Raw genomic sequence first — 70,928 nt, forward strand, 5'->3', positions numbered from 1 at the left:
AGCTCCCTTGAGTTCCACAATGTTAGCCTGGCCTGTCAAATGATGCATGATTTGTACTTCCCTTCTAACATCCTCGATGTCGTCTTTGTTAGCAAGTTTCCTCTTGGCAATGGTCTTGCAAGCGAATTGTTCCCCGGTTTGCTTGCAAGTACATAAATGTGTGACCCCAAACTGTCCCCTACCCAATTCCTTCCCAATGTTGTAGGTGGCTTTAATGTCTTCCATTTGGCGGCCTAAGACGGGTCCGATTGGGGAAGACTTGGATGGCTTGGAGGAGTCTGCTGGGGAGGCTGTATTATTCCTTGATGGTGAGTCCTGCTTGGAACCGTTAGGACTCTTGGCTTCTTCCGCCGTGATGGTGTCTCCCTTTTCATTGGCATCTTCGGCGGAGCTGCCACAAGAGCAACAATTCCCCATGATTGGGGTCAAATGAAAGTGGGAGAGGGGATGGTAGCCTTAACCAGAAGGACAATATTTTCGTTCTGATTGAGGCTCAACAAAAGCCTTTATTACAAAGAAAGAGAAAGGATGTATAGCGTGAGGAAAAAAAAAACTGTTGAAAGAAATGTACAGCAGCTTGGAATTTGGTGTAGAAATTAGAGAGGATTGATAATGAGAGATTTTAGGATTAAAGATGTCAAAAATGTGTGGAAACCAGTCATTGGGGGTGTGTTTTGAAACTGTTGGAAATGAACATGTTTGTAAGACAAAGAGTCCAGAGGATTTGTCGGCCTCTACCAAAACCGTTTTATGTTTTTTGTGTCTGTTGGGGAACTTCCATCAACGATCGCTAGCTCCTCTTAGTGTTGCCTTTCTTCTTTGCTAATAAATATGAAAAAACATTTCCCTTTCTGTCATATACCATGACTTGGATTTTCAATTTGGACTCTCAAAATTACTGACAGATGAGCATATGATATTAGCATTCAGATTTCATACTACAAACATATCAGGTTAACACGGTTAATAATATCAACCCAGGTATTAATTACACGACTTTAATGATTAATTACGGATTGATTAAAATTGAAATTGTTTAAGTTGAAAGTCATAGTGCTAATACCTAAAGCGGTGAACCATATACCTACTATAGGCTAAGCAGCTAAGAAGAAATGTAAAGAACGAGAATTATTGAAACTAGCATATTGGAAGATCAATCGGCCAAAATATTCATGAGCAGCTACGATATTATAAGTTTCTTCCTCTTGACTGAATCTGTAATCTTCATTAGCAAGTTTATTTTTTGTGGTTTCCTGATCAAACTAGAGGTTACCAAGGAACCATATATAGCATTGAATAGGGAGCCGCCGCATACACTAGCTACGCCTAACATGTGAAACGGATGCGTAAGGATGTTGCATTCAGTCTAGATTACAATCATAAAGTTGAAAGTGCCAAAGATTCCTAGGGGCATACCATCAGAAAAACTTTCTTGACCAATTGGATAGATCAAGAAAAAAGTGGTAGCAGTTGCAACAGGAGCTGAATATGCAACAGCGATCCAATACAAATATAATTAAAAAATTAGGCATATAAGTCGATTGAGTCTTAATTCAATTGGTATAGATATTGCAAGCTCGACTGCGCTGAAGCGTATTAATCTTTTATTTATGGATGGGGGAAAGGTTATGAATTGTTCTAGACATTGTGTCAAAAATAACAAATATGATTAGAACTTAAAATGAGATTCTTTAAAAAAACATCTCTCCAAAAATTTTATAAAAAATTAAACAAATAATTTAGAAAGAATGAAGAAATTGCAGGAAATTTTTTTCCTTTGAAACTCCTGGAAGAACATTCCTAATTTTATAATGACCACAAGTTGTTCACAGGGAAAACCAATGAATCAGTATCTCGCCTAACAAAATCCACTAGCAGATAGCATGTAAGTTCTTTTCTTTGGAGTTCTCTTTCCAAGTGAGAAAGCTTGCTGAAAATTTTCTTCCACTACATTTCCACTATTTCTAGCTCACCACACACCAATTTTATAAAATTTTCTTTCACTTTCCGTTCTCGTCAATTGTGATTGGTTGGAAAGAAAAATTTGGTAAAGTTGATGAGGAAATGGATTTTTTTTAAATTTCTTTTTGATGTTTTTAAAATTTTTATATATTTTTTAAGGATTTTTACTTTGGTATATTTTTTGAATTTTGAATTTTTTATAATTATTATATATATCAAGATTTTTTTAGAGTTTTATATATTTTGTAAAATTTTTGGATAATGGTGCTATTGTTGTCATGATCACAATTTTAAAGTAAATTTTTTTAAGTCAAACCAATAGTTGAATTAGTCATGTCACTAATTCATCGGTAAATTAAAAATTATTAAAATTCAAAACATATTATTTTTAACAAAATTGATCTAACCGTTGGTTTAACCTATTCATACTGATTTCCAATCTAATTGATTCAAAGTCACTCTTCGAACCAATCCATTGATTGGTTCCTAGTCCAACCAATCTAACCAACTAATTCGGACCAATTCAAACAATATTGTTCAAAGTGTCACATTCCAAACTTAAGTTATTACAAGAAAATATCAAAATAGTGAAAAAACAAATTAGGAAAAAAAATCATAAAAAATTAAGCACCAAGATGAGTGCCAAATGTAAAGGTCAAATGTACATTTAAACCTTTTAACTGTTAAATAAAGAAAATCTAAATGTAACCGTACAAATTAAATTTCCTTTAACAAAATATTGCTTTAAAAAAAAGCCTAAATAGGGATAATTGCAAATTATTTATAGAAATGTGATTTTTTTCATACTTGACTTCCACGAGTGTGAATATACTTTTGAACATTAAATAATGTAGATAGAATCCTAAAGCCCTCAAGATATAAAATAGTATAAAATAATGGATTTAGATATTTTAAGCAGTCATGATATTCAAATTTAATTGATACGAATTTCAAAACCCTAATGAATTGGAAAAGTATGAAATAAAGAACTTCGACAATAATGAATATTAAGGCTCTAGAATCAAATCCAAGCCCCTAAAGATATGAAATGTTACCACACAAAAGGACCTCAGAGATCCATATTTGGTGAGGTCCTATTAAATGTAATTATTCAAAACCTTAAGCCTAAATCTTTAAAATAATCTCTCTCTCTTTTTAAAAAAAAATTACATAGAATCATAAATTATCAAAATACATATAAAAAATTATCATTTTAAGAAGAATTTTGAAAAACTTTCTTTTAAAAGATAAATTTAAACGTGACCTAATAAAAAAAATTAATGACAACTCCCCATTTTCTTGATAAAAATTAGGTTTTGTTACATAAATAATATAAAACAAAAAAATATTAAAATGGCATGTTGCAACAATTATGTATCAAAATAGTATATTAATTCAAATGGGTGGAGGGTGGTGCCGGCACCACCCTGATTCTGACACAATTTCATTTAAAAAATAAATAAATAAAATAATGGTGAAGGCATGTTAATAGGCGGCACCAGTGACCCCTATCTGATAGGCGGCACACCTAGTATCCCCCCGGCCGCTCCCCATTCGGCTAATTTTAAAGTATCAGCAGTTTCAAAAAAAATTAGTAGAACAAGAGAGGGAGAAGAGAATTGAATAAAATGTATTATTATTTTTATTGTTATTTTCGAATATAATAGATTATGATAAGAAAAAAATATTTTGTTAGTATTATATAATTTGTTTAGTGTTATTTTTATGTTTTGTTTTAAAGTTATTTTGTTTATTGTGATTTGTTAGTAAGTTTAGTGTTTAGATTATTGTGAATTTTATGTTTTAAATTTTTTTAATATATTTGAAAGTTTTAAAGTTTTGTTTATTTTTTAACAAATTGAGTATTGAAGATGGATAATCAATTTTTCGTATGCGTTTATTTCGAATGGAATCATCTTGGCAACAACCGTTGGATGTATATTTAAATTTCGGCAACAAATAGCAATGAGATTTAATAGAAATGTATCGTTCGATGATATGAAGGAAAAGATTATTGCAAAAATTGTTAGACGTTGTGGGAGAAGGATCTCGAAACTTTTCTACAAGTTTCCAGTTTCAACAGATCCCATCAAATTCACCGAAATAGAACTTGTAGACGATGAAGACGTGGAGACAATAATTGCTCTTTATTGTGGGAAACGGAGTGACCAAAATGCACCGATTCACTTATTTGCCGAGTTAGCCGGTGTGGAGCCAACTGAAGATCTCACTACATATGGTTAAGAACATAGAGCTCAAGAATCGTGTATGGTGGCTCCAATATCGTACATTGATAGTGAATCGACTATACGCAGGATCGATATCGATCTTAATGTTGCACCCGATATTGATGTTGTAATAGTCCGATTTAGACCCTAGTCGGAAAATGGTTTCAGAACCACAAATCCGAGTCAGAATAATATTTTAATATTATTTTTCGTTCTTATAGTATGTGAATTGACATGTGTGAAATTTTTGTGAATTAATTTTATCTTTTGTGTGCCGATTTGTGAAAAAAGACTTAATTGCAGAAAATGCAAAAGTTGTGTGCCATTTGTTAAAGTACCGAATTGACATGGCTTTTTAAGTATGAGGTCCTTAAGATGCAATTGGACCATTGAATTAATGCATGGACAAGTATGGACATTAGTTAGTGGATTTTTAATGTTAAAATAGTAATTATTGTGTTATTATTAATTAAATAAAAACAAGCATGCAAATGACCATTATCATCTTTGTTTTTGCTAAAACACAAAAGAAAAAGATATGTTTGAAGCTTCATTAGGTTCGGCACTTGTTTAGCTAGATTAAGGTATGTTCTTTGCTCAGTTTTTGATAATTTTTACGTTTTTGATATCGTTGCTTTGTATATTACCTAGCCCGTGTTTTAATTTTTTGAATTGATGATGATTTTGAGAAGTGCCATTGTTGATAATGTGATGAAATTCTTGTTGATGATGAAAAATAAATATTTGTTGATAAATTATTAAATTTTGTTAAGTAATTTTTGATAAAAATCTAAATTAGGGATTTATTTGTGAAAATGAAAAATTGAGGGGCAAAAATGTAAAATAAATGAAATATGTGGGCTTATATGAGCTACAGGAACATTCGTCCAAGCTAGGATATTGTTAAATTATGTGTATTTTGTGTTTTGTGAAATAGAGACTAAATTGTAAAAAAAAATGTAAAATGTTAAGGGCTAAAATACAATTTGCCCATTATGTATTTTTGGAATAAATTGTATGAAGTGTGTTATTAAATAGCCAAATTTGAATTTATATAGATCAAGAACAAAAGAAAACGGAATTAGATCGGAGAAAGTCGAAAGTGGTCAAGTAGTCGATTTCATCTGCTTGTCTTCGTCCGAGGTAAGTTCGTAAGTGAATAAATGATGTTAAATTGAATGTATTTATTATTATACATTGCCGAATTAAATTCAACATAGATTGATTAGTTACAAGCTTAATTCGATTGAATTACGACATCCGAAAGCCCTTACGAATCATAGGATTCTGATATGTGATTTTGTGTAAGACCACGTCTGGGACGATGGCATCGATTTGAGATTTACGTGTAAGACCATGTCTGGGACATTGGCATCGTATATGGTTAAGTGTAAAACCCTGTCTAGGACAGTGACATCATTATTTGATTACATGTAAGACCACGTCTGGGACGTTGGCATTATACGAGCTTTTTGAGCTGTCCGAGTATCTTTTTGATTATGAATGGTCCAACGAAAAATGTTACGGCAAAACTGAATGTGAGTTTGAATTAAACGATTCAAGTAAATTTGAGTTATATAAAGTTTGGAAGTAAAGGTAAGTAGTGTAGTATAACATGATAATGCGAATTAATCGCTTAAATATGTTTATATTTATGTGTGTTCAAGATTGGGAGTTTTTAGCCTACTTGTATGAATTATATATGTTCTTTGTTAAACTATTTGCTTATGACTTACTAAGCTATTTAAGCTTATTGTGTGTTCGTTCGTTTGCTATTTTATAGATTTTGGAAGCTAGTTACGAGCTCGGGGATCGTTAAGGAAATCCGTCACACTATCGAACGCTATTTTGGTTTTTTTTTTAGAAGCTTGAATTTTGAACTTATGGCATGTATAGGCTAGCATTTGTTTTGGTTGGTCTTGAAATTTGTATATGTTTAGCCATGCGAAAATGGCTTGATCTTAAAGCTAATGATCAATGTTTAAGTAAATTTGGTCATGGTATATATGTGTGGTAATTTTGATATATGGATGTGTTTTGTTTATGGATTGTTAATGATGCTAAAGATAGTGATATTCGGCCATGTGTTAGCTTAAATCGCAAATATAAATGATGGTTTTAATCTAATTTATGGTTCGACAATGGTAATTTATTCATGTAGTTAATTGTTTAGTTATATGTTAGTGTTGAAATTGGTTGTATTCGTTATGTGGGAACTATGCTATACTTGGATAGTTGACAATTTGAATTGGTATGATTGCATTAGTAAAATGGATAGAAATGTTGAATAAAGTGTATATGTATATTCAGCTAAAATGTTAAACTCATATTATTGAGAATGTGATATGGTTATGTTAGGTATTGAAGTCATATTGGATGTCCGAATACGCAGATAAGTGATTAGTTATGTTATGTATGTTAAGCATGCGAATTAGGTGTATTTTTGGTGTTATATGTGTTTAAAATGGTTCAGATTAATATGTCCATATACGCATAAAATTGTGTCAAGAGAATAAGTATATTTGGTCTTGAAATAATGCTTGTTTAAAAAGGTATATGCAAAGTGATATGTTTAGTATGAGTGTTCGAAAATGATTCAATTAATGAATGTTTATATGTATAAACTTGTAATGAGAAAATAGGTATGTTTTGGTTTTATAAATTGATGTATAATTGTCTTGTAAATAGGTCTAGAGTTAGTAATATTGCATATGCAAAATCGGTTAAAGTTAGGCAAAATTGAATGTGTATCTATATACGCATATATGTGTCTTGGTTGCTAATGTTTGGATTGTTGACTATTATTAATCAAATAAGTTGTGCATGATTTGAGTATATTTTTATATGGTAATTTTTAATTGAGTAGAGGAAATAAAAAAATGGCATGGTGTGCACATGATTTTGCTTGAATGGTTCAATTTAATATGGTTATATGCGCATGAGTATTTTTCTTATATTTGATATTCAGCTTATGAAATGTTTGTTTTGAAATTTTATAAGCTTAAAAAGTAAATTTTAATATACGAACGTTAAGCATATAGTAGTATTAAGCTTCGAAAAATTTGAGTAGGGTTAGTGAATTAAAATGATTGCTTTACGGAGCATGAAATGAAATGAATACCTGCTTTGAGCTGTGTTCTGTTCTGTAATGCCTCTCAACCCTAATCCGGCGACGGATACGAGTTAGGGGTGTTACAGATGTAGTTCATGATGATGGATACTATAGTAGTGATCCTTGTGATCAAGAGGTCGATAGTGATTGTAATCTCGATGTGGACGAGGTCCCCGATGATATTGACGACGAAGACATGAATGACGATGGAAATATTAACACATCTTCAGTCGGGAACTAGATTCGACGTATTGTGATACTTAATAATCCTAGGCCACACATGTCGCTCATAGACCCCGACGCGGCGTACTACCTGCTCATCGGCTAGCAGTAAATTTTGATCCTGAGGACTTGTTCGTAGGCCAGAGATTTGAAAGTAAAGAAGACTGCGTATTTGTTATTAAGCAGTATAGCATGAATATATTAGTGGACTACAAAGTCACAGTGTCTAAACCGACATTATATATTGAGGAGTGTTGGAAGTCGACCGAAGGTTGTAATTGACGGGTATGAGTTGCATTTATTCAAAATTCGCAGTTGTGGGAGATACGAAAATTTTTTAGACCTCACACATGTATATCAACACGTATGACAGAAGATCATTGAAAACTTGATTCCAAAACTATTTGTACGTATATCATGCCAATGGTAAAGGACATACCGACCATTAAAGTTTCGATACTGATTGTCGAAATGCAGGCATGATTTCAATATTGAGTATCATAATGAAAGGGGTAGATAACTAAATAGATGGCAATGGAGCAATTGTGCGGGAATTTCGATTCGTCGTAATGAGCTACAGGGATAGATAGATGCTATGCAAAAGTACGTACTGAGGACTGTCATTGAGTTACAGACACGACTTATTACGGCATGGATGACCAACTACAACCGGGAAAAAGAATTTTCCATCGGATGTTCTGGACGTTTGATCCATGTGTGTGCGTATTTCCCCACTGCAACTTGTTTGTGCAAGTAGATGGGACCTGGCTATATGAAAAATATACACAGATCCTACTTCTTGTTGTTGCTCAAGACAGCAACAAGAACATGCTCCCGATAGCATTTGCCATTGTAGATAAGGAGAAAATGGAATCGTGGGAATTATTTCTTACCAACCTACGGAGGTATGTTATTAGCAACGATAATATTTACATCATCTCCGATAGAGGGAAACGATTAATTGCCGCCATTAGGTGTTTTGGTGTGCCATGGAGATCCGTTTACTGCATCTGGCACATCACGACTAACTTCCATCAAGATTATAAGAATGCAGACTGGTGGAGACAAGTTGTGAGAATGAGTAAAAAATAACCTTATCTTTTCAATATAAGTTTTAACGTCTTAGGGCAATACTGTAACTTATCTTTTCTTAATACATATACAATGCACGAGCTAGAGCCACACATTTTTTGCCAAAGAATGACTCGACTTGATAATGGCATGGAGGGCCAAACGAATACGTCTTTTCGACAGTGGTTGGGTACCATGGAGCCGCGAAAATGGGCTCAAAGTTTTGACGAGGGCTTTCGTTATGGTCAAATGACTACAAACTTGGTAGAGGGGATTAATTTTGTGTTATTGAAAACATGACATCTTCCGATTTCATTTATCTTATCAGCTACATTCTACAGGTTGGCCACCTTGATACCAAGAATGGGTCAACAACAAGTCAACTAGAGAGAGGCGGGACACGTGTTTGTCGAAGATGTCAGAGATGCAATGGTTGCAAACAGTCGAATGGCGAGGTCGATGAATGTAAAAGTATATTCACGACATCTTGAAATGTTTTGAGTTACGGAGACTATTGGTAATCGACCTGGTATACCACCTAGGTCCTATGGAGTTGATCTCCGAAACAGACAGTGCGATTACAGGAGGTTCCAAACACTTTATTATCCATGTACGCATGTCGTGGCAGCGTGTGCTAAAGTCTCGCTCAATGTTGAACAATTTGTCGATGATGTATACACCTTCAAGCGCACGTTGCATGTCTTGAAAAATGAGTTCCCCGCTCTGCCTGACCTGTTTACGTGGGAGGTGCCTCCGACGACTTTCGAGCTTGTCTCAGACAAAGGGTTGCGTAGGAATCCGAAAGGTCGTCCGCAATCATCTAAAATCCGTAATGAAATGGACATTTGGCAGAAATCTAACAGGAAGCGTTGTGGATTATGCAGATTAGCTGGTCATAATCAGAGGAAATGCCCGCAGCGAAACTACCATTTTGGACAATCGTCACGATCGGGTTGGAATTGAGCTTATGTAATCCAATGTACCTAATTTATATTACAAAGTTTGTTCCAATTTTTAATGTTGTAATGTATTTAATTTATATAACAAAATTTATATTACAAAGTTTGTTCCAATTTTTAATATTGTAATGTATTTAATTTGTATTACAAAGTTTGTTCCAATTTTAGTGTTTTAATGTTGTAATGTTGCAATTAATCTAATTTATGACCACAAAGTTTGTTCTAAGTTTTAATGTTACTATTAATCTAATTAAATAAATACAAAGATTGACTTTTTCTTGATTTATTTTTTTTAGAATAAAAAAGTACAAACTTTGTAATATTTAAATTGTAAGAAACCCCTAAAATTAATTGTTTGACGGTGTGGTCCTAAGGGTATATTTCTATGGGGGTCAACGTTCACGTTGTGTGTGATCGCGACAATCAACATCCTCTTCAGTCTTAGGTGGGGGTGTTCGAAACATGAAAGAAAAATCATATGCCCTAAACGCCATCGTTGAACTTGAGCCGGGCGGAGTGCTGTACTGCGGTGGATACAACCCAGTAGGAGTGGAGTAATGCGGTGGATACAGACAGGGAGAACTATTGTACTACAGTGGTACTGGACTAAAGATATCAAACCCAGAATGATATCCATGTCCTGACGAGCTTGGGAAATAGTCAGTGACTCGCAACTCCAGATGATAAGAACTATCAGCGAAACGTGTCTGCGACAGCTCAGGTCAGACTCCGGCTTTGGCTCGGACTCGGGCACTGGCTCTGGCTCTAGCTCTGGCTCGGCCTCTATATTGGGCACTGGCTCGTATACCCTAGTTTGATGCATGTGTGGGGGACTACATTCGACTGCCCACCAAGTAAATATGGTTTTCCCGTACTAGAGTACCATTGTATGTACTCTAACAATGATTGCAAATCGGAAGAAATATCCATCTGAGGTCTCCGCGCCATCCGATTATCCCACACTGCAATATATCTCCAGTGCACAACCCCCAAATTATTTCCATGTTTTCCTGTCTTGTTGATCCCGTGAATCTTCTCCAACTGCATTGGAGGATCTGGGATATACTGGATGCAACCAAACTGGCGGAGTACTCAATCCCCGTTATACCACTCGATTGTCTAGAAATTGATAATTGATGCGTTAATGCACCACAGGTGAGAATAAATGTGGGTAGACAATGGTATAATAGTCGTAATTTCTGGTCTCCGATACGACATCCAGATAAACTGCACGATTAATAACATGATTAAAATTTAACACGGTTCGAGTAAGATATGCAAAGTAATTACATGTCACGAATATTGGAATAGCTTACCCCTTCCCCAGCATGTTGTTCAATCATCAGACGATATATCGGGACAGTGTACGACCTCCCGATATCCGGATAAAAACCCCATCTACGTAAACAAATTACATGTTAGAATAGTATCATTAGAAAAAAAATGTCAATTAATAACAAGTTAAATTTTATCACCTATTCACTAGTGGAAATACGTATGGTTGGTGCCTAACCGATGCCAAGAATGGCATCCAATAAAGAGCCCATGACTGCAGTAATACAAGGCAACCGCCTATGTCAACGGCGTCAAGCTTTGTCGTCCAACAAAGCTCACGATACAACATAGCCAGAACTACGGAACCCTAACTATACGAGCGAAATAGGGGTAAATACATCAAATGAACCCTATTATTATTCGCATTCGACATTAGTACACCTCCTATAATATGCATAATGTACGCTCGAGCTGCGCACATTACCTCATGCTCAGTGGCATTAATTGATAAATGTTCAAAATTGGCTTTCAGCCATGAAAGTTTCAAACCCGTCAAATTGGACTCAGCATCGGCGAGCGAGACTCCTAGTACACTATAACAAAGGGCAGTCGGCTCAGCTATCGCACTTACGCCCGTTATGGCACTCCTGTAGATTAGGAGCCCAAGTTGCAATGCAACATCCTCCAGAGTGACAGTGCACTCCCCACACGGCAAATGAAAAGTGTAGGTCTCCGAGTGCCAACGCTCGACCAATGCGGATATTAAATCATAATGCAAATCAAACATCCGAATCAATGTTGCTGACTCGAATCCAACTAACTCCAAGTGTGGCATCAATCGTTCATCCGGGGAATATCCTAAACCATTCACCTGACCCCTTAATGCTCGGTACGGCCCCTGACAGTGTTAAATTACAAAAATAGTTATAATAACATAATTTATTTCCGTAAATTACGTAGATATTTTTTTAAGGGAACCCGTGATTAACAAATAACAATATATTACCATATTATTAACTGTGTTTGATATGTGATCATCGTTCTTAATCAATGGAGTCATTGAGATACTTGCAATTTCAAAACAAATTTCGGTTATTAATTTCAAAGTTTGATGGATTTTAAATATTTATCAAAATACCTAAATTTTATATATTGCTTTTAATTATAATAAAAATACCAAACAGATTTGTCCACATCATATTTTTTGTTATGCTACATTAATAAAATAAATACATCTTATAAATTCCAACTCAAACTCCAACTCAATGGTCTCATTCACAAATTCCATCTAAGGGTCTGTTTGATTGACGGAATTGATTTTTCGGAAAATCATTTCCAACTTTTCTAGCGTTTGATTGGCGGAAAACATTTTCCATTTGGAAAATGAACTCCAAAACAAGGGAAAATGGGTTACATTTTAGGGAAAATGTCTTACCCTTTCAATTTCTGTAAGACATTTTTCGTGCTCTCCTCTCTATCACCTCCTTCATTCCTTCCTTCATTTCCGGTAGAAAACTGCTTCTGTTTATCGATTTTCCAGTAACTTGTTTTTTTAATTATTCAATACTTGTTTTTTTAACACAATTACAAATAATTTATTTCATATTAGTTTTTTTCAATTTATAACGATTAATATTGTAGCTTAATAATTGAGTATTATTATAAATAAATCATTGCAATATATGTAAAAATAATTTAAAATATAAAAAATTATTAATATATTTAATATATGTAAAAACAACTTTTCCGAAAAATATTTTCAAAAAATCTGTCAAGCAGCAGAAAATATTTTACACAGATTCAATTAAACACTAGAAAATATTTTCCAGTAAATCATTTTACAGAAAAGTAAAACATTTTCCAGAAATCATTTTACGGAAAATATTTTACTGGCAATTAAACAGACCCTAAATGGTTTAATCTTTTACCTACATAAAAAAACAAAAAAATGTTAAAATAATAAAAATAACATACCAATAAAAAAATATAACAATAACATAACATAAGCAAAACATAATAAATATGAATATTTTTATTATTATTTTAAAATGATAATAAGTAAAATGTTTTGGTTTAAAATATAATATATATAATAACATGCCAACTTAATTATTGTCAAAAAATATAGTTGTTTTTCATATAACTTCAAAAGAAATTTCATTTATAATATTTATAAGAACCTAAAATAAAATTTAAAAACATAAACTCTTATTCTCAATTATAAAATCTTAAAAAATTAGAACATATAAACTAATTCCTAATTTGTCTCATAAATTCCAAATTCCATATCAATAGTCTCATCTTTTACCTACATAAAAAATAAAAAAATATTAAAATAGTCAAAAAAACATGCCAAATAAATTTCATAAAAAATATATCTAATCAACCTAAAACACACATAACAAATAAATTACATAAAAAAATAAAACATTCTTTGTACATAACATAAATAGGTTTTTTTACTTCAATAAACATTAAAAATAAATTATGAATGAATGAAAATATAAAATAAATACAAACATACCTTAATAGCCCCTTTTAACCAAATAATACCTTATAAAAATAAATTAAAATTTAAATCCGAATTAAATCAACAATAATAACAACAAAAATAAATTAAATTAACATTAATCCATTAATCCATTAATTTACAACAAAAAAATACATGTTCTTAAACACCTAATTTTCCTTAGACAACAAAACAAACTCTCATTTCCTTTTCTATTTATTTTTTTCCTTCTCTTTCTTCTTCCCTCTCTCTATTCTCCTTCTCTTTTTTCTTTCTTCTTCCCTTCCCTTCCTGCCCTCTCCTTCTCCTCCTCCTTCTCTTCTTTTCTTCTCCTTCTCTTTCTTCTCCTTCACTCACTGGCCAAAAATGAACCTTGGGGACCATTATAAGATCCCCAAATACACAATAAAAACAAATACCTCGCATGAGCCGTCGCATCGCTTGCCACCGTGGTGCTGCCTCTGCTAGAGGCGTCACTAGTGCCACCTCCTCCATCACTGGGTTTCGCCTCTTCCCTAGGCGTGACCCAGTGTGCTGTCCCATCGGGTCCGATTTTTACTATTATTTTTTTTTCATGTGATTTGTGTCAGAAAATCAGGGTGGTGCCGCCTATGCACTACCTTCCACCCATTTGAATGTACCATCTTGGTACATAATTGTTGCAACATACCATTTTCATATTTTTAGATAACCCATAAAAATCTCATTTTTTTTAAGTGTTGTTTAAAATTAAAATTTTCATAAATTTTCAAATCTGTAAAAACTATTTATTTAAGAGAAATCGTTATTAATAATAAATATGTGCAAATTGTAAAATTTATCTTATCTAGCAACAATAATTCATGCAACTTAATCAAAACTAAATATAGAAACAGAAAGAAGAAATGCTGAATAAGACAAATATTTATGTCAAGCATTGATCATTTAAAGACTAAAAACCATTTGAAGTACATCAAACATCCATCATGAGCTGAATGTAAATTCAATTTATTATAATTAATTAAAAATTATTTTTGAAGATGTATGTATTCATGGAGGAGGAGAATTGGTGGAGCAGGCTTGAGTTATTGCTAGGGTAGCATGGTTGATATGAACCCCAGCATTGCACATATTTGCAAAAGCTCTACTGTATTTCATTTCATACCTTGATGTGCTTCCACACTGTTTTTTAAAACTATTAACCTGCAACATTATCAAACAAGCATCAGTATGGTTCCCAGCTGCACTTGTTCATTATGAAATTGCTATACTTACCAGCATTTTGAAGCAATCCCAATCATGAACAAGAGGGTTCCCCGCAGATTGAACAGTGTTGAGCATCTCTGGAACTTTTTCTTGCCCAAAAACGACTGATATTATCTGATTTACACTTTCATCAATGTGTTTCCTTAGGGAAAGTCCATCCATCAATTGCTTGTGAGCTTCAGTCTTTTTGGGAGAGCCTTCCGGAGCATTACGGAACTACGAAAAATGAATCTGAATATAAATTACATGATATAAAATAGAGGTGAGGTTAAGAAAGCAAACCTTATGCCAGAAATGGAGGAGGGTAGCATCATGCTGGCTAACAATACTGGGAGTAGTTGTTAAACTGGAGTCATCATCAGAAGAAGGTGAATAATAATCATTCTTTGGATTTGCACCCATATAATTGAACACAAATTGCTTTGCAATCGTCTTATTCCCATATTGCATCACATGAGAAGCACCAACCATATCATCAACTGCTGTCCTCCTCCTAACCTGCAATCACAAAAATTAATGTTGTGTATTTGGTGAGTGTAAATGCATAAATCTGGTGAGTTGGTTGACCAACTGATATTGCTGGTCCAGAGTTTCCTTCCGCAAATCATGAATGTCACTGTCTTCCATCCAAGAAATACTGAATAAATCACCCAAACAAGTGTCCAAATCAGAAGGGGGACTTGGAAATTCTCCGGGACAATAAGTCCCCCAACTACTTTCATTTGCATTTGCCGCTGTAATTGCATATATATTCATATTTTTTGGCAATAGTCCTTCAAAGATACTTCCTGATTCACATGCCTCAACATAGATAACCTGAAACATATCCTTTCTATATTAAATAAATGAGTAAATTAGGGTATAATATTTGTCAAAGTTAATCAAATTTACCATGCTTTTGTAGCTTTTCGCTGCATGTTTTTTCTTCAGCGTATTCATTAAATCTTTGGCAGTAAGGTCTACTCCAGAAGGCATTCCTATAATCATAAAGAGAAATTCAGACTATGAAAATTAACAAATTTGGATGTTTTATGTTGGGATTTTGATAACATTGCTCAAATCTTATATAAATATGTTGACGGTAAGAGGATGTACGTTTGAATACACATTATCTTCTTATTTAAAAGTTGAGGAGGGATTATGAATAATTTTAAATTTCGTCAAAAAAGTGTATTAAAAAAATTGAAGTTGGAAGCGTTAGCTATCTCTTTCCTATTTCAAGATCCAAATTAAGTTGAAGTCTTAAGTTTAATTGACCTGATACATTCCCTTGAAAATTTTTATGCGATCTAGTTTGGCATATTTTTATAATTTTTTTAGGAATAATATTTTAGTGAAATTTAACCCAAAAAAAAGGTGTATTTGTCGACATTCTTTTCTTTTTTAAGATTATATAATATTAGTCAAATTTCAGTTTTGATCCCTATATTATGCTCAAATTTGAAATTTAATTTTTATACTTTAATTTTTTTATATAATTTGATACCTTAATTTTTACAATGTCATTAGTTAATCCAAATATTTTATCCTGGTTAAAATATTGGCATGAATTTTTAAGAATTGTTAACACTATTAAAATTCTTTGTTAAATCCCATTACAATGTTATTTTTTGTCACATGGCTACCAATTGATTTATTTTTAATTCAATATGTCACACTAGTGAATTTAACAAAAGCATTTTAATAGTGTTAATTGGACCTAATTTGTAGATCCAAAAAGTAAAGGGGCTAAATTTCTAAAAATACAATTATAAATACTATTCCAAATGCACAGATAGTATAGAAACTTAGAGTATATTTCGACTTTCAAATTTTTACTCAATAATTTGGTAAATGAATAATTAACTCAATGCGAAGCGTGAGTCAAGAACCATACTAGTTTTATGTTAAAACTAATCCATAGCGGCCAATACATATGGCTGGTGGGGGGCAAAATTGAATAATATATTTTTGGAGGGGAAGGAATTAAATAAATTTATAAATTCATAAATTTTAAAGGGATTAAAGAGACAATTTTACCATATTGGAGAGGTGAAGCTTTATATATAACTCAAGTTGAATCCAATTTTTAAATAAATTTAATATTTTTCCTAACCTGAAATTCATGTCCAATATTTTGGTCAAAATCCTTTGATATTAAGCAAATCTAAACCTAAATCAAATCTAATTTTAGAGTTTAGACAAATAATGTATTGACATGGTAACAACTAGACTACACTTAATTGATTGGGTGGTAATGTTATTTTGAGAGCTACTAACCAAGTATTCCAGCGCCGCCATGATCAGCATAATATATGAAAATATGATCATTTGGACCGCTCTCCACAACTTTCCCACTTCCACCCCTAACACCAGTTTTGTTCCCAAGTATTGCAGCAAGTAAATTGTCCACATTTACATCTTCCCCTGTGTAATCCTATCATAAAAATCCCATACAAATTAACAAAACTATATGAAATGAATTTTCAAGGAAACAAAAAGAATGGAAGAAAAAGAAAAACCTTGGGAACTCCTTTATAAACATTGTCTCCATCTGGCTTATTGATCATGACACCAGGTCTCGAATTTTCTATGTCGAATGCGATATCATCATACATAAAAACGATAATATTTTCGTCTTCTACTCCACCATTTTTCAAAATTTGATATGCATGACATATATCTGCCTGCAACGTATATTTCCATGTATTATTGTATACAAATTATTGTGTTGATAAAGAATATACAAAACTTAAAAAATAGTATTACCTGGTGCCTATAATTTACAAAACCATTGGAGCCAGCAACTAAAACTGCCCATATTTTGGGTTCAATGGTGGCATTGGTGCGGGAACGATGGAAGCTGGATAATTCGTATGAATTTCCTTTGAGATGTCGACTTTCGACCACAAAACTTGAGAGTGCAAGCAAAACAAACAAGCGGTAGTAACACATCATTTTTCTCTGAAAATTTTAATGCCATTTAAAACTATATTAGAATTGACAAAAGCAAGAAAAATAAATAAATTTCCATTATTAATGATTAAACAAGTGATATAGAGAATTTAATTATGTGGACCAACTCTGTTTCTAGTTTTAGGGTGTCTTTGAATGGAAGATGACCGGAATTGGTTACCTCACGGCTATAGTAATTAATCTCACCACCATTGCTGTTTTTAACTTTATCGGAAGTAAATACACCATCCATCCAAAGACACCCTAAATAATTGGAAGCAAAATGTTGCAATAAACTAACTAGTCTCTTGATGATTATATTATTTTAGTTACCATAACATAAATAATCAAAACAAAGTTAATAAGAAAACATATTACAAAAGAATGAAGTTAAAAATAATAAAAAGTGAATATTGAAAATCTAACCTCTTCAAGGAATGATTTTTCTTTGTTCACAATGGTGCTCCATTCATTCCAACCCAATTTATAGGTTAAAGTTTTTAGTGTTAGAAACGTATGGGTTCAGTTGAAAAAGAAGGCTTACTACCCTTTTTGGCCCCTGTACTCTAGTTAAATTATCATTTAGTACTCACTTTAGCCCTTGTATTCTATTTTAGTTTTCAGTTTCGTCGTTATACTTTCATTATGTATACCTGTTACCCACCTATATCTTTCCATTAAAAAATTAAATCAGCCAATGACATGCTACTACGTGTCAATAAAAGTTTTAAAAATCAGAAAATCTTAAATATATATATTAAATATGAAAAACCCAAAATATTAGAAAAAATTTAAAAATTAAAAAAATATAATCTATTTTTGAAAATTATAAAAATATTTTTAAAATTACAAGTATGCGAAATTTTAAATTTTCGTTTATTTGGATTTTCTGAATTTTTTTATAAAATTTAAAAATTTATGAAATCTTTATATAATTTTATGATTTTTTTGAAAAATGTTGGGGGTTTTTAAATAATTTTATGATATTTTAAAGTAATTATGAGTTTTCTTAAACAAAAAAAATATCATAAAATTCTTTAAAAAGGGATTAGTCATTAGAGACCACTCAATAAAAGACTGCTTATAGAATTTGTTTAAACATTTTAAGAGTGTTTTTACTTGAGCTGCGATGGTAGGAATACTTTTTTCTTCTTCTTTTTTCCAAAAGGAAAAAAAAAACCATTTTTCTAGAAGTATTATATAACTGCATCTATCTCACTAGGCCAATTTTTTTAAAAAAAATTTACTAAAAACTCAAAATTCCTTTAAAATATAAAAAAGTTCATTAAAATACAAATAAAAAACCATAAAATTAGTAAAATTGTATCAAAAATTTTTAAAGTTTCACATACTTATCATTTTAAAAAAACATATTTTTATAATTTTCAAAAATTAGATTATGATTTTTCTAATGTGTTTAATAAATTTTTTAATTTCTAAGATTTTTGGGGGTTTTTTCTCTCTTTTTTTTGGATTTTTAACGATTTTCGTTAAAATTTTACTATTTTTTTTCACTTTAATTGATACGTGGCAGCGTGTCATTGGCTGGTCTAACTTTTTTTAGCGGAAAATATATAGGCTGGTATCCGGGTATACAGAATGAGAATACGAAGGTTAAATTGATAGAAAAAATAGTACAAGTACTAAAATGATAAATAAGGTATAGTAAAAGGGGCTATTAAGCGAAAAGAAGAGATACACATAGGCGTGGTGGAGGTGAGTGGATGGATGAAAATAATGGTAACGTTTCATTGCCTTAATTGGGTGTTGGAGAATCCCATAAGCATGAATTTCAAACATCGAAATTTCCGTCCTTTTGATGCTTCCTGTGGTTGCTTTGACCAATATAAGAACAAAGGCCCACTTTTTCTATAAATAGAATGCCATGAATGTTAAAACTTTGACACCTGGCAATTTACTTTTTGTTTGTGAAGAATGAAACGGCTGCATTTATTGATTTTATCATGTTTCTCCTTTTACAATTTAATGATAACTTTTAAAAGATTGATTTATATGATCAATTTGAAGAGATTCACAAATTGGTTTAACATATCTATCAAACATACTTAGAAAAATAAAAATGGGTGTTTTCTATTTATTATTTTACTTTTAAATCATATTTAAGGGATTGATATGCATGAGTCACTTACAATATTATGGGAGAAAAATTTTATAAAAAATTATTAATTAATTATTATATTTGTAAGACATATATATGGTTCACATAATGAAATAGTAGTGCAATGGCACTAAGAAGAATAGTGTATAAGTGGAAATGTTTATGAGTTTTTACAACACATTGGTTGGAGATTGATCATGGATGATGATATACATGATGCTTAGAATGATGTTTAGGTATGCTTTAAGGTCTAAGAATGATTGAGGGTGATTGAGAGTGATTAGAATATAATTTTATATGTTTTTAAGTGTTTTTAAGTTTGTTTTTTATTCCCTTGCATCGAGGTATTGAGGCATGAAGGATTAGTATCTGTACATCTCAAGCAAAATGCAAAAATTATCAATATCAAGGTAGAAGTGTCGATACATTGAGTGTAGGTACCGATAAATCTACTCTGTACACCTAAATTAAGTTGTTTTGCTTCAACATGGGTCTCAAATTACCTCCATTTGCATCCGTTTTGCAAATGGAGTTTAGAAATCGTCTGAAAAGCCTTAAATGACCTCAAATATGTCTAAAAGATGAGTGGAAGATGAATGATGAGTTTGGCCATTTAATGTAGCATTCTTTATTCGGGTCTTAGTTTGAGCTAGGTAAAAGGTCTTATACAGGGAGTCCAACTCTTTTCCTTATCAATGTTTTGTCTCATCAAGTTTTCTTATTAAAAGTTTTTGACAAGGCAAATCATAATGGGAGATTGTATACTCTTTTTCTTTCATTAATTAAGTTTCTATCTCACAACGTTTTACTAATAATGTTTTAATGCAACATCCAAGGCAGTTGTCATGAGTCCTATCATATAATGAATATCTTTTCAACTACAATAACCCCAAATAATAACGTGAAAGACCTCCCAACTCCTGAAACTCCCATAGACTTTAAGAGAAATTTAGGATGAGCTTGGAAAGCCACTTGATAACTGAATTTCGTATTACACATTTATGGCATGTTTGGGCAACACTATAATTAGAGGGTCTCACTGATCTAATTCTTAAGGAGATGATAATTGGAGTAATTATGCAAGTAAATACAATAATTATATTCAAATTCGATTACCCTGTGAGTTTTCAAACATGCTCATACATGATTTAAGTTTTCAAAGTTATTTTTATATAATAATAGTACTATTTTAAAATATAACTATATGCTATTATGTTCACCTTGTTTAAATAATTTGAGTATTTATTGAAGAGAGATAATTTTCGATACATTTTAGCCTGCTAAATAATTAACTAAATTACATAGTATATATTATAAATTGTTTAAACTAAATTTAACTAAATTGCATAGAATTTATTATTAATTATTCATACTTGGTCAAAGACCAATCGATAATAACAAAGAATATATGTTTAATGTCAGAGAGAGAGAATAACCCAACAAAAATAAAATACTAAAGTAATCAGATAAAATTGAATAGGATGTTTATTTTTTGGGTAGTAGTAGTCGCATTGTTCAATACTTTCTTAGGCTAAGGTATTATATAAGGTGATTTGATTTTAGGTTTTATTACTTCTCAAATATTATTGATAATCTTATAATAATTATATTTTTTTAGAAATTAAAATCATGTAGCAGTGTAATTATAATTTATACGACCAAGCATGAAACGAAAAATAACAATATAATTATACTCTATCAGTCAAACACATCTACGGAATTAGAATTTATTATAATTACAATAGGATATAATTACTATATTAATATTTACACTTTCATCCAACTACTTCATGGTGTCCAAATGCACCCTTAATTAATTCATTGCATTCATAACCTATGACAATTAAAGTCTTATAAATAAATTTCAGGTACAAATTCTTGATTTATAAGAAAAGAAGTATTATCTTCTTATGTTGGGTCTCTCTTTGTTCTTATTACAATCTCACTTCTCATAACAACTTTTTTTTGGAAATTTTGAATTTTTATAATTAAAATAACTTTTAATAATTTTTTGAATTTCTTTTATCAAATTAGTACACAAATACACGTGGATTGTCACATAAAAAAAGTTAAATTATCTATCAATAACATCAATTGTCAAATCTAATGGAAAAAAGGTGCAATTAATTAATGTAAAAAATCGGGATAGGGTTTAATTGATTTGTTTTAAGTACTTGGATTAGGTTTGATACTGTTAAGCCATTTATGGTGTATTCAGAAATGAAAGGGAATATATTAAGTAGAAGGATGCCAACTTGCAACACTCTTTAATTCCAATAAATCTAAGAGCTTGTGCTTTCTGAAACACTGTTTTATAAATCCAAATTTGTCTGTTTGTAAGATTAATTTTTTTGTGTATGTGTTTTTCTTGCACGTTAATTATGTAAATTAATCAACTTAATTTCATTAAAAACAAAATATAAATATTAAATGTGTTGTGTGTTAATATTAAAAAAACTTATTTTTCTATGGGGTGTGTGTATCTGTAGACTGTAGCTAGCAACCAAGGTAGTGTTGTAGAGAAGAATATAATGTTGGTGATATGGAGGACAAAACAACATTAAAACCATTTCATCACATCATTAATCTTGGAATCTGGAGTTTAAGTTGGATCTTTCTGTTCTGAAAATGATTTATAATTTTATAATAAATTCGCCGGCCGACCATCTGCCTTTTGAAACATCAAAAACTATCAAGGGCACTCCATCCATTACCATGCTCTTTCACATCGTACTACATTTACTCTTGAACAGCATTCGAGGGTGAAGCAAGTGTCCAAAAGCAGACTAAACCCAAATTACAAACCCCTTTCTCCAATTTAAACCACTTCTTTCTATCCGAGGAGTCTGTTGAGAGTTCAGGGTCCTTTTGGTCCGAGTTTTATCTAGATCAAGTGATACCATGCTCCATTATTGAGCTATAAATTAAGGTTCTAAATCTATTGAGCAGTAATACTCACATCTTCTTAATAAGTGATTATACGTCTTGTTTGGTTCGGTACAATGAGATACCGTCTTAGACTTTTAAAAAATATATATTTTTATCTATTAAAAAATTATCATCTCTTTGAAAACTTTTATAAAAAAGAAAATAGAATTCCTCTCACCAATATATATAACCAGTTTTAGTTTCCAACAAAATCAGTAGTAAGTTTGTCAAACAAAGTATCTTAAAAAAAATTAATTATTTAGAAAAAAAGGTGAGTGAATATTAAAATAAGAAATTGGGAGTGGCCTAATCAAAGAAAATGTTCCAGAAGCATCACTCCATTCACCGCCACAATTTGGATGATCAATGGTCTTAATGGATCATATTATAGTAAATCTTGAAATTCTCAAAAATTTTGGCTGACGTTGTCATATGCTCCTTAAGGTTATAAATTTCAGGAATTTGAATACTCAGATGATGATATTTAATAAATTTAAAATGGTAATATAGCAGTGAGAGGCAAAAAGGATAGCAAGGTTATTATATTTTATTGACAAAGTCATATGTTTCTGTTTCATAAAGTTAGAGAGTGATAATGAGAGAGAGAAGAAGTGGGGGAAACTGCTTTAAACCCCCCCTTGGTTAGAAATTAACTAGAACTTGCTCATCTTTTACTGCTATTAGGTGTGAGTGTGAACTAATGGAAAGGAGTGAAGAGTTGGTGTTCAGTGTGGAACCCCAGAACCCAGTTCCGGCACCATTTCTAACAAAGACATACCAGCTTGTTGATGACCCTCTCACTGACCACATTGTGTCTTGGGGTGAAAATGAAACCTCCTTCGTGGTGTGGAGAATCACTGACTTCGCCAAGAATCTTCTCCCTAACTATTTCAAGCACAACAATTTCTCCAGCTTTGTCAGGCAGCTTAATACCTATGTCTCTCTCTCTCTCTCTCTAGATCTCTCCACTTGCATTGAAATGGTTTTTCAAGCTTTGATTGCTTCAATAATCTGGTGTTTTCAGTGCTCATCCATCTTTTCTCAACATCTTTAAACATATGTTTACAGGGATTTAAGAAAGTAGTGGCAGACAGATGGGAGTTTGCAAATGAGAATTTCAGGAAAGGAGCAAAGCACTTGCTGTCAGAGATCCATAGAAGAAAAACCCATCGAAACCACCACGACCAAAAACAACCTCAACAGTTGTTTCTGAAACCAGAAGACAGCTATGGTTGGATGGAGTCTCCATCGCCATCTCCGAGAGGCAGCAGTACCGACATTCTAACAGCACTTACCCAAGATAATCAGAGACTACGAAGAAAGAACTACATGCTAGTATCTGAACTCACTCACATGAAGACCCTTTACAATGACATTATTTATTTCATCCAAAATCATGTGAAACCAGTGCCTTATCAACAAAAGGCCAATACAGTAGGATCCAACATCATACAATTGGGTCCTTCAATCCATGTTTCTGGCACTGAAACTGCTGAAACCAGCGTTTTGGGCAACTCATCATCACTGACTGTGCCAAATAACAGTAATGTGAAGCTTTTCGGAGTCCCTCTCATTGACAACGAACGGTTTGCGCCCCGAAAACATTAATATTCGGCGAGAATTGAAATGCTGGCTGTGCCTCCACTGATTAGCTTTTTTAGTTGATTTAGACATATTTGATAATCATCATTAATCTTCCTTACCTTAGCTTACCTAGAATTTGATAGCTGATCTAATTTGCAGTACAAGGCTTGACAGAAATGGTGAACTTCATCCAAGTTAATTCACTTTCCATACTTTCTCACTGATATTTTCGAAAAACAGTTTCATTTTCTATTTTTTTAAAAATTAATAAAAAAAAACATTTTTCTATAATAGAAACCTCAGAAATAAAATAAATTATGGATTTTTTTCCTCAACATTTATATTCTATGTCTGATTAAAGGAATGCTAATGCCCGATTGATCTGGAAGTCTAGAACATTTAATGTATCTTCCATTACTTAGAGATTTTGAGTTGGCTGGGACTTATAGTTGGGGTTCTGCGTGTATAGAGAACTCTGTCGTGCTACATTTCCAAAGAGCCCTGATGTTTAGTGTTACTCCAATCGATTGCCATTTCTTTCACCACGAACGGCTATACCCTCTTGCTAGCAGGTAAAAACGCTGGCTAATTAATTCATATTGGACCCGATTGTATTGTTCATATAATTATTAGTATTTTATATGACTTTAGCAGATGGAACAACCGTAAGGATCATACTGGTATTCCATCTGACCTTGCAAGCATTAGACTACAACTAGATCGATTAGAATATGATAAGGTAAATGATTTTATAATTTGATTCAAGTATTCATGCATTTGATGCATATATATGCACTCTTCTAATACTTTAAACTTTTTTTAATAAATCATTTGCAGTTTATTTGGATGCCATATTCTTCAAATGAAATTGTAGTATGCCTACCTTTAGAAGTTTATGACCATTGTCACTTATGGAATGCAAATACAACATTGATATGCTTTGCAGTTGTGGAGTGGCACCAAACTGATGGAGTAATGTGACAATTTGGGATGCAACAATCAATTCCCAAAATGCCAATCAACGTTGATAAGCTTCACAAGATTGATATGGGCGGGCACCATGATGAGGTTTGGCCTACTAGGCATAAAGAATGGATTCTTGGTGATAATTTCAAACCATCTCATGATTACATAAGATGGTTTATGGATGAACGTAAGCCTTTTGTTTGTCCGATGTCGTAATTTGAAGATGTTAGAAATAGATAATGGTGTGAATGTAGCCCTTTTTACACAAGAAATGAAAACGTGCTAACCTGCTTGATCACATCTCAAGAAATTCCCTACAGCTAGATGGTCATTTAGTCATCATAAAATGTCATAATAAACAAACCCCATAAATGCACGACTTTAATCTCAAAATATGTGCATGGAATGTATGTTTATCTTCTACCAGTCTACAACTATCTTGTTTGCAGTTCTGCAATTGTAGTAGGATTGAAATGTTACATTGCAGCCAGTCATATATAGGTAGATTATTGTATGATTTAGCCCAATCGCCTAACACTCGAATAATTGCCTTTTGCTTTGCATTTCATGCCTCCCTTTGCTTGAACTAATTACATAACAGATGTTCTTAAAATCTAGTTTGCAATAATCCTACGAAATCCTTGAGTTCTATTATGCCGCAATTGCAATATTTGGTTGGCTCATTCTATTGAAATTTTAATGTCAGTCATGGTTCTTAATTGCATCTCAACACCAAGAAACAATAAGAAAAATTATTTTTTCTTTCATTCTTCTTTCTTCCTACCAACAATAATGTAATTAATTTACATAAGAACAAAAACATCAACCAACGTTAGGCATATTGCTTTGTAGTCAACGAAGAACTATGGCTCTAATCAACATTTGACCAACTTTCTTTAGACTATAAATATATGATATGAAATAATTTTGTTAGACATATCGCTTAGTTATAGTGACTTTCTTAGATTCTAAAGTTTGATGACAGCTTCCCGATGCTCTACAGTACCTCCCCAACAATACTTAAGTCTTTTTCGAAGAAGTTTTTACTACTTCATAAAGAAACATTTCTAAAACCCGAAATAGTTTTACCTAGCAAAATTTTCACTTTTCAAATCTTAGCTTGAGCCGTGATTTTAATAAGAACATATATTGTCTTGGCTCAGTTCATTTTCCTGCAAGTCTTCTGTCATACCACCGCTTCACCTTATAGCATTTTTGTAATGGCTCTTTAGTCAAGAACTTCAAATCCTTAGAAGATCTCAAGTATAAACTCAATTATTCAAACTTTGAGATTGGTTTCGCATAGCTTGGAATATAATCGAAAGAACACACCATATTTTCTTTTAGCTTCAGTTTGCATAAAATCAACCAGATAAAAATTCTCAAAAGAATCAAAATTAGCTTTGTCTACCACACCAATTGAGAAGCATTCTTCTTTATAATTTGAATGTTTCACAGAAGAGAATTTTAACAGTTACCTGCTCATCATTGACCCTCGTGGTAACTGGTAAGTTTATCTTCTTGAACATCAATAAGTGGTCTTTCAATTGTAAGGAATGGTCCGCCAAGGATAAATACGACCTCTCTATCTTCCTCCACATCTAAGATAATGAAATCTATCGGAAAAATAAACTTGTCCACCTTTACTAGCACATCTTCAACCACACATTTTAGGAAACAAATATATAAGACGGGAGAGGAATGGATTATCTAAGTATAGCTCAAAATTATATAAAAAGATATTTGTTTGATTTTCTTTTTTATATTTGTAGAGTAAATAGAACACTAAATTTCAAGTTAAATGTTTTGTGTCACAAGTCGCGGATCAAAATTTGTGATCATTGCGTATAGAACATCTCATGGAGATCACCTGATTAAATTAGACTCATTTGACTCATTTAAACTGACCCGATTTATGGAATCTATGAAGAAGCTATCTACTTGAAACCCCAGTTTAAATTACCAAGGCAATTAATGTAAATCCTAAGAGATAAAAATGTATAAACTTTAAAATCCTTAGGATTCTCATCTTGTAAATAGACATTAATTTCAGTCGTTGATGTAACTCAATATGTACCATTAAATTTGGAGGAGTTCAACTATAAATAGAGGTACTCCCCTTATTTGTAATCATCTCATTGGATTTCATTCTTGAGTTAATAAATATATTGAGATCATTTACTCAAACACTTGGTGCGCGATTTTTTTTTGTAGCTTTTTCGTTCTTGCATTGCTTTTTCTCTTTCGAGTTTGTTTTCACTTTGCTTCAATATCTTAGAGAATTTTTACGAGAATTCTTATTTTTCAAGAGTAAAATTAACTTAGGCGGATTTAAACCTAAAAAATCACTTAAAATCACGTGATTTGTCAGATTAAAATTCTAACGCGTGACAGTTATCATACTAAAAATAAATGCCAAATAAAATAAGATATCACTATTGCTGTTCAATTAAGATCGCCTAAAGACGAGGAAGCCACTATCATCAACCTTTAAACAAAAATTATTTAATAAATTTGAGGAGTTTAAACTTCAAAAATAAGAAAAAAAAGTGTTGTTTTATTAGATTTACTTATGAAAAGTTTGGATTACAGTAATAATGAATGGAATAAATAAATGTTGATGAAATAAAATAAAAAGAAGTTGATATAAGTGAGGTAGAAATTGGGTTAGGCAAATCCACTAAACCCCAATCCATTTGCTTGGATTAGGTTTGTTTGGAGGAATAAAGAAAAGTATAATGGAGGATGATGCATGGAATGCTTAACCTTTATGAGACTATGAGTCTTATGAAAACCCTAAGCTAACCAGAAATTAATAATATAACTTCTTAAGAAACAATTTCCCTATAATTCCACACACTATCATACGTTAAACAACACTTCTCTTTTTTTGGTTACAAAATGTTATGCTTTATGATAGAAATAAATAAATGCCACCAAGATTTTCAAACCTAACTCAACCATTTGTGATGATATCATATCTTCAAATATGCTAAAAAAAATTTTAATAATTGATTCTTAAAAAATTGATTGAGTCTTAGTTTGATTGGCATGCGCATTGTTGTGAATGTAGAAAGACGTCGGTTCGAGTGCACAGAAGTGCATTATCCTCCTATTTATGGGCTATAAGTAGTTTTAAGCATTGTATATTTGATAATCATAATAAATTTTCACTTAATGTTGAAAAAATGAAATTGATTTTATTTTAAAAGAACAATATTCAAAATTCATTATCTATTTACTCTTGTTAAAAATAAAATAATCAAAAGCAACATAAAATATCATATTATTAATATTAAAATTATGAAATAAATATTTTTAAAAATTAAAATTTATTACGGATGGAGCTATATCGAGAAATAGCTCATTTGCGGAAAGTGGTTAGGTGGTTTTTTGGTGCAGTTAGGAAATGATTCAATTTTTAAGATTGAGGAGAGACCCTTACTTGAAGGCCTACTTATATCATGGAGAAAAGGTTATCGACAGCTGGAAGTGGAGTGTGACAATGCTCTCTTAGTTAAATTGATTTTAGATGGCGGAGCTGCAGATAGTCATTTGACTGAAATGCTTCTTATCCATCATTTATTCATTGGTTTGAAGAACCTCCGCAATCAGCTAGAAGTTTAATTGAGACGGATTATGTTCTTGCTTTGAATCGCTAGTGTGATTTTTCGAGTTTTTCGCTTTAAGCTATCTATTTTTCTACCAAAAAAAATTTAATATTATCAAACAACATAATTATATTTGGTATTTAATTTTTTTATTAACATAATAAACAATTTGATAATGTAAATTCAACGCTTATAAAATTCGGTATTAAAATTTAGCATTTAATTTTTTTCTATAATTAATTTTTCAGTTTATCAAACAATACCATAATATTAATTTAATTGGTGTTGTTAAGGTTACGGTAAATTGAAGGTTGTGCATTCAAACATGCTAATCAGTCGTATTATTAATTTTAAATTTAAGTAGTTGAAGTTTGAAAATTTTATGAGTAATTTAAGAAATGTATTATATCATTAAATTAAATAAATATTTTTAATTCGTTATTCAACATTGACCAATAAGAAGAAAAAAACTAAGAATTTTAAGAAGTCTCATTTTATTAACTTAAAATATATAAATAACTCTTCAATATTTAAACAAATTCAACTCGTATTCTTAAATTATTGGTAGTTTTTCTTTTTTCTTTTTTACTGATTTAAAAACATGATGCCGTCGCTACACTAACCAATAAAAAATGTTTTGTGCGTCACCATTTATGACCTCTCCCGTGAACTAGTAGACTTCCATACACACTATACCCTCGGCCGCCCCATCAAGTCCAACCGCCCATTAATCACCCCATTCAAAGGCTCTTCCTTTTTTAATCGAGAGGAAACACAATCTTTAATTTAACGAGTCAATTTTGATAGTTTTTCTCGATTTAAATTTTTTTATTTAAATTAATTTTTGAAAATCCTAAGGCCCAAAATAGAAATATTTTTCAAGTTCAAGTCCCAATATGAGATCAATTATCAAGTTCGAAGGTTATTTTAGACCACAAAAAAATCAAACCTCAACGTGGGAACAATTATTTAGTTCCAACTAGACTGATGATGAGTCGGGCTACCTAACTTGCCTCAAAAATAAGAGAGTTTGGACAAAAAATAATGCCCATTTTCTAAATAAATTGAGTATCGAGTAAGCTTTTTTTGCCCGAGCCTAGCTCGGCCTGGCTCAAATTTGAAAAAGAAAAATTATTGTCGCTTTCACTGTTTTGGTGTTGTTTTGCCACTGTTTTGCTGCCATATCGTTATTATATTGTTGTTATTGTTTGGATATTGTATAACTCTTATTTTATTGTTAATTTTGTTACTATTTAAGAAGCATTTGTTTGCTAAGTTGGCGCATCTTAGTGTTTTTTAAGTATAAATATTAAATCTTTTTTAATTTGTTATCAATTTGTTGAAAAATATTTATTTTAGTGTTTTTAGTGTATTTGATGTATTATATCTTTTAAATGTTTTTATATAAAAATAATAATATAAAAAAATTTAATACGAGCAGATTGGATTGGACTCAAGTTTTAATATTTTATCCGGGCCGAGCTTGGACAAAAATTTTAACTCATTTTTCGGGCCGAACCCAAACCTAAAATTATGTTGAGGCTCGACACATGATCATCTCTAATTCAAACCCTAATACACAAACAATCATCAAATTTAAAGCCTAAAATAAAATAAAAAAGATTAAATCTCAATATAACCATTCAACCCAACTTAATTAAAAACAATATCCATAATCAATTATTCCTTAATTCAAAAGATTGGATATTTCCATTTTGTCTTCTTTTTCTTCTTTTTTTTCCTCTTGAAAACTTAAAAAGAGATTTGAGAATCAAACCAAAATGAATTTGAAATTTTTTTATAAAATTAAATAAAAATTGTCAACTTTCCTTATTTCTTAGTTGAGTATTTTTTTCTTCTTCTCATATTGGAGTAAACTCTTTTAATATTGAGTTGAAAAACAGTAATCAAATTATATAAAATTAGGTGAATGGTAAGGAAAAAAAACTAGTAATTAAAAACAAACAAAAGATTTGGTTGATTTAATGGGCAGCAACATAAGGATTGTTAGGTCAAACCCCAAATACTTATAAAACAAATTCTTGCACTTTCTACTTTCTTATTTAAAAAGTATGACAATTCTAGAATACTTTTCTAATGTTTTCTTCATTAGAAAAAAAAAAGTGATATATAGTTTAGATTTATTCATTTCGCAATTGAATTACAACACTTTTCCCATTTTAATATTTAAACTATTTTTTCATTTTAGTACATAAATTTGTTTTATTACTTATTTTAGTATCTAAAAATTAACGACACTTAAATAAGTTAAACAATGCGAACGTATCTTATTATCAATGACATGATATATTATTTGATGATGTGACATTTTGATTTTTGACGTGACAGAATCACTTACATTGATTAAATAAAAATTATTAAAAATGGTAAATTGTTAAAAACATTAAAAATTTGTAAAAAATATAGAAAAATTGTAAAATTTTTAAAGAACGTAAAGTTATTAAAAAATTTTAAATTATTAAAAAAAAGCGTTTTAGGAACTTATATTTCTCATTTTGAGATGGTGAGTTTTGAGTTTTTTTTTTTACTATTTATAAAATAAATTATCAAAGTAGTTAATATATTTCAATTGTGTTTGTTATGAATTCGTGATCACCAACCTGAAACTCAGATAAAGTTCGAGTTACCTACTCGCAACCCTACTGGGCCCTACTAGATGGATGTGTGTAGGCCTTCTAGCGGGGGGGGCTAAGCAAAGGGAGTTCACGGTCCTACTTCGCATATGCCGAGGAGTGCTCGCACGAGGAGCTCATGGTCCCAGTTCGCATATGCCAAGGAGGGCTCGCAAGGGGAGCCTGTGATTCCAGTTTGTATATACCCAAAGAGTTTGCATGTAGAGGTCACAAAGTCCAGCAGGCAAACTAGAACAACACACATGTCCTGCATGCATAGAGTCTACTAATTAAGAATATTAGTTCCATGAACAGTAATCATGTATATAAATATTCGATTGTCCCTTTCGATGAGAAACAACAAAAAAGCACTCAACAATGTTTAATAATTTAAATAATTAATATTATTTAACTTTAACTAATTAAATAAAAATAAATTATTTAATAAATTAAAAAATAAATATATAAAACCGCAATTTATAAAATTAAAAATTAATTTATTATAAAAACCATCACTACCATATTTAAATTTGATCCGAATAATCTCATCCCATTTACGGGAAGATCTACTTAGGCAAGATTTGTTTTTGTTTTTCCTAACACTAGTTAAATAAAAGAAGGTTAAATTATGCTATTCGTCCCTATACTTCATAAAAGTTATGGATCTAGTCCCTCCACTTCAATTTGATCAATTTAGTTCTTGAACTTTTCAAATTGGTCAATTTTAGTCCTTATTCTTTTTGAATTTTGAAATTTTAGTCCTGACTTAAACAATAGATATTAAATCTGTTTAGCTAAATTCAATTACTAGTCATTGTCTTGTATTATGCATAAAGTTGTAGATTTAGTCTATATATTCTAACTGGATCATTTTAAGTCCTTAAACTTTTCGAATTTGGAAATTTCAGTCTTGATATAAATGATAATCATTAATCCATTGACTAGATTTTTCGCAAGTAATACATGAAAATAACAAGTTGATATGACATAACACGCATGATAATATATTTGTCCCATCAAATTATTGAAAGAATGCAACTTAAATGAATGAATTTAACAATTATCATTTGAAAAGGACTGAAATTTTAAAATTAAAAAAGTATAAGGGCTAAAAATGACAAAATTAAAGTACAAGAACTTAATTCATAACTTCTATAAAGTAAAGGGAGTAATAACAAAGTTTAACCATGAAAGAATAATACAACCTTGGAAATTGGAACTCCCTTGCAAGTAGGAGTGAGATGGGGGAAGATAAGGAAGAAGCATGCACGTGCAAGCCCACTTGCTTTAGTGATCCAAAAATCAGCGTTATTGGTGGAATCAAATGCCATTTTCCCAGTTCCCACTGCTCCGTAACCTTTACGATGATTGGTCCGCGCTTTCAACCGCCCACCTTTAACTATAAATTGAATTATTTTAGATACTCTTTTTTCTTTATAAAATAGACGCAGCTAAAAAGTAAAATTATATAACAAATATATTTATAAATTATCCATTAATTAAATTTTGGTTAAATGGTAAAATATAAATATGAAAAATTAAAGAGGTTTGAATTTAAATGTATATTTATTTTTCTATTTTATTTAAAAATAAAATGATAAAATATTCTTAAAATATTACAATTTAGGTCTTGTTTGATAGTGTAAAAATTAATTTAATTTTTTCACATAGATTTGGTAATCTAAAATAAAAATAATATGATAGATTTTCTTTTTAAAAAGGTATAAAAAGGAATAAGTAGATACCAACTACTTATCACTTAATGAGAATATTTTCAATTAATTATATTCTATTTTATTTATTTTAATGTTATACTATCCTATAAAAATTTTACGTTTAAAATTTTATTTTTGTTTAGAATAAGGTGAAATGTAGATATTTATTTTTTTATAAATAAAAATTCATATTTATCAAACAATCTGATTATATTCCATAATTAATTTTAAGTAATATATCAAAAATTTTATAATTTAAATTCAATGCTTTAATTTTCAATACTTAATTTTTCAGTTTATCAAACAACACCTTACTTTGTGAAGTGAGGGTATTTTCTTTTTTCTAATTAAATTAGTATCCAGTTAACCCGTGACACTAACTCAATCAGAGACTTTATAATAAGTATAGATAAATACTAAATTATGGCACATATAGAATCAAATGTGAAAAAAAAAGTATCATAAATATATTTACAAAAAAATGATGTTAAAAATAAATGATGTTTTGGTAGAATTGATAAAATTAATGTTTTAGATCCTATAATGCTTAAGTTCAAATCTCACCGTATGAATTTTTAATTTACTTTTTATATGCAGTATAACAATATTTATTACTTTTAAAAAAAAAGTTTTTAGAATTTTCCCAAATGAATTGATATCTAGTTGACTTCTGAAACCAATTTAACTAAAATAATGATTATTTGTTGGTGCACTATTAATGGAAAGAAAAAGTTCCCCAAGCAAGAATTAGATGATGACATGTGTGCATTAAATTATATTTAAAAAGAATTAATAAATAAATAAATAGACACATATAATCATCTTAAGCTTACTTGTGGTTGTGGGATTATCTTTTTCTACTGGCAATGTATATAATAATAACCTTAAAAATAAATGAGAAGTTAGTTGAATTGGTAAAGCTAAAGTTTTAGAAGCTACGATGATTATTGACTTAAATTGATTTATGATATTATATATGTTATATCTCTATGTTAAGGAGACACGTGGTAAGTCCAAAAGACATTGTTAACTCTGCATTGATTTCCTAAGTATGACCACCCACCCCAATTCAAACGGACCTGCCACTCGAGCTTAAAGGTGAATGTTATCCTACTTTGAACACACTTCCAAGACAATAATGAATCTATTTAGGCTTGACTACCTCTAATGGATAGAAACCAATAATATGTGTCTATGGTTATCTATTATGCATTTAGCGGGTTGGACGCTAATCCAGCCATATCATGCCAGTGGACAAATGAACATTTCTTATAAATACTTTGGAAAACTATGAACAAGAGGTCGAGCTTTTAGCTCCCTAGAGTTACTCTGAACACTTGTCCTCTTGTCTTGGTTTCGACTCTCAGCCTTTATAGGTGAATCGGCCACCATTGCACCACATTAATCTCCTCACTTGTTGTATTTTGTATCAACAACAGGAGCAAAGCTAGAAATTTTTTGTAGGGGATCGAAAATAAATTATATATATTTACGATAGTAGAAATACAATTTCACTATTTTAATAGCTATATCTTTATAACTTTTAAAAGATTAAATCAAATTTTTATCATTTTTGAGGGACAAAAATGTAATTTTACTATTACTAATCTAAAATTTTATAAATTATAAAGGGACTTAAATGAAAAAAATTTTATTTTAGGGGCAAGGCCCGTGCCAGCCCCCCAATCAACAATATATAAAATTTAAAAGACAAAATTACTCTCAAAATATTTATTCATTGTAAAAGAATGAAGTTTTAACCATTTTCCAGTCAATTTAATATTCAGTTAATTTATGATACTAACACGGTTAAGTACATATATATATTATGGATATTAATTCACAAAAATTTTGCTTATCAAATTATAACTTTACTTGTGAACAATATTAATTTTGTTAAACAAGTTTAAACTAAAAAAGAAAAAGTGAAAATCCAATTTTAGGTTTGAGCTGAGATTGTGAAATATAAAGTATTGAAGTTGAAACAAGTTTGTGATTGGAGCTGTTAGTTGATTAATAGTTTGATTTAAATGAGGAGATGGAGAATCTTTGTCTATGGTTAAGTTGAATATTTGAAATATTTTTTAATTAAAATTATCGTAAAACTAAAAGGGATTGATTTTTCTGGCGGGACGGATTTTCCTCCCACTTGTTAAAAACAATGACAAAAAAATTTTCATAAAATTTTGCTTTTAATATCCACACAAAATTGTATAAATATATTTCCCGTTTTAACCAAAACCGCCCATTCATCATTTTTCATCTGCCCAGAAATAAAAAAGAGAAAAAGAAGGAAAGAATTTGATGAAGAAGATCAAAATAAGGTCTTCTTCATCAAATTTCTGAATCTCATTCCTTATGTTTTGTTTCAATCCCAATCTAACCCAGATTTGTTGTCTGTTTTGTTTTGTCTTCAAACAGGAAAAAAGGGCAAGATTTTTCTAATGTTGTGGATTTGTTCCTAAAATTAAAATAAAGTGTTTTTAAGAAAATTGAATGGATATGGGTGGTTGCATCTAGACTTTTATTTATCCCAGTGAAAAGATTCTTTTCGGTGGATAAAATTTTCCAGGTGTCAGAAATACCTCCATATCAGATCTCAGTAACCCCACCACCATTATTTCATTTCATCTGTTTCTGGGTTTTCATCCACTAAATCTCTTTCTCATTACACGACAGTTGTTTAGTTGTCTGTACGGCTGAGTTGTTTTTCTTAATAAAAAGAAAGGAATAAGTTTTCCTTTTTCTCTTTAGGGGTTGTTTGGAACAAAAGAAAAATTCTTTTCTTCTCCTAATTTACTAATAACTTTTATTCTGATTAGTCATTAACAAAGGGTGGCCCACTTTTGGGGTTTGGTGGGCTCTGATATTAACCAATAAAAACCCTTTCTTTTTGTGATTTGTTTTTTGGACGATCTGTCTTTGTTTATGAATGGAAGGAAGACGAGAGGAGAGGACAGACAATTGGGTTCTACCATTGATTTCTTTTGCCTTATTTCATTGAATTTGGACTCATAGAAAAAAAAAATATACTTCACTCATTCACCTTTCTTTCTTTTCTTTTTTCATTTTGTATTTTTCTTGGAATGCTACTACTTTACTTCTTCCTTACTTGTTTTCCCATCATCTTCCTTTTTAAGTTGAAGAAATCACTTCCACCATGGGCTACTGAGGTGAAATTATTGTCTCTCTGGTTTGGGAAAGACGTTTCCTTTTCTTCCGTTACCAAGTTGATCAAAACTAGTTCTAGTCTTTGTTATTTCACCTCCAAAATGCCTCTCAAAAAGATGTCTCTCACTTCAAAAGTTGACAACTTTGAGGAGGAAGTTGTTGAAGAAGGAGCTGCCATGTCAATTTTGGACTTACCAGAATTGGTCCTGGAAAGCATTCTCGAAAGACTACCACCTGCTAGTCTTTGTAGCATGGCTGGTGTTTGCAGCTCTTTAAGAAGTAGGTGTATCACTGATCATTTCTGGGAAAAACATATGATAAACAAGTGGGGTAGAATTATTGGTCCTGTTGCTTATAGAGAGTGGCAATGGCTTATTGCTTTAAGAAAGGATTCAAGTCATTTGAAACAATGGAGACCAAAAGGTTTGATGAGGATTTTCTCCATTGTTAGGCCATCTTGGTGGATTAAACCAAAGGTTGATGATTGTAGTAAGCAGAGTTCTTTGCCACGTGAGTCAATCATGTCTTGGTTTCTTGCTCTGGAAACTGGTAGATTCTGCTTCCCTGCTCAGGTCTATAACCGTGAGGTATTCATTCAAATCAGCATTGCAATTTATGCTTTCTTCCCATTTCTTTTTTCTATGATTCGGTTTTTGATTATAAATTCCTTGGCAGAATGGCCATGTTGGGTTTATGCTATCATGCTATGATGCAGAGCTGTGTTATGATCAACGTACTGACACATTCCAAGCAAGGTAATTTGGGATATGAACATGCTTTTGCTGGAATCAGGTTCCATATCAAAGGGATCAAAACAGGCCTAATGCTTTGAAAATTAATTTGGTGGATTGATATTAGATTTGGTTTGATGATTTCAGGTACCCTCCTCATGGAAGGAGGGCAGTAGCCATAGAGAATAACGTGCCGTGGGAACGGCTAAGAGCACCGCCCGTTGACACTTCACCACATGATCTTCATAATTCTGATTGTCTGAATGAGCTACGCCCAGGTGATCACATTGAGATTCAATGGAGAAGAAACAAAGAATTCCCTTATGGTTAGTTTTTCGTATCTCATAACTTGTATGTTTTGTTTCTTCTTTGAAGTTACTTGAAATGTTATCCTGTTGGAGGCTTGTTTTGTTTATTTCCATATTGCAAATATGATCTTAATTTCTTTGATGAGTTGAGGCAATTGGTATGGCAACAAATATCTTTTCAAATAACCCAATTAATCATATTATAATGTTTCTATTGCTGATAAAAATGCCACATATATATTGCAGGTTGGTGGTATGGTGTAGTTGGTCACTTGGCATCATGTGATGGGAACGAAAATTACTGCCGTTGTCATAATAGTGGTAAGTTGATTTCATCTTTTCTCAAATGGGAATCTGAAAATACTACTTTGGTATTATTGCAAGCATCACATGTTATCCGACTTTTAAGCTATTCCAAGGGACATATCTCCTGCATATAAGATCAAACACAAAATGGAAATATCTACTCTTTGTCTCGAAGAAATTAACACCGTGTGTGTGTGTGTGAGAGAGAGAGAGAGAGAGAGAGAGAGAGAGAGAGAGAGAGAGGCCAAGGGTACTTTGTTTCAAATTTTGCTACTTAACTATCGGATACGGGTACGTGTCTAATGTGAATACGCTCAATCATTATCCTCATTACCCTATTACCTATGTTTGAGTAGAAATGAAGATATAGCAGTTGAAAAAGTTGAAGTTTAATGGACTTCCGTTTTAGGGTAGGATGTTTTCATATTTGGAATTCATGGGGCCCAGGTTGTGGTGTTGGGTTGGTCCCCAAACACAAATTGTTGTCATTATGTCGTAATTTCAACCAACATTGTGATAACTTGTGTCTCAGCAGAACAGTTATGGCCAACCACACTAAAAGAACCCAATGTCCCCCCATGGACTCTATTTGCTTACTTATCTACAATCTTTTTAACTTGTGTGGGGCTGCAATGATTGTTTTACGTTTCCAAATTTTCATTTATTGACAACAAAGCTCAAAATGCCCCCCCCCGCCCATGTTACATCAAAATAAAAGAAAGGGTCTCTTTCGGTAATTATTTGCAACTTGAGAAAACAGAGTTGCACATGTGTTGCAATTGATTTATAATGGTGTTGTAATAAAGGGTTTAGTTATTTGTGTTGTGTTGAAAATAATTGAGCGTCTGAGTGTGGTTGACAGATACGGTTGTGTTAGAGTTCAACCAGTATGCCCTGGGCTCAAGGTGGCGACACACGACGATCGACCGGAAAGAGCATCGGGAGGAGGGAAACGAGGGAGATGGATTTTATGGTGGAATCCGAAAACTTGGCAGCGTCGAGGAGATATCGACATGGAAGCGGCTGTGGCCAGCTGAAATCCTGGAATAGCCATTTCCCTCCTCATGCATGTCTATAAAAATGGTGGTACTGAAAGTGGAGGGGAGCATTGTTCTAAAATCCGTCTTGGCATATCCCACGATTATGTAAAGCTTGTGTTGATTTATTGATGGGGGTAGAGAAGAACCACTTTGTGAAACATGGAATATTTATATGCTGTAGACCTCAGACGATGTAGGTTGTCCTTCCTTTTCCACCCTCCAAATTTTGTTTCAACCCTTCTTCTTCTATGATTATTTGTTGATATTGCATTTGACAATCATGAGAAGTAAATCTTCTTTTTTTCTAATCATTTCTTTTAACAAAAATGAACCAATCTAATAATATATTTCTATTACAAGTAACACATGATTAATTAATATTAGAATTAACTTAAATATAAAAATAAATCCAAACAATTCATCATAATTAACATTATAAAATCAATATATCATTAGAATAAATTTGAAAAAGATTTATACATGATAAAAATTAAAGTTAAAACCCCAAACATCATGCATATATAGTAGAACTCGAGCTTGAATCTTGAGATTTTCACACATTAAAAAAAATAGTAATCTTTATAAAAAGTGAATGTCACCGTATCTACGTAAAGTTGACGGAATAATAAAAATTTAGTATTCAAAAAATAGAAAATTAGGATTAATTAAATTTTGGCAATAAGGCAGAAATCTTCTCTACGGCCTGGGCTTAACTGTGGAAAGGTTAGACCGGGTCCAAACCTAGTTGAACTGGGTTACGAATGAAGTCCAAATTTGGGCCCAAAACTTCCTGTGTGCAAAATATGGAAGAGCAGACCCATCCAAGTTCAGTTTCAGAACCTCAATCAGCTAAGCTTAATTAATCATACTTTTCTTTTTCCAGTTAGTTCCACAGCACACTCCCGAATTTTGAATCCAGTAACAAATAGATTTTGTTGAACACTTTCGAAAAGTTAAGGCACGTTCAGATCGCAGTGATGGCCAATGCTGACGTGGAAGCGGTGGATTTCGAGCCGGAGGAAGATGACCTCATGGACGAGGACGCCGCCGGCGACGCCTCCCCTCAAGCTCCCATGCCTAAGCTCAAGTCCGCCATCACTGGCGGTGCTTCAGCCTCTCTTTCTGCCCCTAAGAAAACCAAGGGCCGTGGCTTCCGCGAGGAAGATGCTGACCGCCACTCCCGTCTCGCCTCTCGCGACTTCGAGTCCCTTGGCACTGATGGTGGCCTCGGTCCCCAGAGATGTTAGTCCCTCCAATAAACCCTATTTTTCCTTTTTCCTCTCCTCGTTTATTAAGTTGTTTCCTATTTGTTTTATCTAGGGTTTTATTTATGTGTGGTCTGGAATACAAGATAATTACGGCTTTGAAATTTCTCAATGGTTTTAGAATCAGTTTGGTCGAAATAAACTGGGAGGTTTGGTAGTTTGAATAGGCTAGTATTGAAAATATTCAGAACATAGTTTTAATTTGTTTATATTCTTATTATACAATGCTAAGACTCAGTTGGCATTTGCTAAAAATTGCGAGTAAAGCTTATTCATAAGTAAATAGTTCAAAAGACTAATCTTAGTGAATAAATTTCCTTGAGAAGATATCTTAATCATTGGTTCATGCTATAATGGGCTTTTTGAGGATTATATATCAAAATGAGTTGTTTTGTGGGTCTTTAGAACTTAACCTTTTGATAGTTCGTTTCCTAGAAGCAATGTTATTAGTTTCGTCTTTGTGAATATTTTCTAATTATATTATACCTTGTAGGAACCCTTCATTGACAATAACTGCTTTATTACCCTTTTCATTAGAGATTGTAAGTTTGGAGGTATAATATATTCAAGTCATTTGTGAGACTAGAACAAATTTAATGGCAGAGTCTTCATGAATTTCGTGGTCTGTGTTGTGTATGCATCGCACAAACTGTAAGAAGTACTTGTCATTTAGGCTTTAGATCTGTTTCTTTCTGCACTCGCCTGTTAGGTGGTGGTGGTTAATATTTCTAAAGTGGAAATTGTATTAGGAATTAGAGGGAATTCCTGAAAGTAGTTTCCTTTTTCTGCTATTATAGATACTAGTTTTTTAAACCTGTGTGATGAACATGACCCAAAATTCAATAAAAAATATATTACATTTTATAGAAATCTTCTCTTGATTTCGGAGGAAACTTTGTTGATACTATGTGTATATACATCCTTGGCTGATTCTTGAGGTTCACTTTATTCCATTATCAAAATAACGGGATGGCAATTGATCCTGTTTTCCTGTCTTCAGAATTTTGTTGGGACATCATGTGGAGGATATTTGAAATTCCCTTCCATCTAGGACAATATGTCCAACAAAAGAAAAGGAAAAAGATTCTTATTTCATTGTTGGTCAGGTTTAAATCTGTATGCTCTTCTTCAATGACTGCTATTACCTGTTTTGCCATGCTTCAACCACCCAATTGAGTTCATTAAACGTATTATACTGTACTGAACCTAACCTTCAATCTATCCAGCTATTTAAAGGTTTATGAGCTCCGTGTGACCACCCCTAGTTTTCCTACACAATGTCAATATAACTCAACTTGTAGAGTAAGGTCTCTAAAAGCAATTGTGTACAAGAATGAATTAAGATTTTCCTCTACGTTTATGAACTCTTTTCTCAATAATAATATTTTCTTTTATGTCTCGTTAATAAATATGCAGCTATTGAAGGATGGATTATTTTGGTCAGTGGTGTACATGAGGAAGCCCAAGAGGATGATTTGCACAATGCATTTGGTGAATTTGGTGAGATCAAGAATTTGCATTTAAATCTTGATCGCCGCACTGGATTTGTCAAGGTAGGCAACTTAGTAAATTGTTGCATCTCACTCTATGACCATTGCACAAGTGTAGTATTATGTTCTCTTTTTGGTTGTGGAGCTCTTCACATTGCATTCTTGTATGTGCATTGGAATGTTTTGGTTATCTATGTCTGCTTGTTTAACATTTTTATCTCCGTGTGTTTTCTGTATGTATTAGAGAATGTGGATTCAGTTTTATTTTAAGATATCAATCAGTTTACTGTTTCTAACCATCCATGTTGTTACTAAATGCTAGTTTGACACATTGCAATATTTTTATTTAATAGCATTGATTGAAGATGAGATAACAAAGGACAAATCTTTGACAAGTTTTTACCTTTTTCTACGGTAATTTCTGGGATTGAATATTTTTGCTCAAGTAAAAGTAATGAGAGTTTTTCCTCTTAGGGATATGCACTGATTGAATACGAAAAGTTTGAAGAAGCAAAGAATGCCATAACGACAATGGATGGAGCAGAACTTCTTACACAAACCATCAATGTTGATTGGGCCTTTAGCAATGGACCTAGTGTTGGAGCCTTCAAACGAAAAAATATGAGGTTTGTCTCTATTTATATGCTCTTGGATTTTCATTGAGGTCTGTTAATTATATCAGTTGTAAGTGGTGAAAGAATGATGCATTCGTTCAACTAAACTGGACTTAAATTTACAGCCCTTTATTACTTGAACTGAAGCAATCCAAAATTGTATGGCAACGACCTGAGCACAACCCAGCTTTTAAATAAACCTGGTTGCCTGATGCCAACATTCCGCCCAAATCTCTAAAGTGAGCCTTAAGCGTTCTACCTTTTCCTTTAGAAACTAACTTGGTTAGAAAGAAAACAAACACAGATATCAACTTTATGACAAAATTATGTTTAATGTTCTTCTTTCCGATGTTCAAATTCCACTTTAATTTGTATTACACAAAGTTACCCAACTCTAGCCATAAGATGGAACTTTAAGCTGTATCTTCTCTCCATGAGTTTAAAAATAAGTGCAACATTTAAATCTAACAATACCCTTTCTAAATTTCGCAGATCTGGACGGACACATCGCTCCAGGAGTCCTAGGAGAAGATACTAACTTGTTCCCTATTTTGAGGGTTAGAACAAGATATTTCGAGATTTGGTGCTTGAAAATTTACTGAAATCATCCTGTTTCGTTTATGGCGACTCAAGTGGAGTGGTGATTGTGCTTTGTTTCCAAATGCTGTTTTTCGGCTTTATATTTAACAACTTGCTATTTGGTGTTCATCTAGTTTTTTTTTTAATTTCTAAGATATTAGTAATGACATTTTTTTTTCCTTAGTAAGCTTTCTCGTATCAAGGTTGTGCTGATTGGTTTTTAGACATGGCAACTTACGGGGGCAAAAAATTAAAATATGACAATGTGACAGAGCAAGAAAAATTTGTAAAGCATGAATTAAGGAGGTATAAAAATTAGATATAAATGTATTTAAATATGATTAAGATAGGAGAAGTTCATTAACCACTTATTTTCGCAATGATAGTGTTGGGGTGTGAGAGGAGGTGGATTATCATTGACCGTCAGCTGTAGAGGAAGAAGAAAGGCGCTTGGTTATTGTAGGGATGAAGGGGATGCGAATGAAACTTGAGTGCCCTTTGACAATGGTTTGTAAGATATTGATTCCTTTATTCCTTTTGCTTAAAAGATCAAGTTGTCCCATACAATCAATCTGACCATTAACCTTAGTCTTGTCTCGATCTCATCCTTCAGCCCACTTAAGAAACTGGAAATGAAATACTCTTCTATCAAAGTAGAGTTGTATTGCAGCATGAAGGCTTGAAGTTCTTCAAACCTTTCTTGGTAGTCCTCAATTGTTCCCTTCTGTGCTTCTTTATTGAATTCTTCCACCACATCTAGACGGGTTCTATCACAAAATCTCGAACAGAGATCATTAGTAAATTCTTCCCACGTGATTCTTTCTTTCTGCATGATGTACCCACTATACCAAGTTTCTACTTTACCCACTAAAAACCTGGAAGCTATTTCCACCTTTTGATTTTCTCCTACATGGAATAATGAAAAAGTACTTCCGACACTACTGCACCCATCCTGTTGGATTTTGGCCATCAAAGTTCTGAAGTTCTATTTTTGGTTTGGGGTTAAACAAACCCAAATTCCCTTGTGTCATTGTACGACTGTCCCTGTCCACGACTGGTGATTCTTCTAGCATCTCCTTACTGCTGGACCCAACTATATGTATTCCCATTTTGGGTAGGTGATGGTTAGGAGAAGGGTGTTCTTTTGAATGGGATGTGATGCTAGGACCCTAGGTTCTCCAAGCTGGTAGGTGAATTTCTCATGAATATCAATGACCATTATGTGCATGGGCTTTTTCCCATCAGCTTTCGATAAGGTCTTTTGAGGTATCTGGGTGTAGTTGCAGTATTAGGGGGTAGTGGCCTTTGTCCCTTGGATAGCATATCCAGGATTCTGGGAATGTATCCTTGGGTTTCTGTGAACTTAGTTTCAGTACTTTTTTGCTGTTCTTCAAATTTTGCATCACTACTTTCTCTTTGTTTCTCCCACAATTTTGGAATTTTGTTATCATCTTGTAGGATATCGAGTTGCCCCTGGAGCTGTTGCATCCTGGCACCATCAAACCCAACCATGACAATGGTTTTATTGTGTTTTCCCAGCTCGAATTAGTGAATCTTTGGAAGCTCTAATACCAATTTGTAATTGAAATTTAAGAGAATTTAGGGATTGAGAATAGACGAAAGGGATTTAGGAAGGAAATAGTTGTGTAATTCATTCATGAGCAAAATTAGTTGTTACAGACCCTATATAGGCCATTCTGTTATAACAACCGTACTATTATTTATCTAGCTGTTGCTGCTTGATTCAGTTGATTCTGTTCTAACTGTGCTAACGTTAAGTTTGGTGTTTGGGTTTTCCGGGCCTTTTACTTCACAAGTCCACTTGCCTACTTATCCTGACGTTCTAGCCCATTCTGAATAGTTGTGTTTGGCCCAACATCAGGCCCATCATCCTTTAGTCCATGGGCTTTTCCAAGTGGTCCTTTCAGATTCCTAATATCCCCAATTCCCCTTCAGTTGGAGTACCCACCCTTTTTTTTTAACGAAGCGGACCACTCTCCATCGGGATTATAGGGCCTCCGATTTGAGTGCTTTCCTAGTGCTCTGAGCTGGTCTAGCGGTCGGTTTAGATGGACGGTGGGGTGTGGTACAGTGTATTTAGTTTATTTTTTGTCTCGTATTACAGTATTACTATAATATCTAATCTCATCATCATTACTGTTTTTATACTAACTGTATATAAATGTACTCTCCATCTAAAGTCTCCCTAATATGTTTGAAGCGGCTTAAAGGCTGTTGTGGTTGATGGTGTCAGTCGCCAGTTTCTAATGGGTTTGTTTTCTTCCTTGCCGGCTCTAGATGATATTGGTCTGTGACCAATTCTTTCAAGATTGCTCGGTGGTTTCTTCTACCGGAGAATAGTTTTCTAATAAAAAAAAATCTACTGATATTTTAACTTAAAAAGAAATTCATTTACAAAGACAAAATTCTGAAGTCATCAAGTATGTTACATGGACGTAAAGAAACAAGGCTATAACAATCTCAAAAAGAACTCATTGTCATCAAATAACTCTTCTTCACTTTGATCATCTCCCTTACAGCTTCACTAAAAGGCTTTTCATCTCCCACCAATGGATCATCACTGTTGTTTTCAATCATCCCATCGACCACAGGTCTGATAAGAACAAGTGTTGCCCGTTTCATCACATACCCTGAATCCGGTAAATCAAGCATAGGCAAGTACCACAGTTTCATGTTCACTTCTGGAATTGGACTTCTCTCCATTGATGATGATGATGCTTCTTGTTTTGTGTCAATGGAGTTCCTCATCTCAACAAGCTCTTCTTTTCCCATACTAAACATCCCTTGCTTGTTTGCATCAGAAATCACCACTCTTTCAAGCATTGGAATGTTTGGATTGTCAGCTAAGATTTGCTTCAACAAATATTGCCTCGTTGATGCAGCAATCAAGCAAGAAATGGTCCATATTACTCTTAATTTCAGCTCGTCATCGTTTAACACGGTTTCCTCCATGAATACCCGCTCTTCCTTCCGTTGTGAGAAAATAGCCGATGATGAAAACGTATTGCATTTTTGAAAAGATGTAGCCCCAACGATAATGCAAGTCCTCAAGTTGCTTCCAAAATCTGCTTTCCATTGAAGGAAAGTAGCTCCATTACTTGATCCCAACTCACCAGCTCCATGTAATGGAAGCTCTAAATGCAACGATTTCATTTCCTTGAAAATTCTCAAAACCCCATTTGAGTGACAACAAGAGATATCAAATGACATTGTCGTTGACTTGGGGGAAGCCATAAGGCGATGGAAACATCTGACTGGTTTGAGGAACAAGTTGTGAAAAACCTGTCTCAAAGTATTGTTTATGTACGAAGCAGCAGTATTGCTTGGCTTTGGGAGAGGTGGGATTGAGATGAAAATGGTGTCGGTGAAAGGAACAAGGGAACGGAAACGCTTTGAGACTGAAAGACAATTGGTAAGAGATTTGAGATCATGCAATTTGTTGAAGATGAGAAGAAGAAGAGCATCTGCAAGACAATCAAAGTAAGCTAAATCATCATCTTCTTCCTGGGTTTTGTAACACATTTTGGTGTTGCGGGAACGAAATGAAGCTCTGGGTATCCTGTAAAGAAGAGCATGGGAGGATGTTTTATAGGATTTTGGTGATTTTCCTTCTAAAGAATTCAAAGTGTACGCGTTTTGACCATGGATTTGCACACGCTTGAAAAGCTAAGGTTTTATTTTATTGATTTATTCTATGAAAGGCCGACCTTGTCATTTGTTTAAGCTTTAAGCAACATTGATTGTGTTTAATGGCCTAAAGGGTCAGTGTGGGGGAGCTGTTCAAAGTTGACAATCATAAGAGCCCCAGTGATGGCGTGGAAACCTTATCTATCCCTCATTTTGTTTTCTTATCATTACATGCCCAACATTAACTTTTCTCTATGAACAAATTTTATAATAAGTTATATTTTTCGAGTGTTTTAAATTATATATCTTTTAATTTGGACTAAAATGACAAAATGTATAAATATTGAGGGTTAAATTTATTAAATTTTTTAAAACTAGGACTAACTTGATAGAATGTGTAAAGTGTTAAGGGCTAAATTTAGCATTATATCAATCAAAAGACTGCCACATCAGCATTCTATTCGGTGACTAAAAATAACAATTAATCTAATGGAAGTGACTAAATTAACAAAAAAAATTCGGAGACTGAAATAGGAACGCATTAAAACTTAGGTGACTGTTTGAGTAGTTTACCCTTTAAATTTTTTAGAATTATTATTAAGAACTTTTTAAAAGTATCAAATTGATATTTTAGTTATAATTTAGGGGCTAAATTCGTTATTAACCCTTTAAATTAGCATGTCACGTCATCCTCTTACCAGAAGGTAATGGATGAATGACCAAAATGTAACACTTCGATAACTTTAGTGACAACTATGTAACTTTTAAAAGTTGAGCGACTAAAATGTAATTTTAATAAAAAAAATTAGAGACAATAGATGTAGTTTCCCGTAAATAAAACAAAAAAACAATAACTTTATTTACACATAACTAATTATAAATAAATACCAAGACCCTGAATAGGAGAGTTATTAATGGTTATGTTTAATGTTTAATTATGTTTATTATTCACACATTGTTCATATTTTTATTAAATTTAATGATGATATATCATTTTGTTATTAATTAATCAGGTGTGACACCTATAAATCAATGATATATCAAATATTTTTTCCATAATAATAATAATAATTGATGAATGTTGAAACGTGTTTTTATCAAAATAATAAAAAATGCGAAGCTCGTGAACGTACGGGAAGTAAATTTCAAAGAGAGATCTAGAAATTTCAATACCATTCTTTTATTAACATTTAATAAATAACTAAACAATTTTTAACATTTTAGGCAAACTGTTCATGTAGTCCTTTTAAGTTTTAAAGTGCTTCTATTTTAGTCACTGAATATTTTTTAATTTAATCAATTCAGTGTTAAAATGCTTTTGGTCACGGGATAAATGATGGCGTGGTTTCTTTTCATTTTAACCCTTAATATTTTACATATTCTATCAATTTAGTATTGATCCTAAAATTTCAAAAGATTAAAAAATTAGAAGTCTTCAAAAAGTAATATTAAAAACAAAATATATTATAAAATATTAAAATATAAAAAAAAGTACTACACTTGTATAAATATTTCATTATTATAAAGTGAATGCCCATTAGGATAAGAAGGTTGATTTATTTAAGATTGTGATGTTTACGAGGAATACAATTTTATATCATTTATACTTCTTATGCCTATAAATATAGATTTTAGAAAAACATTGTCAATTATTATTGCTATTGATGAATAAAATGTATACTTTTTGTTTGGTCTCTCCTATTTCTCTTCTAAACCAAAAGATTTTGAAAAAAAATTCCCCTACACCCACACCCCTTTTACCCATAAGAAATAACTCTAATCTCTCACCTAAAACACCATTTTTTTCCCAATTACATGTGAATAAAATTTAAATAAAGTAATCGGATCAGGATTCAAGAAGAAGGTATCTAACTGTGGATTCAAACTCACGTCACTCTTCTTCGCTAATTAAATTGCTTGGCTACCTAAAGATTTGTTTTGCGTCGAGAAATTTATAAACCAGTTGCCATTGGAGAGAAGAAAAGAAAACAAAAAATCATCAACAGTAAGATTCAAACCTATAGCCTTAAGTATTTATCGTTGTTTTTAACCTCTCACCTAATCCAAAGCCTTAGAAAATGTTATGCCAAAAAAATGATGAAGGGATTCATTTGCAGATGGAAAGAAAAGAGAGGCAAGAGTTGATACACCAGTATTTTCTTATTTTGATAAGGAAAGAGAAGCATTCAATTATTATGCATAATATTTGGATAATTAAATATTTGACAATTGAATTAATATTGGGTCGAAACTTTAATTACTGCTGTATTGAACAAAAGAGCATAAAGTTTATTATCTTGAGTAGTAATTGTCATTACTTTTGATTATTCGAATTTGTTGTGCTTTATATTTTTAATTTGTCAAATATGGTAGATTGGAATTTTAACTCTTTAATTTAGTAACTGATATATATATATATATATTGGAATTTTATTATATTATCTAGACAAATTACAATGTTTCCAATTTTGTAAATATGCATATTAAAATAGCAATTATAGCGAGCCTTATATGAAATAATTTAAGAGAAATATCTGACTATCAGAATGTGATGATTCCATCTAAAACTGATTATGATTCGATGTACTTGAAGTTGCAAAATTATGTGGGGAGAATATTAATTATGAAAACTTGTTAGAATTTTTTTTTTTCAAATTTTTTATGCTTCAAATGTGCTCCTGTAGTAGCAATACCGTGAAAAAGGCTTTAAAATACATATTTGAACTAATATAATGTTTACTTGTGATTGAATAAAATAATAAGCTATTAAATGAAAAATCATAAAACCCGTCCTACCAAATTTGCTCCATTCTCTGAAACAAATGTAACAATATTTAATAAATTAAAAGGCATAATCTTGAATATGGATTAGACCTGTCCATGGGCCGGGCCCGGCTCGGGAAAAATATCATAAGCCTGAGCCTTGCCCGGCCCGGCCCATTTTTAAAATAAACATTAAAAAATTATTTTAAAAATAAAAAAGTTATTTTAAAAGTATTTAAAAATTAAAAAATAATCACATGTGAGTTATTAACTCACAATTTGTCATTTGTGAGATTACTTATTTAGTTATTTGTTTAAGAACAAAACTTTCAAATTATGAAATCAATACAAGTCTTGTTAATGTTGGTGAGTTTATTTCTCGTGTTTTCAATGATTATTGTATGCTAGATTGTCTGTACGAGTAACTTTCACAAAAGCCTATTGTTTATACGTATAAAATGATTTAGCATAATTAATTATTAATTGTCTCCAATTAGTAACTAAGTATTACTTTTGAGGACAAATTTTTTGTACATATATAAATATTCTCCGTTATAAATGGCTTTTGATCAAGATCCAAATACAACTCATTTTGGAATTATTTATTTGAATACGTGGTATAAGTTCAAGTTGCTCATCCACATTGTAAAAATTTGGGTATTCAAAGAAAGTTGAGAACATATTAATTATGAGTCTCGTTTTATTATTAAATTTTTTGATGGAATTTTTGATTCAGTTATGATATTATTTGGTTATTACAACTTTGATTTAATAGTTTTCTCAAATTAGGGAGAGATAAATAATAGTTGGATGAAATAATTACTTGGAATGAATTATCATTAACTAGATTATTGTAAAAAGTAATTTGAATCAAGAGTTCAAAAGATAATTCACAAATGCATTTATTGACCTAATGAAAACAACTAAGTGTTATATACTAGTTGATATTTAGAAGTGCCAATAAGACAATTTTTTAGATTTAGGATCCGTTTGTTTACATGTAAAAGGTTTTACGGAAAATGTTTTCTACATTTTCTTGTGTTTGTTTCACAAAAAACAGCTTGACCAACTGAAAATGACTTACATGTCAACGTAAAATAAGCCTTTTTTCTTGTAAAATAACTTACTAATTTGAAGAGCGTAAGTCATTTTCTAAAGCTCATCTCTATAGGTAATTTTATTTTTATATAAAAATTAACTTAAATCAAGTTTAATGTTGATAATAAATTTTATTTTTATTTTTAAAAATATTTAAAATATTATAATTTTCAATATTATTAAACATACATATTTAATTATTTATACTTTGTCATCTAACAAATTATTAATATAATTAATATAATTTATTATATTAATAAATTATTTAATATTTTAATTTTATTTTAATAATAAATTTTAAAAATAATAAATTTAAATAATATTCTTCATTGAAAATATTCAATATTCAATATTTAAATAATAAATGTTTATTAAAATTATAAACATATTAATAATAAATGTTTTGTAGTAAAAATGTTAAAATATGTCATAAGTCTATGTACTCTTCACAAATTTATAATTTAGTCTCTGTAATTCAAGAATTTAGTCCATTTACTTTTCAGATTTGAAAATCAAGTCCAATTGTTGAAATTGTTAAATTTTTTTTGTTAATTTTGTTGATACCACATTTTTAAATAAAAAATACTCACTTGGTAATCATGTAACTAAAAAATGGAATGAACCTGAATTTAATAAAATATTTTTAATATATGTAAAAACAATGTAAAATATAAATTTATAGATATAAAATAAACTCTATTAAACAATGAAAAGATAAGAAAATCTCAAATGTATGTTTGTTTAATTTAAAACAACTTTTATAAAATATTTTTAAGAAATTTGTCAAATAACAGAAAATATTTTACAAAAATTCATCCAAACACAAGAAAATATTAGCTTTTTAAAAAAAGTAAATCATTTTCTGAAAGTCATTTTCAGTGAAACAAACAAACCCTAAATGAAATTAATAAATGTATGAAATATAGTAGATTGATTGATTCCAACGGTGAAAATTCTCGTAAAATAAAATAATAAATTAAAATGATTTTATAGCGAAGATAGGTGCTCCAAAAGAGACCCAATATATAATTAATTATTAAAACTCCACAAGAGATTCAAGTACCAGAATTTGAAAATGAATGATGAAAATAAAGATATCTTAATAAGTCTGGTCACTACAAGAAAATATGGAATTAAAATGAAAAATTGTCGTCAACAGTTTTGCATGCAATAATTTTATTGAGATAATGGAAGAGAATAAGCATCTTGAATAAATTTGTCCAAATATGTGAAGTTTCTAGACCAGAAGTCCAAATTTCTAGATTAGAAGTCCGAATTTCTAAATGTATAAAGCTAGTGGGGTATAATTTATGAAAGGCTTGACACGTATCTAATGATTGTTGGTACAACCTTCTATATGAATCATTATATAATGAAATTTATATTAAATTCCTTGAAGGATTTAGATTGTTGAAAGCATATAGAAAATTTCAAAAAATGGTTTAATTTGTTTGCATAAATATTTATTAAATTGGTTTGAACATATGTATTATTATAAAAGGATCATGAACAGAGCTTGCTATAATTATTGTTTAGATTATAATATATTTCCCCAAAATTCTTTCTCACTCATGACTGAGTGACTTTCAAAAGAAAGATTATATAAACATTTATCAAATCCATTCAAATGATCATTTAAAAAGATAGTATTTAATATTAAAAAATGTAGAAACTGAGATATTATGATGTCATGAGAGAGAGTAAATACGTGTTGTACTCTTTTTTCCTTAATCGAGGTTTTATACTATTGGGTTTGTTTGTGAGGTTTTAATGAGAAAACTATAGGATATGTGCGTTCTTTTTCTTTCACTAAGAATTTTTTTGCTATAGGATTTTTATATTACTAAGGTTTTGACGAAACACATTATATATCGATGGACATCAAAGAAGGAGTGTTATAAATATTTTATTATTATAAAATGGATGTCCATTAGGATAAGAATTTTAATATAGTTTAATACTCTAATGTCCATTAAAAATAGAATTTTATATAATTATGCTTATTATGTCTATAAATATAAATTTTAGAAAGAATATTATAAATTATTATTCTCGATTGATGAATAAGATGCATAGTTCTCTTTTGTTGTTCTATTTCTCTTGATGTTTATCGTCTTTGTTCTTTAATTTATAACATATACCAATCAGAAGTAAAAGAGCATAAATGCAAGCAAATGGAAATCAAAGACAATTAGCGTGGAGACATGCTGAAATGAAAATGCATGTGACTGAACTAGGATACAAGGGCAATGCAATGTGACAGCTTTACCTTTAGGTCCCTTACATTGACAAGAGAGTCATCTTTGATTTTAATATGCATTTTTTTCCCTTTAAGATGAGAGATACTACCTGACACCTTGATATCCCTTAGTTTCAGCAAGTGAAAATAACGATGAAGCTACCTAAATAAAAGTTGAATTTATAAGACAAGAAAGGAATAAAAGGAAGCAATGAAAAAGCAGAGAAGGGAGAGGCCCTTAAGGGGAGGATGGAAGCGAGTACGATAGGGAGACATCATGGCGGTGGGGCGACGGCTTGGGGTTGCCAAAGAAATCCCTTTCGGAGGAGGCTACTGGGTACGTCACTGCCATTGTTGGCGGGCAATGCTATTCAAGATATGAAGTTGTAATGGTTGTTGTTGTTATTGTTGGTGGGCATGACCCTCTCATACTCCCCTCCTACTATCATTGTCGTCGCGGTTACTGAATTTGCATGGATGCTCAAATATTTATATATATATTTTGTAATTTTATATTACTTATATATTTATGATATTTTTGAATTTTTATGTATTTTTATTTTGAGATTTTTAAAAAAATATATTTTTAAAATTTTTTTTAAGGTCAACACCAAATTAACAAAATATGTAAATATTGAAGATAATTTTGTCAAATTTTTTAGAATTAGGACTAAGTTGATAGAATATGTAAAATGTTAAAGGCTAAATTTATTATTATATCAATTAAAAAAGGTAACGTCAGCCTTCCATTTGGTGGCCAAAGGCATTTTAACGATGGATCGATTACAAAATACAATTAATCTAATGAGAGTGATTAAATTAACAAAAAAAAATGATGACCTAAATAGGAATGCCCTCAAACTTAATTAATTATTTGAATAGTTTACCCTAAAAATTTTAATGATCCGTCATTATCTTATTTATTAATAATATATTGAATTAAATAATTAAAGGTGTGCTTGATTATGTACAAAACTGAAAGGATAGAAGAATATAATGGAATATAGGAAAGAAGATAAAAATGTGATTTGGTAAGAAAAGATGTGAGAGGAAGAAAAATAGAAAACATGAATATTTTCATCACAATCCAGAAAAACAAATCATTCAAAATTAATCAAAGTCTATTGGAAGTCCCTATAATATGTAAAGTTCATTTTAGTCCTTCTATTAAAAATGATTTCAGATTAGTTTTTGTATATTAAAAATTTATTCAAATTATGATATGTTAAATTTGTATATTAAAAAACTCAATCTTCCCAAAAAAATTTCCATGTATTTTTGAATTATTGTCTGACTAAAAAAATCTGTTAAGTCTGTGTTTTTTCAACCACAATATGGTTTAAAGATGCATGGATTTTTTTTGGAATGGTTGGGTTTTTTTTACGGGTTCAGTTGGGTCATGGGTAAATTAATTGGTATGATATTTTGTCCAAATTATTAGCAACTTAATAGCAAATTAAACAATGTCATGATTTGAATAAAATAATTTTAATGCACAAGGATTAATCTGGAGTAATTGTTAGTAGAGGGACTAAAATGAACTTTACTTAGTAGTATAACAATTTTGAATAAATTTACATGCATGATAAGTACAATTATATCGATAAATTCCATGGTTTGGAAGGGATCCACTTACAGTGATGTAAAACTAACCATAACTTTTTATATGATTAATATTTTGACAAGCCGACCATTGAATTTATTTCTCTATTGATGTAGATCATGCATGTCAAGTTTGACATAAATTAAAAATTTCTAACAATTTGTTTTAAGTAAAAAAAATTCAACCCTTAAATATATAAACAATTTAAAGTAAATAGAGGTGATAGCATATTTTGATCAAATCCTGGAAGGAAGCAGCAGCAACTCCACTTCCAAGCTTAATCTTCACACCAGCTAAACAACCTAACAGTTACAACCAAGTATCATGGGTAACATAATTTTCTTTTTCATTGTATCAAACAGAGCCTCCATAGCAAGAATTAGTTCACTGTTAAAACAGCATAATATACTCTTTCTCAAGTAGTTTTCTTACTGTAGCCAGGTTGGTGGTGACACCAGTTGCAGTCTCATTCCGAACATAATGGTAGCAGGAACTTTTTAAGTCGGATCAAACGGGATTCAGGTTACACAACTCTAACATGTTTAATCTTTTCATTTGTTTTGATTATGTTCTTATTTATATTTGGTGTTGATTTGAATTTCATTATGAATTAATTATTTTAAGTGGTGAAGAAATAGTAGATTAATGGGTTAATAGCTAAAATAAGTTAAAGATGAATTTAGATCATAACTACATTAACTATTCAATTCGCTATTCATAATTAGCTTAGGTGATATATAGATTAAGGAACATACTTGGGTGGAGTGTGACGAGATGATAACTAAACCTTAGCCAATTAATTGAATAGTTAGTGGAGCCATCGAAATATAGACCAATTGTGAGGCTACTTATAAAATATACACCAATGTAGGTAGTGAGGATCGATAATAGTATCGATCAACGGTTTAAATTAAGTATTATTTATTATTAAGTTTATATATATCATTTTGATTATTACAAAATATTATCTTATTATAAAATAAATTTCGATTGTCAAAAGAAAATTGTACTATAATATTTTGTAATAAATATATTTTATTTCGTGTTTATTTTATAAAAAACAGCTTTTAAAAGATTATTTAAAAAAATTACAAAATAACAAACAAAATATTTTATATAAAATCATCCAAACACCGAAAATATCAATTTTTTACCACTAGCTTGGATTTATCATAGTTAGGGGCTTTTGGTGAAAATGAAGGTGATAGATACATGATATATATAAAGTAAGCATAATGTACAATTCACCCGCACGGTATACAAACAAACTAGTATTTGTCTATAAAACATTAATCTCCAAACCAAATTAACCCCCTTTTTTATCGCATCGATAGTCTTTGTATTTTTAATCCTACACTATCTTTCCCTCTGAAAATCAACATTTCTCTCCCTTTTTCCGATCGGACGATAGTTCAGAAAACGAATCGTCTTCCTCCTTTGGAATCGGGAGCTCTCACCTTACACTCGGCGACCCGAACCACCCTCAAACCCAGGAGGGACCGGAGTGAAAACGGTCTCTTTGTTTAAAAAAAAAATGGACAGCGGATTATTGTGTTTCATTATTGGGCGATTTAAATAGGCATGCACGATTCATTGTTAACCCCTGCTCCTGTCCATTTATACCCTAAATATTTCTTCTCCTCATTACTCAAAAAGCTCTCATTTATTTTCTTTTAATGGTCAGCCTCTTTTCGGAACAATAATCGGCTTTTATTCTTGGCGGTCGATTTTTTTTTCCTACTCATTTTTTGTCCTCGACGCTTTGAGTTTAGGGTTTTGGGTTGCGAGCTTTTTCTTTAAAATTTTAATGTTAGGGTTTGTTAACCGGAGTTTCTAGTGTTGGATTTTTCCCGTGTTTAGAGTGATGGATGTTTTGTTTTCTTTGTTCAATTCACGTTTTTCTTGGGCCTTCTTGGTCAGACTTCTCGATTGCTTGGATTGATTTAGAATTTCGATCGTTCTGTCCAGAAATTCACCTGGCAAGTGTCTGAGCAATACTTTTGGCTGATTGATTTCTCAGCTTCTCAGCAAAGCTTGTGAAGCTGCGTTGCATTTCCTCAAATCTCTTTGTATATTTGTCAAAGAGGAGAGTTATTTGCATAGGATTTCCATATGAAATGATGGCATTTTTTCGGAACTATTCAAATGACACAGACGCACACGATGTATTGGAAGAGAAAAGCCAGGGACAAAGCATTGGTAGGATTCGAAGTTCAGTAGGAAATGATGATGTGGGTGGGAGTGGGACTTATTCCGAAAGAGAATTTGATATTAATGCACACTATCAAAGTGACGGGGAGCCAGATGGTTCTGTTAGGCTCCATAATGAGGTGGCTGCTGCTAGCGGTGCTGGTGTTTCAAATTCAAATTTTCAGCCACCGGGAAGAAGAGTAGCTCCTGGAAAATGGGGTTCGACTTTTTGGAAGGACTGTCAGCCTATGGACCACCAGGGTGGATCGGACTCTGGGCAGGATTCGAAATCTGACCACAGGAATTTGGAAGCTTCGGAATATAATTCATCAGATGACAGGGATGATAGGTTGGATGTGGAAGATGATGAGGCGCAGAAAGGCAAGGCTCAGAGGGGCAATTCTGATGTTCCTGCAGATGAGATGTTATCTGATGAATACTATGAACAGGATGGCGAAGAGCAGAGTGATACCATGCATTATACAGGCTTTAGCAATTCTGTTGGGTTAAATACTAGGCCAAAGTCTAAGCCTGCTTCTCTTAGTAGCACTATGTCCGGGAGTTCAAGAGCTTTAAATAACTTCAACTATGATGATGAGGAAAACAATCATGATGTTGATTATGAAGAGGAGGAGGAAGAAGATGGTACATTATATCTTACCGTATTATTTTCATGTTCTGCCTTATTTCTTATTACAATGTTTCACATTGGGTCACTGCTAAGGTCGAATAAACCAGTGCACTGAACTTGATGAATGATATATTCTCCCATGATTTTAACTATACAACAGTTCTTAGTTAGTCTTGTCTTGAGATGTCAAGTTTTTCCTGTCTTATTTGCAGAAGATGACCCTGATGATGCAGATTTTGAGCCTGACTATGATGCTGCAACTGGTCGTGCTGGGAATCAGGTCATTGATTTGGTTTGCTACTCGCCTTCTGTTTTGATTTTAAATTTATGGTTTTTATTTTTGACACTTCCACACTGTAACTTTTGTGTAATTTTTGAAGGCAAATCTTATCCTATCCATTTTTGGCGCAAGTAAAAAGATAATCACGAAGAAAGGAGGATATGTATAAGAAGCTGCATTTAATCTTAGGAATTGAAGCATGTTGGTCTATGTTACATGGACTAGGGATAGGGTGTTGGATATGGGTATCCCTAATGGATGTCGGACTTGGTTGAATGTGCAATTTGCATAGATAATTATTATCGGTTTATGAAAGCTATATCTAGTCACCTGAAAAAGCTGTTTATGCTCATAAGAGAGAACTTCCCTCTCTCTCTCTCTCTCTCTCTCTCTCTCTCTCTCTCTCGTGGTTGTTGAAAGAATTGTTCTTGTAGGTTTCAAATGATCCTGCTTTTGGTTTTGGGCTACAAAAATGTAGTGGAATGACTGTTGGTATATGTGGTTATGTTCTGGGCAACTGCTAAGCCAATTGATGAGTTTTAGGATATAGGGAAAAAAGATTCACTTACATTTCTAGTAAGGTTGAATTTAGGGGACTGCAACTGAAGCTGGTAGTTTCAGGAGATTGCTTTTTATCTTTTTGATGAGGACAGGAACAGTGGTTATGTATATGAATTATTTAAATTATGGTCTTACCGCATGGCTTCAAAGGAAATTATGGTTTTGATATTGTTCTTCTTGTTAATGTCTACTTAGGTTCTCATTTATCTACTTTGATGTTTGAAGGACTAGTTTTTTTTTCTCTCTCTCTCCAGAGTTGAGCATGAACCTTTTATACATTGGTAGATTGTTTAGAATTGCCTTTTCCTTCATAATTTTTTGCTCTAATCCCTTGCCTTGCTTCTGCATTCCATTCATTATTTCACTTCTGACTGTTAAAATTAGGTTCAAACTTCCTGGTACTCTAGTTTCTAGGGGGAATAATGGAGGGGATTTTTTTGGAGGATCTGTTCTTTTATTAAAAATATGTTCTATGGCGATCATGAAGGTTGGTCCATGATGGTTGTGTTGCTTATGCCTTACATCAGCCTGATACTTCTTCCTGCTAATTTAGTTTGTTAAACAGGACAAAGACTGGGATGGTGAAGATTCTGAGGAAGAAGACAATAGTGATGGTGATGTAGATATTTCAGATGAAGAGGATTCTTATTATAGAAAAAAACCTAAAGGAGTGCAACATGTTAAAGTTGGACTTAATGTCAAACCCTCTAAAGAACGTAAATATACCAATCGACAAAGAAGAGGGAAATCATCATTTGATGAGAATGAATGCTCAGCTGAGGATTCTGACAGTGAAAGCGTCCATGATTTCAAGAGCATTGCTAGAAGAGGTGGAAATCACCGTATAAGTAGTGCTCGTTCTAATACGTTCACAAGCATGGGAAGAAACAGTGAGGTCCGTACTTCTAGTAGGTCTGTACGGAAAGTATCATACGTTGAGAGTGAAGGAAGTGAAGAAATTGAGGAAGTCAAGAAGAAGAAGACTCTAAAGGTAAATTCTTCTCATGTTGTTATGGTTATTATTACATACTTTACTATTTTAGCAGGTATGTAACGTCTTTCATATATGATGTAATTGATTGCTTATAAATTGGAACTTCTGATGTAGGTTATCCAAGTTGGTATTTATGGACTTTGCAGATAAAATGTAATAATGACTCTGTAATCAGCATTCTGTTGCATATATATTCTGCATCCATGTTGTATGAACATCGCAATTTTTCCTTGATTAAAAGTTGCTTGATAAGGATCATGGCAACTATTTTTAGTAGTTCCAATTTATAAGCAATTATTTTTAGTAGATTAGTTGAATATATATTCTACTTTATTTTTTTAGTAGATTAGTTGGATCTTCTGTTGCATATATATTCTACTTTATTTTTTTAGTAGATTAGTTGGATCTTTCATATTGATGCAACTATTTGATTGTAAATGAACTTGTGAGATCTAAATTATTCAAGTTGTTTTTTGTATGTATTTGACAGATAAACTGGAATATTGACTGCATAGTCAGGCAATCCTTTGTCTCTATTCTTTTTTGTCTGAATTGATATTGTTTGCTATTGATTAATGCTTGCATGGTTAGGATCATAACATTCTTTATAGCCTTTGTATCCTAGGCGATTCATATTGTCAGTAGATGAGATTGGAACAAGTAGTATGATACACCTACTCTCCCCAAGTATTTTTTTTGGCTTTTCCCTTTTAGCTCAGTTCAACTTACTATTACCAGAGATTCCTTGTTTAAAATGTGTTGACTTTCTAATTCTGTTATTGAGGTTGATCTGGTCCCACTCTTGTTTGTGTTTATGTGTGTTTGCCCTTTGTTTTGGTTTTACGTGTTAAATCTTGAACTTGCATAATGGGGTGGGAAGTGCATGGACTTCGGATACCTGAACGGGAGATAATGAAGCAACCTTGTGAAGCTCTGTTAATTTTTTGCCATGTAGTGAATGTGGTTGGTTTACATAAATGTGCATCCTTTTGGTGAATTTAAGTCCACAATCTTGAAACATCTAACTTATGATGGTCTTTTAGTAATATTATTATTATTTGAAAATCTAATATTGCTTGTTTAGGATGAAGCTGAAGAGGAAGATGGTGACTCAATTGAAAAGGTGTTATGGCATCAACCAAAGGGCATGGCTGATGATGCTATTAGAAACAATAGATCTACAGAGCCTGTTCTGCTAAGCCACTTGTTTGATTCTGAACCAGATTGGAATGAGATGGAATTCCTGATTAAATGGAAGGGGCAGTCACATCTTCATTGTCAATGGAAACCGTTTTTTGAGCTACAAAATGTGAGTTATTATTATGTGTATAGTAATGCATGTGTCCTTAAGAAGTATTATTTGTGGAGGCTTGTTTCTAGTGCCATGGGTTTCTCTCTCTCTTCCTCTGATTACTTGTGCTTTTTGTTTCCATGCATGATTTTCCAGCTTAGTGGTTTTAAGAAGGTTCTAAATTACACAAAAAAGGTGATGGACGATGCAAAATACAGGAAGGCGCTGTCACGTGAGGAGGTACATTGCAACTTAACTTGTGAATTTCTCATTCCAAGTTGGGGATCATTTGAATCACTTTGGAAAATTTACTTATTTTGGGTTCTGAATATATTATATACCCAAATTATTTTGAACAAATTCATAACCGATGTATGTTTGCTCTGTGCCAACTACATGGCTCAATTTTATGGTAAATGGAAAGAAAATAAGCATGCTGAAAGGTATAATGCTTTTGTTGCATATCTTTAGCTCTCTAGAATACAGGCTATAAGCAGTATGTGATATTATCAGTACTCTTTTCTTTTTTACTAGACTAATTTGTTTTCACAATCATGGTGGTCACATACTAAGGTTTATCATAGAGCTTTGACATTAAGGTAATTTATGCTTTTATTGTTTTTTTTTGGGGGGGGGGGCGGGCACTTAAATATGTGGAACAAGTTATTCCTGCCATGGGAAGGAGTGAAAAAGAATTGTACACTTGCATTAAACAGATTGTAAGATAAGCCTTCTTTTGGAAGTTGCTTATTTTTTTGCTTCTGACTTTTTATTCTCTATTACCCATTAGATTGAGGTAAACGATGTAAGTAAGGAAATGGACTTGGATCTAATCAAGCAAAATAGTCAGGTTAGCTTTATTAATTCCTTGTTTCTTTAATGTTTTGGTTGATTTTCTTGGTTGTACTCCTTAAGTTAATCGTAATTGATTTACATGTTCAGGTGGAGAGAGTAATTGTTGATCGAATCAGTAAGGATGCCTCTGGGAATGTCATGTCAGAGTATTTGGTCAAGTGGCAGGGATTGTCTTATGCAGAAGCAACATGGTAACAATCTAGACTTATAGTTTAATAACATATGAAATTTGTGTCTTTATCATGTAGACTTTGTACTCTTTATCTATTCTTTCTGCATGTCCTGCTTAACACAGCTCCAGTATTTATGATTGTGGTTACATATTTGTTTTATCAGGGAAAAGGATATAGATATTACATTTGCTCAAGATGCTATTGATGAGTATAAGGTAACATGTCCTGCAAATTGTGCTTGCGCATGCTTTTACTATAATTTTCTGTAACAGCTACCGTGGCAGTGTTTGTAATGTTGTGCAATTTTTGGACACTACCGCCTAGGCATTATTCAGAGTGATATGGTTGTGACCTATACTTGCCTTTCAGTTATTGCAGTGGAATTGCTGGCATGGCCCCATGTTTCCATGTTAGACGTATTGCAGTTAAGCATTATGTTTGATCTTTACGTAGGTCAAAGCAAATGAATACAGGCTGGTGGTACATTGGTCCCTTTCGTCATTACAAGTTAAAGAGGTCCATGATAGCTAACTTCGGTATTAGAAAATAGGTGGTACATTAACTAAATTACAATTTTAACTCTTATTTCTTATTTAAGGGTGCAGTTGTTTCATGGAAAACAGCTTGGTCAATCAAAAATGACTTGCAAGTCAACGGAGAATAGTCTCTTTTAACTGTAAAATGACTTACCCTCTTAAAAAGCGCAAGTCATTTTCTGGAAAAGACCTCCTTTATGGGTAATTTTATTTTTATATAAAAATTAACTTAAATCAAGTTTAATATTATTATATTAATAATACTTTTTAATTTTTAATTTTAAAATATTTAAATAATATTTTTCATATATTGTTGAAAAGTATTTAATATTAATATATTGATAATAAATATCTATTACAATTATAAATATATTAATAATAAATGTTATAAAGGTTAAAATATGCCATAAGTCCATGTACTCTTAACAAATTTGGAACTTAGTCCTTGTACTTCTATTTTTAAGAATTTAGTCCCTGTACTTTTTAGATTTGGAAACCAAGTCTAATTGTTAGCATTGTTAATTTTTTTTGTCAATTTTGTTGATGTCACATTTTTAAATAAAAACTATCCACTTCGTAGTCATGTAACTAAAAAATGACGTAATGAACTTGAATTTAACAAAATATTTTTTATAGTGTTAATAATTAAACCTGAATTTTGATATCTAAAAAGTAGGATTAAATTTCCAAAAATAAAAGTACATGGACTAAATTTTAAGTTTACGAAGAGTATAAGGACTTATGACATATTTTAACTTAGTATAAAATATGAATATTTTAATTATATAAATATACATATTTGTTTAAGTAATGCTTAGCTTGATTTGTCTCTTACAACTCTAATGTGTCAATATGTACTCTCATATATGTAATTTAAATTAAGTTTTAATTAAGCATTATTTATTATTAAGTTTATATATGACTTTGATTATCACAAAATATTATCTTATTATAGAATAAATTTCGATTGTCAAAAGGAAATTGTGCTATAATATATTGCAACAAATATATTTATGCCATCTTTGTTTCACAAAGAACAACTTTTAGAAAATGATTTTAGGAAAACTTGCCAAACTACGGAAAATATTTTATAGAGAATCATTCAAACACCAGAAAATATCATCTTTTCCAAAAATTCAATATATTTTTCAGAAATCATTTTTCGGAAGTTGTTTTCAATGAAACAAACACAACCTAAATATCTTATGATAATGCCAATGACTTTTCGCTTTTTGATGATTACAGTCTTCACCATTTTGAAATCTTTATTTTCAGTATATTAGAGCTTGTTAGGTTTTCTAGGAGAATAATTGGCGCTGAATTAGAAGGAAAATGAGGAATTAAGCATTTGTAGTGTATCTTATGATATTACAAGCTGGAGGTTCTGGTAAAATGATTTTTGGCAACATGTATAAGCCATGTATAGGCCATGATGTTTGAAACTGAAATTGTACATGACAAGTTGAAATTTATAATGTGTATTCTAATCCATTATCTGTTGTTAAATTTGGTCAGCACTCGCCAGGGCTTCCTGTTACTTTTTTTTTGTTTTAATTATTTTTTGAATGTGTAAAATATTCTCTATGGTCATACAAATTCAACTACTTGTCATTCTGTAAACAGGCTCGTGATGCTGCAATGGCTGTGCAGGGAAAAATTGTAGATCACCAGCGTAAGAAAGGCAAAGGTATGTACTGCTAATTTGTGTTTATTAAAGGTTGTCCTACAGCCACTGCCCCTCTATGTTCCCTCTAGAACTCAGTCTTAGTTTCTTCCCCTTTTTTTTATTATACTTTTACAGTTCATCTTGTAAATGGCTCATTTAATTTGGGTGCATTTTTCATCTTTAGCAAGTTTGCGGAAACTTGATGAACAACCAGAGCGGTTAAGGGGAGGAAAGCTTCGTGATTATCAGCTTGAGGGTTTGAATTTTCTTGTTAACAGGTATATACGTGTTTCTATTGATTTAGGTTAGGCATTTTTTTTTGATTTAGGTTAGGCATTTTTTTTTTACGGGAAATGATTATCTGAATTCTGAATCCCTGAGCATCTGATATATAATTAATGAATGTTCTTCGTGTTCACATAACAGTTGGAGAAATGATACTAATGTCATCTTAGCTGATGAAATGGGTCTTGGTAAAACTGTCCAGTCGGTATCTATGCTTGGTTTCTTACAGGTAAACCTGGTCTTCTAAGAACAGCTGGGTTATTATTCTGAATTGTATGGCTTTCCGTTGATATTTTTATTTTTTAGAATGCTCAACAAATCCCTGGACCATTTCTTGTGGTTGTTCCATTATCAACCTTATCAAACTGGTCTAAAGAATTCAAGAAGTGGCTTCCAGATATGAATGTTATTGTATACGTTGGTACTCGTGCAAGCCGAGAGGTGAGTCCTGTTTTTCTTGTATGTTTGCTCGTTTTATTCAATATATCTGACAATTGGAGTGGGTTTAATATGTTTTTATATGTCACTGTTCTGTCTCCACCCAAATATACCCTTTTTGTTGATTTTTATCTGCCTATGAAGTTATAATTTTCTGTTAGAACGTCTGGTACTGGTTGCTTTGTATCTTAACTAAGGTGGGTGGTAGTTAAAATATTTTGAACCCTTCCTCACTCCAATTTTATTCTTTTTACATTTTTATTTTCTTTTGCTGGCAGGTTTGTCAGCAATATGAATTTTACAATGACAAGAAAATTGGCAGACCTATAAAATTTAATACCCTGTTAACTACGTTCGAGGTAGTTCTGAAGGATAAGGCAGTGCTGTCTAAGATAAAGTGGAACTATTTGATGGTTGATGAAGCTCATAGGTTGAAGAATAGTGAGGCACAGTTATACACAACGCTTTCAGTATGCGATATTTGATCCCTTCCTGCCGTAAATAATTATATTGGTTATGTTAATATGATTAATATTGAATGGGGCCTTTCTGTTTTCTCAGGAATTTAGTACTAAGAACAAGTTGCTAATTACTGGAACTCCATTACAGAACAGCGTTGAGGAGCTATGGTATTATTTTCTTTTACTTTGTACTACTATGAGATTTTGCCAATTTTAGATGTAGATTTTGATACTAGTTTTTTATATGCATATAAAAGAAGAGAATCTATCAAAGCTGAAATTTCTTCTGATATCAACTTTATATGTTGCATTTAGACAATGGGAGTTTCTGTGCCTGCTTTTAATTGTTGTTTTATAACCATAGCCTCTTGAGGATAAAATTCTTTTGCCTAACTTTAATCTTGTTAATATTTGCACTTTATAACTTTTTAAACTCATCTTTCCTCACTATTTCTGGTTGACCGCATGATTATCTTTGTTCTTTTTGTCTCTCTTGTGAAATGTTACTGGGTAGCTGAATAATAGTTGTTTTTATTTATTTAAATTTTTAGTAATAAAATGATACCAACCTTTTTATTGGCAAACCAATAATTCTATTCATTTCAAACTTGGAATCTAGCATGGGGAACAGACTTGCAAATCCTTTTCAACTGGCTGATGAATAGTCTTGTATGCTTCTTCAGATAGTATTTTCCATTATTTTCATCCCTGAATCTTCTTTTGATAGGGCTCTGCTTCATTTCCTTGATCCTCACAAGTTTGAAAGTAAGGATGATTTTGTTCAAAATTACAAGAACCTTAGCACATTTAATGAAAATGAGGTATGCCATTAGAAGTTATTGCATCCTTTTGTCATTTTTCCTAGGTTATGTTATATTTTACTTGATCTAAAACCAAAATCTGTATTTAATTTGCATGTAGCTTGCTAATCTTCACATGGAATTGAGGCCTCACATTCTTCGAAGAGTTATCAAGGATGTGGAGAAATCTTTGCCTCCAAAAATTGAGCGTATCCTTAGGGTTGAGATGTCCCCGCTTCAGAAACAGTAAGAACTGTAAACTGCTTGCGAAGTTATGCATCTTTCTATTGCATCAACACATGAAACTATTCATATTTATGCAGGTACTATAGGTGGATTTTGGAACGCAACTTCCATGACTTAAACAAGGGTGTTCGTGGCAATCAGGTTAGTATCATGTATCATTTCGCTGCTTGAAAACTTTACTTGTGCAGCTTTTTGTGGTTTTTGTCTTCTTTCTTCCGATGTTTGGTTGTCATTTGATTTTACTACCAATAAAAGCATGCAGTATATAGCGAAGGTGAGTATTTTTGTAATTGTTTATAAATTTTTTCTTCTCTTTCTGTTATTCTCAAGCAGTGCTACCCATCGTAGAAAATTGATGTAGGACTTTTCTCTTAAATTGCAGGTCTCACTTTTAAATATAGTGGTTGAATTGAAGAAATGCTGCAATCATCCCTTTCTGTTTGAAAGTGCTGATCATGGTTATGGCGGGGACACTAGCATGAATGATATTAGTAAATTGGAAAGAATTATATTAAGCAGTGGGAAGCTAGTCATACTTGACAAGTTGCTTACCAGGTTGCATGAAACAAAGCATAGAGTTCTAGTCTTTTCCCAGGTTTGTATTGGACTTGGCAATTTGTGTATCCATGTTGTGTTCATGTCCATGTTATTTTCTAGTGTCATAAACATGTTTAAGGTATTATATATATTTTAATATGTTAAGAATCCGTGTTATTAGATTTTAACATTTTCCTGTACTTAGTGTTGTTTGTGTTGCATCCAATATTGTCAGGTCTTACTTTTTCATACTTGTTGGCCACTTGTTTAGTAGTCTTTTACTCTTTTATGCTATTTTTGGGAACTTAGAGGGAAAGGAAAATCAAGGTGGGGTTGAAGAGGGAGAATGAGAGGGTATGGTTTGCCTTTTTTGGCTTCCTGAATATACTGGAAGGGAAGAGAAAGATGGTTAATGTGGCACAACTTGTTTGGTCAAGTATTGGAAAGGAAAGGAGATGATAATTTGGTATATTTTGTATTTGCATCCTTTATGAGTTATAAGAAGAAACCAAAGCTGACATTAAATTGTTGTTCTAAAGCAAAAGCTTTTAATGAGGTAAATAGGTAATAACTCCCCTCCAGATACTCTCTATTGCAGAAAATGGTGGCTTGGCTTTACGAGTATCTCCTAATACCTTCTTTATTAATCTCAATTATTTGAAACTGAACCACTCTTCCTTCATCCCTTCACTTTCCTGGGTACTGTAATTTGTGTATGTGCTAGTATACATATGTGCATCCATACACTTGCACAATGTGTGTGTGTGTTAAGAATTGGTGTTATTGTATTTGTTAATATAGGTAGATGAGTCATTAGGTTTCTGGAAATTATCTAGTCTGAGTTCTTGAGGGAAACAGAGAAAGCTGAATAGAGGAAGTATTGTATCTGTATGTTTTATTATAGTTTACTTTATTATCATTTTTTTTCTCTCTTCTAATTCTATATTTCTAATCCCATGATGGATGGGTGTTTAAAGTTGTCCTCTGGATATTATAAGACTGTGCTAGCTGGCCTTTATGTTTTTAGTTGACGGTAAGTCTGATTAAGTTTTGCAATCTTGTGTTGTACTTGTCATGTTCTGCAAAATGGTAAAAATTGCCAGATGGTTAGAATGCTGGATATACTAGCCGAGTACTTGTTGCTCAGAGGATTCCAATTTCAGAGGCTTGATGGTAGTACAAAGGCAGAGTTACGACAGCAAGCTATGGATCATTTCAATGCACCTGGAAGTGATGATTTCTGCTTCCTTCTTTCTACTCGGGCTGGTGGCCTTGGTATAAACCTTGCAACTGCGGACACTGTTATAATATTTGATTCTGACTGGAATCCCCAAAATGACTTGCAGGTCTCAAACTTGATATTCTGTTTTCCCAAGCATAATTTTCTATCTTATGGTGAAAATTTAGTAGCCTTGTTTATGCTTACCGTTTTATTTTGCTTCAGGCAATGAGTAGAGCTCATAGAATTGGGCAACGTGAAGTTGTCAACATTTTCAGATTTGTGACTAGCAAAAGTGTTGAGGAAGACATCCTGGAGCGAGCTAAAAAGAAGATGGTCATTCACCTTAACCTGATTGAATTTGTTCATAGAATTGGAAATTTCCACATATAAGTATTCATCATGTGTTAGTGAAGAGAGCCTAACTTAATTTTCTTGTTAGGTATTTAAAGTGAGTAATTTAATGTGTTTTCTTGCTTGGTGCTTTCTACAGGTGCTTGACCATTTGGTGATCCAAAAATTAAATGCTGAGGGTAGATTGGAGAGAAAAGAAACAAAGAAAGGGAGTCATTTTGACAAGGTAAGGACTTGTCTTGAAGTAATTATTCAAGTATGAAGGCTTATATGTTTTATCTCTGGATTTTGATTGTTGGAATTCACCAACATGATTGGCCTCTTCTTTCCTTAATATATGCTCTTGCTATTCAAGTTTTTAATACTTTTTGATCTTTAACGCAATTCAAATCTCTTTTACCATTTCAGAATGAGCTATCAGCAATTTTGAGATTTGGGGCTGAAGAGTTGTTCAAGGAGGACAGAAATGATGAAGAAAGCAAAAAAAGGCTGTTAGGTATGGATATAGATGAAATTCTTGAAAGGGCAGAGAAGGTTGAGGAGAAAGTGGGTGAGGAGGAAGGGAATGAATTGTTGAGTGCTTTTAAGGCAAGCAACTTATGCTTTTTTACAGTGGACTTTTTTTGTAATAGGTGTATAGGTTCTTTCTTGTGTAACTGGTTTCTATTTCTTCCATCAAGCTCAGGTTGCTAATTTCTGTAATGCTGAAGATGATGGTACTTTCTGGAGTCGTTGGATAAAACCAGATGCTATTGCACAAGCTGAGGTATTATCGTGATATTCTTTTATCAATCTTATTCTATGAAAAGTTTCTTGAATGCCTACTTGTACATTTTTAACTTTTATGTTTGTTTCTGACATTTAGTTGGATCCATTTATTATTTTTTTGCATTAGGATGCTCTGGCTCCTCGTGCTGCAAGGAATACCAAGAGTTATGCTGAGACAAGTCAACCTGAGAGAAGTAACAAAAGAAAGAAGAAGGGCTCTGATTCTCAGGAGCTTCAGGAGAGAGTACAAAAGCACCGTAAAGCAGAATATTCCGCTCCCTTGGCACCAATGATTGAGGGAGCAACTGCTCAAGTGAGAGGATGGTCTTATGGGAACCTGCCTAAAAGAGATGCTCTGCGCTTTTCTCGAGCAGTAGGTTTCTTGGTCTTCTGGAATTTGTCTGGCATATAAAACATATTTCTCTATTCATCGTATTTCCTATGCAATCTTGCAACATATTACTGATATTGCTGCTATCCACTATCTGGAGACACGTTTTCCTTTTTTGGTTCAACTCTTTTACCAAATATCTACATCCAACGTGGATATGTTCAATTTTTCCTAGACTTTCATATATTTGGAGAGTCCTCAGTAGATCATATCTCCATACCCATGTCTGGATATCCATCATACACGAGTATTTCTAGCAAGATGGAGAGTTGGAGTAACATAAGTACACATTCTTACTCCATCAGCCCGTTCCTCCTGATTAGAAATGTCATGTTCTATCCTTCTGCATGTCTTCTTTAATTTGTTGCATTTGCCTCTTCAATTATTGTAGGTTCTGCTGACTGATTTTATGCGTTTTTGTTTTTGAAATTTCCTTTTGCTCCAAAAATCAGGTTATGAAATTTGGGAATGAGAACCAAATCACTTTGATAGCAGAGGAAGTTGGTGGTGCTGTTGCAGCAGCTCCAATTGATGCACAGATTGAGCTTTTCCAAGCTTTGGTTGAAGGATGTAGAGAAGCAGTTGAAGTAGGAAATGCAGAACCTAAGGTTTGTTCTATCAGTTACAAATGGTATTTTGTTTTTTAATTCTTCATTGGCGTGCATCATCCAGTTAAATTGTAGGCCCTTCTGTTATTCTGTTCTTTTGTGTGGTAATTACATTCAGGGACCATTATTGGACTTCTTTGGCGTCCCTGTTAAGGCGAATGATCTGTTCAATCGTGTCCAAGAACTTCAGTTGTTAGCAAAGCGAATAAGTCGGTATGAAGATCCTATAAGACAGTTCCGTGTGTTGATGTACCTTAAACCCTCTAATTGGTCCAAGGGGTGCGGATGGAATCAGAGTATGTATATCCCATTTATGCTTTTCTCTGTTCTGTGAATTTAATTAAATGAAAATTGCTGTGGACTTATCATACCTTCTGTTATTGCCAGCAGTTGATGATGCAAGATTGCTTCTGGGAATACACTACCATGGATTCGGAAATTGGGAAAGGATAAGATTAGATGAAAGGCTTGGCCTCACGAAGAAGATTGCTCCTGCTGAACTTCAACACCATGAAACCTTTCTGCCACGAGCCCCAAATTTGAAGGAACGTGCTAATGCACTTTTGGAAATGGTACTCTTCCAATTTCAATATAAGGGAGTGTAATTCTTACTGCTTTGGCTAGAGTAGTTCTTACTGTATTGAAAAATGAATTCATTTATTTTCTTAATATATGTACTTTACACACGCTCACACACGCATTTATATGTATATGTATTTTCTGTTGTGTTTGCTACAGATTCCTTCTTTTGAAAATTTCTTGCTATATTTACTTGTATGCAAATATTTTGTTTTTGGTAGAGAATAACCAAACTGCTTTTTTCTTTGACCTCATAAGTCATAATTGGTTTATCTGTGTTACTTGAATTCAGTGTTGGATACAAGTATGTGTTTGATACGAGTATGGTCTGTTTTTTAAAAGCTTTTCCATGTATTTTAAGGATCATTGGAGGGGCTTATATCCCCTTATCTATGTCCGGTGATGCATCAGAAATGGGTACTTCAAGAAAAACAAAGATTTGGAACAAAATGGGTTTTTATTACCAGTGAACCAAATTAGTGGAAGCTTACAAATTTTCTATTGTGTGGTTGATATTTCTCTGATTGTTTAATGCACATACATCAGTGTTTCTTGCATGCTGTTATCCTAAGCTTTAAGCTTCTATTTGTGCTAATTGTCCAATTTAAATTGTCTGGTACTTTCTCCACAGGAAGTTGCTGCAATCGGTGGTGGTAAGACTGCTAGTACCAAAGCTGGTCGAAAGGCTTCAAAGAAAGAAAAGCAGAATACTCTTAAGGTATCAATATCTCGTGGAAGAGATACGAAGGGGAAACCGGGTTCTCCTAAAGTCGGTTTTAAAATGAGTAGGGACAGGCATAAGAGGCCTCAGAAAGTTGAACTAGTTAAAGAAGAGGGCGAAATGTCTGACAATGAGGGGGTATATGAGCACTTTAAAGAAGTGAAGTGGATGGAGTGGTGTGAAGATGTTATGATTGATGAAATAAAAACCCTTCGTCGTCTCCAAAGATTGCAGACTACCAGTGCTGATCTTCCCAAGGATAAGGTTTGCCAATCTTGTTTTAGATTTCTTTGGTATTTGTTATTGGTTTTGTGAACTGAAGTTGCATTGAAAAGTTCTACTTCCTTCCAGGTGCTTTCAAAAATTCGGAATTATCTGCAGCTTCTTGGAAGGAAGATAGATGAAATTGTCTTGGA

The 70,928-nt window shown here is 32.2% G+C and overlaps 7 protein-coding genes across 16 annotated transcripts in view; 4 read left to right on the forward strand and 3 right to left on the reverse strand.

Annotated features, from left to right (window-relative positions):
* LOC107892554 (calcium-dependent protein kinase 17) overlaps window positions 1–557 on the reverse strand; it is a 2,731-nt gene extending 2,174 nt beyond the window's left edge. The window contains exon 1 of the mRNA XM_016817624.2: window positions 1–557. This exon is cut by the window's left edge and continues 262 nt beyond it. Coding sequence (XP_016673113.1) covers window positions 1–417 — 417 coding nt within the window. The 5' untranslated portion in view covers window positions 418–557.
* A 13,676-nt stretch (window positions 558–14,233) lies between these two features.
* On the reverse strand, window positions 14,234–18,054 carry LOC107891441 (vacuolar-processing enzyme). 2 transcript variants are annotated; one of them, XM_016816246.2, is made up of 9 exons: window positions 17,944–18,054; window positions 17,332–17,526; window positions 17,085–17,249; window positions 16,843–16,999; window positions 15,475–15,560; window positions 15,151–15,399; window positions 14,866–15,081; window positions 14,593–14,799; window positions 14,234–14,520 (listed from the first exon to the last, which is right to left on the reverse strand). In XM_016816246.2, exons 2-9 carry the CDS (start codon window positions 17,518–17,520, stop codon window positions 14,368–14,370), a joined length of 1,422 nt encoding a protein of 473 aa, XP_016671735.1. In that variant the 5' UTR covers window positions 17,521–17,526; window positions 17,944–18,054; the 3' UTR covers window positions 14,234–14,367. The 2 variants fall into 2 exon arrangements, with proteins under 2 accessions (XP_016671735.1, XP_040956556.1); XM_041100622.1 differs by lacking the exon at window positions 17,944–18,054 and adding an exon at window positions 17,699–17,785.
* A 5,095-nt stretch (window positions 18,055–23,149) lies between these two features.
* LOC107892900 (heat stress transcription factor B-4d) lies at window positions 23,150–25,412 on the forward strand. Of its 4 annotated transcripts, none has more exons than XM_041100625.1 (4): window positions 23,150–23,501; window positions 23,633–24,720; window positions 24,800–24,887; window positions 24,986–25,412. In XM_041100625.1, exons 1-2 carry the CDS (start codon window positions 23,265–23,267, stop codon window positions 24,170–24,172), a joined length of 777 nt encoding a protein of 258 aa, XP_040956559.1. In that variant the 5' UTR covers window positions 23,150–23,264; the 3' UTR covers window positions 24,173–24,720; window positions 24,800–24,887; window positions 24,986–25,412. The 4 variants fall into 4 exon arrangements, with proteins under 4 accessions (XP_040956559.1, XP_040956558.1, XP_040956560.1 ...); XM_041100624.1 differs by having other exon boundaries at window positions 25,095–25,412; XM_041100626.1 differs by having other exon boundaries at window positions 24,803–24,887.
* Window positions 25,413–35,316: 9,904 nt separating this feature from the next.
* On the forward strand, window positions 35,317–38,937 carry LOC107891440 (F-box protein At2g26850). Its single transcript, XM_016816245.2, has 5 exons — window positions 35,317–36,831; window positions 36,920–36,999; window positions 37,123–37,301; window positions 37,530–37,604; window positions 38,452–38,937. The coding sequence occupies exons 1-5, from the start codon at window positions 36,160–36,162 to the stop codon at window positions 38,637–38,639; spliced, it is 1,194 nt and encodes a 397-aa protein (XP_016671734.1). The 5' UTR covers window positions 35,317–36,159; the 3' UTR covers window positions 38,640–38,937.
* A 526-nt stretch (window positions 38,938–39,463) lies between these two features.
* On the forward strand, window positions 39,464–42,706 carry LOC107891439 (RNA-binding protein Y14). Its single transcript, XM_016816244.2, has 4 exons — window positions 39,464–39,871; window positions 41,311–41,447; window positions 41,859–42,010; window positions 42,491–42,706. Exons 1-4 carry the CDS (start codon window positions 39,607–39,609, stop codon window positions 42,534–42,536), a joined length of 600 nt encoding a protein of 199 aa, XP_016671733.2. The 5' UTR covers window positions 39,464–39,606; the 3' UTR covers window positions 42,537–42,706.
* Window positions 42,707–45,058: 2,352 nt separating this feature from the next.
* LOC107892553 (F-box protein At1g30200) lies at window positions 45,059–46,120 on the reverse strand. Its single transcript, XM_041100218.1, has one exon. It carries the CDS (start codon window positions 46,118–46,120, stop codon window positions 45,059–45,061), a length of 1,062 nt encoding a protein of 353 aa, XP_040956152.1.
* A 9,103-nt stretch (window positions 46,121–55,223) lies between these two features.
* Window positions 55,224–70,928, forward strand: part of LOC107891437 (protein CHROMATIN REMODELING 5) — a 16,813-nt gene continuing 1,108 nt past the window's right edge. Inside the window, exons 1-29 of one of the 6 annotated variants that reach the window (XM_041100629.1) lie at window positions 55,224–56,763; window positions 56,962–57,029; window positions 58,144–58,581; window positions 59,669–59,893; window positions 60,032–60,115; window positions 60,666–60,725; window positions 60,818–60,921; window positions 61,067–61,118; window positions 63,063–63,126; window positions 63,290–63,383; window positions 63,532–63,619; window positions 63,697–63,831; window positions 64,107–64,298; window positions 64,390–64,457; window positions 65,017–65,110; window positions 65,211–65,335; window positions 65,413–65,476; window positions 65,718–65,930; window positions 66,976–67,218; window positions 67,317–67,427; window positions 67,585–67,671; window positions 67,854–68,033; window positions 68,131–68,211; window positions 68,341–68,586; window positions 69,057–69,212; window positions 69,331–69,508; window positions 69,600–69,784; window positions 70,423–70,776; window positions 70,864–70,928. The exon at window positions 70,864–70,928 is cut by the window's right edge and continues 29 nt beyond it. In XM_041100629.1, coding sequence (XP_040956563.1) covers window positions 56,046–56,763; window positions 56,962–57,029; window positions 58,144–58,581; window positions 59,669–59,893; window positions 60,032–60,115; window positions 60,666–60,725; window positions 60,818–60,921; window positions 61,067–61,118; window positions 63,063–63,126; window positions 63,290–63,383; window positions 63,532–63,619; window positions 63,697–63,831; window positions 64,107–64,298; window positions 64,390–64,457; window positions 65,017–65,110; window positions 65,211–65,335; window positions 65,413–65,476; window positions 65,718–65,930; window positions 66,976–67,218; window positions 67,317–67,427; window positions 67,585–67,671; window positions 67,854–68,033; window positions 68,131–68,211; window positions 68,341–68,586; window positions 69,057–69,212; window positions 69,331–69,508; window positions 69,600–69,784; window positions 70,423–70,776; window positions 70,864–70,928 — 4,772 coding nt within the window. In that variant the 5' untranslated portion in view covers window positions 55,224–56,045. Of the gene's footprint in view, window positions 56,764–56,961; window positions 57,042–57,208; window positions 58,078–58,143; window positions 58,582–59,668; window positions 59,894–60,031; window positions 60,116–60,665; window positions 60,726–60,817; window positions 60,922–61,066; window positions 61,119–63,062; window positions 63,127–63,289; window positions 63,384–63,531; window positions 63,620–63,696; window positions 63,832–64,106; window positions 64,299–64,389; window positions 64,458–65,016; window positions 65,111–65,210; window positions 65,336–65,412; window positions 65,477–65,717; window positions 65,931–66,975; window positions 67,219–67,316; window positions 67,428–67,584; window positions 67,672–67,853; window positions 68,034–68,130; window positions 68,212–68,340; window positions 68,587–69,056; window positions 69,213–69,330; window positions 69,509–69,599; window positions 69,785–70,422; window positions 70,777–70,863 lie in introns of those variants that run through there. The other 5 variants (XM_041100627.1, XM_041100628.1, XM_041100630.1 and 2 more) reach the window with 5 other exon arrangements.

This window comes from Gossypium hirsutum, chromosome D09 (assembly GCF_007990345.1).
Source record: "Gossypium hirsutum isolate 1008001.06 chromosome D09, Gossypium_hirsutum_v2.1, whole genome shotgun sequence".
Classification (NCBI taxonomy): Eukaryota; Viridiplantae; Streptophyta; class Magnoliopsida; order Malvales; family Malvaceae; genus Gossypium; species Gossypium hirsutum.

Bases quoted from the DNA above. Each gene is read 5' to 3' on its own strand.
- LOC107891441 (XM_041100622.1), bottom strand. From the start codon at position 17,770: ATGGATGGTGTATTTACTTCCGATAAAGTTAAAAACAGCAATGGTGGT. The intron at 17,250-17,331 runs GTAATACTATTT...TATACGTTGCAG, and splicing joins TTGTAAATTATAGGCACCAG to GCAGATATATGTCATGCATA. The intron at 17,000-17,084 runs GTTTTTCTTTTT...TTTTTATGATAG, and splicing joins TTTATAAAGGAGTTCCCAAG to GATTACACAGGGGAAGATGT.
- LOC107892900 (XM_041100625.1), top strand. From the start codon at position 23,265: ATGGAAAGGAGTGAAGAGTTGGTGTTCAGTGTGGAACCCCAGAACCCA. The intron at 23,502-23,632 runs GTCTCTCTCTCT...ATATGTTTACAG, and splicing joins TCAGGCAGCTTAATACCTAT to GGATTTAAGAAAGTAGTGGC.
- LOC107891440 (XM_016816245.2), top strand. From the start codon at position 36,160: ATGCTACTACTTTACTTCTTCCTTACTTGTTTTCCCATCATCTTCCTT. The intron at 37,000-37,122 runs GTAATTTGGGAT...TGATGATTTCAG, and splicing joins ACTGACACATTCCAAGCAAG to GTACCCTCCTCATGGAAGGA. The intron at 37,302-37,529 runs GTTAGTTTTTCG...TATATATTGCAG, and splicing joins AAACAAAGAATTCCCTTATG to GTTGGTGGTATGGTGTAGTT.
- LOC107891439 (XM_016816244.2), top strand. From the start codon at position 39,607: ATGGCCAATGCTGACGTGGAAGCGGTGGATTTCGAGCCGGAGGAAGAT. The intron at 39,872-41,310 runs GTTAGTCCCTCC...ATAAATATGCAG, and splicing joins TGGCCTCGGTCCCCAGAGAT to CTATTGAAGGATGGATTATT. The intron at 42,011-42,490 runs GTTTGTCTCTAT...TAAATTTCGCAG, and splicing joins TTCAAACGAAAAAATATGAG to ATCTGGACGGACACATCGCT.
- LOC107892553 (XM_041100218.1), bottom strand. From the start codon at position 46,120: ATGTGTTACAAAACCCAGGAAGAAGATGATGATTTAGCTTACTTTGAT.